This window comes from Scyliorhinus torazame, chromosome 4 (assembly GCF_047496885.1).
Source record: "Scyliorhinus torazame isolate Kashiwa2021f chromosome 4, sScyTor2.1, whole genome shotgun sequence".
NCBI lineage: Eukaryota > Metazoa > Chordata > Chondrichthyes > Carcharhiniformes > Scyliorhinidae > Scyliorhinus > Scyliorhinus torazame.
In genome coordinates, this window is record NC_092710.1 from 285,537,443 (window position 1) to 285,609,531 (window position 72,089).

Consider the following 72,089-nt stretch of genomic DNA (forward strand, 5'->3'; position numbering starts at 1 on the left):
ATGTGTCACTATCAGCACCTTCTTTTTAAAAAATCTTTTTATTGGCACTTGTCATACTTAACCCCCCCACCCCTCCCGCCACCTGTATAAATCTGACTCTATTTCCACTTCGCGCTAGCTTTAGCAAAGAGTAATCCAGACTGGAAACATTAGCTCCCTTCTCTCTCCACAGGGACTGACAGACCTGCCGAGGTTGTCCAGTACTTTCTGTTTTTGTTTCAGATTCCAGCATTCGCAGTAATTGTTTTTATTTACAAGTACATCAGCTCTTTTCAAATTATTCACTGCTGAATTTTATGTATCGGTAATATTACTTCGATCAGTTCTTTGCTCAACTATATCAGTACTCCAAAATGGGTTTTTATTCCCAGGGAGAACTTTCACAAATCTCATTGTCCTGATCACAGCAAAGTTCTGCTTGTTAGTTTTGTTTTTTATTTCCTGCATTCAACCAATTATTCTGATTTACCAGAACCTTTTCTTCTTGTTCAAGGCAGTTTCCATGATACTTCATAAATACTTCCGATGCTCGAAGTTTGCCAAATTTTAACTAGAAACAAACTTTGCTTTTCCAAGTTTATCTTTTAAACACTTCAAATCCTCGGTAAAATGATTCACTTTTCCTGACAGATTCTCAATTGTTCTCAGAGTTCTCTTTTACCATTCACACTCCTTTTTCATACATGAAAGTGGACTATCTGTGTTAGTCAGGTTTCCTTTCAACAGCTTGTTATCTGTAATAAGTATCACATAGAATCAAAGGATACCAACAGTGCAAAAAGAGGCCATTCAGCCCATCAAGTCTGCACCGACCCTCTGAAAGAGCACCCTACCCAGGCTCACTCCCCCGCCCCATCCCATAACGTTTGGACACGAAGGGGCAGTTTAGCATGGCTAATCCCCCTAACCTGCACCGGGGGGAATCGACCCGGGGGGGGCCTCCTTTGTGGCCTGGCCCACGATCGGGGCCCATCGATCGGCGGGCCAGCCTCTCGGGCTGGAGGCCTCCTTTCTTCTGCGCCAGCACCTGTAGCCCTACGCCAAGTTGGGTCGGGGCTGGCGCGGAAAAGGGAGTCACTGCGCATGCGTGCGTTGGCGCCGGTTCCATTGCACATGCGCGGACCCCGCGGCGCCCAGTTGGCACCAGGATCAGCAGCTGGAGCGGCGTGGGCCGCTCCAGTGCCGTGCTGGCCCCCTGTAGGGGCCAGAATTGCTGATCCTGAGGCCGTATTGACCCCGTCGAGAAACACGACGGCATTTCCAACGGCGTCAACACTTAGCCTCAGGATCAGAGAATCCCGCCCGTGGTGTTCTCTGGCTGGCACACAGTATCATGTTGCAGGATGCGTGAAGAACTGAGGAATTGAAAACTCAGGTGTTTCCATGGGAAGTTTGGTGGAGGGGATTTAAGGGGGGGGGGGTTGTTCAGCGAAGATATCTCTTAAAACTGAATCGTTAGCATGAGTAGTTTCACATAAGTTGTTTTATTAAGGATTGTGATGAATTATAGGACTGAGTAATCATTATTAGCCATTAAACATGTATTTTTAGGACATAGCAGTAATAAGTACTCAAATGGGATTTAGGATAGCTCACTTGACCAAAAGGACATTACTTCTGACATCTGTTGTTCTGTTTCTCACAAACAGTCAGCAAGCTGCTGGGATTGTACGCAGCTGTCAGGATGATGATCAATCATGCGCTGCTTGCGACTCTATTGGGTGAAGTTTAAACACTGCTGGCAATTCTATTGGATAAGTTTAAAAGTAGCAGCTTTACAGATTGGATCGCATTCAACTAGGGTGGGCTATTGATTTTTGAACATTGTATAATTACTGTGCTGGGCTCTTTGTTCAGTAGAACAGGCCTTGGCTGATATCCAGTCTTTTCTCCGTGTACACGTAACAGGCTTAAATAAATAGCCATCTTGTCCGGGTTGTGGTGTTTTTGTTTCTCTCTGAACTGAGCTGAGCCACAGAGAATAACCCCACGTGGAAGCTGACTCAATACACAGGTCTTGAAACCGCTCCTACAGGGATCCAGAGAAGGAAGGATGTCCTGGCACCTGCAGAGGGGAAGAATATCAGATAATCCTTCTCTCTCTCTTGTCCATGACTGCATCAGCTGATGAGCTCTTCCTTACCGCATATTCTCCTCCCATTTCTCCTGTAGACCAAGGAGGACCTCTCACAAGATGCCCATGACCACATGCTCCCTTTTTCCTGGTGACACCAAGAAGGTGTCCAATAAGATGGAGGAGACCAGCACTTATTGTTTCTAGGTAAAGTTGTCAATTTCCAGAATAGATATTGCTGGTGTATTGGATAAAAGCAAATTACTGCGGATGCTAGAATCTGAAACGAACGAGAAAATGCTGGAAAATCTCAGCAGGTCTGGCAGCATCTGTAGGGAGAGAAAAGAGCTAACGATTCGAGTCCGATGACTCTCGTCAAAGCTAACAGTCAGACAATGTGGGGAATATTTATACTGTGGAGTGAGAATGAAAGATGAGTCATAGCCACAGAAACCCAGGGAAACCAAGGGGAAAGAGTGCTAATGGTAGTCCCCAGAGAGAACAAAAGGTGTGAGAGGTTAAACAGCAGAGAAACTAACATCAGAAGCTAAACTGTGACAGATGGAAATGTGGGGAGAGGGGAAGGGGGAAGCAAAGGGGAGAAGGGGTCAGAAAAGGTGTATAAGATTGGGAGGGGGTTAAATACATATTAAGAAAGACAAGAAAGAAAGAAATGGTAAGAGACAGTTGAAATGAAATGGGATGAAAACAAATGGGTCTAGGTGGGGTAGAGCTAATCATCTGAAGTTGTTGAATTCGATGTTGAGACCGGAAACTGTAGCGTGCCTAACCGGAAGATGAGATGTTGTTCCTCCAGTTTGCGTTGAGCTTTATTGGAACATTGCAGCAGGCCAAGGACAGACATGTGGGCATGGGAGCGGGGTCTTTTGTTAAAATGGCAAGCAACGGGAAGGTCCGGCTCCTGAATGCGCACAGACAGAAGATGCTTAGCAAAGCGATCACCCAGTCTGCGTTTGGTCTCCCCGATATAGAGGAGACCACATTGGGAGCAGCGAATGCAGTAGATCAAATTGGAAGAGATGCAAGTGAAACGCTGCTTAACCTGGAATGAGTGTTTTGGGCCTGGGATGTTAGCATGGAAGAGGTAAAGGGGCAGGTGTTACACCTTCTGCAATTGCATGGGACGATGGGTGATGGGAGAGGTACTGGGTATGGTGGAGAAGTGGACTAGATTGTCTCGGAGGGAACGGTCTCTGTGGAATGCTAACAGAGGGAGTGAAGGGAAGATGTGATTGGTGGTGGCATCACGCTGAAGTTTGCGAAAATGGCGGAGGATTATGCTTTGCATATGGAGGCTGGTGGGATGAAATGTGAGGACGAGTGGGACTCTATCCTTGTTCTGGGAGGGAGGGGAGGGGGAGAGAGTAGTGACGCGGGAGATAGACCGCACACTGTTGAGGGCCCTGTCAACAATTATATTGCTGGTGTATTGTTCAAGTTTTCACCAAGTGTTCCATAAAATCACGTGATGAGTTTCAAAGGACATGTTTGCAGCTTGAGCAACAAGTGAAAATAAAATGGTGAATATAACTTCAAGACATTTTTGAAATGTACATCATCTGTATAACTGTTTACTCCCTAATGGTTGGTCACTATTAGGAGAGTAGGTGAGAAAAATGGTCACCAAAATGCTACTCAGTATCTGTAGTGGGTTAAAGCAGGCAATTCAATAGGCAATCAGCCTCTTAAGGTGCTTTCGGGTGGCCATTCCCTTTGCAGACTTCACGGACAGGTTTCTCCGACCCTCCGCGCTGAAATCACGCTTGGCACTGGACAGAGAATTACCCAAAATAGGCCCCTACGTCGGCACGTGATTTGCGCGCATGCGATTGACGTAGCGCCGGTCGGGGGCCGTTGGAAAAGGCCCCCCCCACCGGCGATTCTCCGCGCTCGACAGGCCGAGTGCTTGCCGAGTCTCGCCGGCATGGTTCTAATGTGGTTCCACCTGGCGGGAAATCGGAGTCGCGGCTGATGTAGGCTTTATGGTGGGGGGTGGGAATCGGACACGGGGGGTGGGGGGGCCTCGACGATGGCAGGCCCGCGATCGGGGGCCACCGATCGGCGGGCCATCGCGATCCGGGAGCGACCTGTCTTCCTCTGTGCGGGCCCGCTGTGTGGCTCCGCCTGTGGTAATATACATCACTGTAAGTACACAAAGGGTTAACGTACATACACTACACCTAGCTCGACACTAGAGGGAACACCAGAGACATGACACACAGGCAGTCACCCAATAGGTCAGTAAGATAGGATACGACCAATGGGCAGTCACAATACACACAGAGGTGACACTGCCACAGGAGGGCATTGCACCAACCCATATAAAAGGACACATCACACATGCTCAGTCTCTTTCCAGTGGAGACTCTCAGTGAGCACAGACACAGGGTTGATTGAGCATCACTCCCACCACGTGGATTGTAGCAGACTAGTTAGTCAGTCTGAGTAGCTACAGCAGGATTAACAGTAGCATTGCATCCAAGTAGGAGAATTGTTAATAGTTCACTAAACGTGTTGAAGCTATCTCCAAGTCTGGACCTTCCTTTGTCAGAGTGCACATCAAGGAAGCAGCTTCTGCTACGTCAAGAGTATAACAAAACATGATTCCAGGAGTGGACTGTTAAATCCATATAGATTTAACTCAGCGAACAGTGACAACCAGCAACAAAAGACAGGCAAGATGATGTTCGGGATTCCAATTTCACAGCAGCTCCAGTACCAAGGCAATCTCAGTGAAAACTGGCATTGGTTCCAGCAGAGATTCGAGACCTACCTGGTAGCGTGCAACCTAGATGGAGTGGCGAATGCTGAAAAGATAAAGTTTCTACTTACCATCGCGGGTCCAGAAGCAGCTGAAATCTCCCACACCTTCAAATACTCAAAGGGTCAAAACAAGAGCGATTTCCAGGCAGTCCTGGACAAATTCCAAGAATTCTGTGAGGAACAGACGAGAAGAAAAGGTAAAAGAGGCGCCAAAACTCACCGCGAGGTAGGCTTGCAGCAACGAACGGCAGTTTTGAATTGCAGCCATCTTGGGAAAGGTGCTGCACATGCGCAGTCGCGCGAAGTGCGCACAGAACGGGAAGGTCCGTTTGCGCATGCGCGAGAAGCCGCGCATGCACAATTGAGAAAAAGGCCCCAAGTGAAGGCACAGCCCTCGGCGCATGCGCAATCGCTTCCTACGCTCTATGTCACAAGCGTCATGACGTCAGAGGTACCGGACCACGCCCACTTAAAGGGGAAATGTCCCAAAACACGAAAAAAACCATTTAAAGCCTCAAAACCAGATTCTTTCACCTGGAACGACAGCACGGTGCCTGAAATTTGACCAGTAGCTGAAAGTAACCTCCACAGAACCCTGCAACAAGCAGTTAGCATCGCCCAAAGAGATGATGCAGTCCTTGAAGACTATGACTCTGACCTTGAATTCTTCTTTGGACATCGCGAGCCCAATGCCAGCTCCGACACAAAACGTGATGATGTGGTCTTGGAAGACAATGACTCAGATGAACCTTTCACCTTGGGAGGCTACCCCAGTACCAAATCCGATCCGCAACTAGACGTGTTGCACATTGACGACCCCGACGACGAGTTCTTCGTATTTGAGGATCTTCAGCCCAGCAGATATGACATCCCGACTCGTGAGTGCAGAATTATGCTGCGGCCTGACACCAAGAGACTGAGAGCGGTACAAGCCCACAGAGAGCGCCTGCTGCCACACAGAAAGTGGTCCACGCACCGCGAAGGGTCCCCGACTCCACACAGAGAGTGGTCCACGCACCACAAAGGGTCCCAGCCTCCACACAGAAAGCGATGAAAGACCAAACAGCGAGCTCGTGGACAGACGCCACGACAGAAGCAACGCAAGACTCCAGAGCGCAGTCCTTGCATGAACAAGAAGTGATGACAGTTTCAACAGAGAGACCAATGCACGATCCCACACAACGAACGCTGCAAGACTCCACAGAGGGAGTGACACAAGCCTCCACAGCGAGCTCGTGGACAGCCTCCATGATAGAAGCAATGCAAGACTCCAAAGCGCAGTCCTTGCATGAACAAGACCATGAGGGTCTAGCAATCTCCTCTGAGCAACCAGCAGCAGACAATGCAAGTCTGCCATGCTCAAGTGTACAGCAAGCAGACTATGACAGTCTACCACACTCCAGTGAACAAGAAGAAGACTCTGACAGTCTACCCAGCTCAAGTGAACGACAAGCAGACACTGAGGCTCTATCCACTGTATGTGAGACAAGTGACGACGGCATCCCACTTCCCATACAAGATGTGCAACTAGACCTCAGCTAGTGTGTACAGAGGCACTCGACAAGCACAGTGAGACTACTGGTGACTCCGGTGACACCACGTTACTTCAAACCTCACTCGCTCAAGCCTCTCCGCAAGCATATGCATTCCTGAATGTTTTGACTCCGGACGGGGAGCATCAAGAAACCTCAGAAGATGCAAGTGAACCTGAAATGACTCCGGACGGGGAGCATCAAGAACTCTCAGCTGACTCAAATGAACCTGCAGTGACTCCGGATGGGTAGCATTAAGAAACCAAAGCTGATTCAGGTGAAAGAGACCAGACTCCAGATGGGGAGCATCGACAAGCCAAAGCTGATTCAAGTAAGCGGAAATGACACCAGATGGGGAGCGCTGCAAACTCAGTGACGGCACGCTCAAGGAGACAGCAGATGCCACAAAGCACGCTAACACGAGTAACTGTGTGAAGGACTCGTATTATCCACAGAGTGTGGTCCTTGAGCGCAGCAAACACGACAACAAAACCAACCAACACAACAACATCAAAGACAATAGCAAAAAGCGTACCAAAGGCAACAGCGTCGACAACAAGCACGACAAAAACAACACCAATGGAACTACGACTGGTACGACATGGTACAACTCTGCAAATGAGGGACACTGTTACTGCTCAGCTCAGTACAATGACATGCCATGGCAGGATGATGCATCTTACCAATTCACGTTTGCTGCACTACCAACAGGCAATCTGGCTTTCAGGACAGATGCCATCAAGTATTACCACCACAAGCATCGAAAAATAAAAAGAGTCCAAATCCGACAACGAAGTGATTTGACCACTTCTTGGTTCCTTCAGCACAGGGACACTGATGGCGTTTACAATGCAATACCACCATCAACATCACCAACCCATCAACCGAACATTAAAGTCACTCGACCGTACTAATTAGTGAAATTTGGACTCATGCATATGATTTGGACTTATTGTTTAATGATCACTGTTATCATAACTTGTACAGAGTATCACTCATCTACCTAGTTTGTTCAATTTTCTTTAACACTGTACAGAAAATATGTAACACGAAAAAAAGGGGGGATGTGGTGATATACATCACTGTAAGTACACAAAGGGTTAATGTACATACACTACACCTAGCTAGACATTAGAGGGAACACCAGAGACATGACACACAGGCAGTCAACCAATAGGTCAGTAAGATAGGACACAACCAATGGGCAGTCACGATACACACAGAGGTGATACTACCCCAAGAGGGCATTACACCAACCCATATAAAAGGACACATCACACATGCTCAGTCTCTTTCCAGTGGAGACTCTCAGTGAGCACAGACACAGTGTTGATTGAAACACATCACTCCCACCACGTGGATTGTAGCAGACTGGTTAGTCAGTCTGAGTAGCTATAGCAGGATTAACAGTAGCATTGAATCCAAGTTGGAGAATTGTTAATAGTTCAATAAACGTGTTGAAGCTATCTTCAAGTCTGAACCCTCCTTTGTCAGAGTGCACAACAAAGAAGCAGCTTATGCTACGTCAAGAGCATAACAAAAGACCGCCATGTCGGCGGTGCCCGCGCCGAGGTGGGCCGCTGTGCGCATGCACGGACCCACTTGCGGCCGCCGTGAGCATACGCCGTCTGTCCAGCAGGGCCTCACCGGCAGCCTGAGTTGCGGGGCACACGGCGGAGGCCTGTTAGCCCCCTGGAGAACAGGGAATCACCCTGGACTTTCAAGGAAAAAGTCCGGAATAATTCTCGGCCGTTTTCCGGCCGGCGTGGGGACTTAGTCCCCCAAAGGGAGAATCCTGCCCCACCTTATTTATCAAGGTGGCATCTTTCCCGAAACACAGGTATAATGTTTCAGTTCAGAACCCCAACTTGGATGCCTCAGAGGATGTTTAGCACCAAGACACATTAGATACATTAACGGCATTCAAAAGGCATCGCGACAAATACATGATAGGATGGGTATAGAGGGCTACGGCACTAAGAAATGCTGAGGGTTTTGGCCAAGGATGTTGTCATGACCGGTACAGGTTGGAGGGCCAAAAGGCCTGTTCCTTTGCTGTATTGTTCTTTGTTCTTAGATGCACTGCCGCAACTAGGCATATTCTTATTTCAAGGTGGATTAAAAAGCAAGGTGCGATTTTTATTATCCAACACTTTTTTAAAGTGTTCGGTCATTTCTGAAGATAAATTTCAATAAATTCTCCATTACTCAGGTTAAATTGATGGGTTTGTTTTTATCTGGTTTTATCCCTCCCTCCTTTTGTATATAATGGAGTGGGAGTTAACAATTTGCTGCTCGAAAATATAGAAAGCTTTGAAATATTAAAACTAATGCAACATCAACTTCTGTACTTATTTTCTATTTTTAACACTCTAGTTGGAAGTCTTCAAGTCCTGGAGATTTGTCCTTGTTGAGCCCCATTATTTTCTACAACAGCAATTTTTTATTCATAATAAATTCAACCTGTTCCTTGCCTTGTCTAATTTTTAGACTCCTTTCTAACACTGAGAGTCTGCCCTCTTCATCCATTATGAAAACACAAACAAAGGTCTGAATTTTAGTTCCTGAGGTGGGTGTTGGGAAATTTTCCAGCTCACCGGGCTACACGGTGACCCCAGCTGGCCCTGGGGACCCTGCCCCCACATTTCTCCCTCTCCTTCCCCTCCGCACACCGGGCCCCATCAGTGCCCGGCACCGTGGGGGCCTCTGGCCCTGGCACCCATCCCAACAGCCAGGGTACTGTCCACCGCCCTTGCCAGTGGTACGATCCGCAGCCCCCGCCCAGCGCCCCCAGAGGGACTACAATGTCCGTTGTCCTTGGGTGGACTGCCTAGTGGGGTGTGTGGTTTGACGGGGTGTGGGGTGTGGTGGTGCGGAGTGGGGCACCCATGCAGCCAGTGTTGCTCTGCAGAACCAAGATCAAGGTGGATCTCAGTGGGGTGTCAAGTTGGTTGCCCTGCAGGCCGTAGCAATGGCGGGCTGCACCTGGACAACACAGTAGTCCCAAGGCGACGGAGAATTGTGATTTGACATGAAACTGGCACGATTTCAGCGTCGGAACCGATTCTCTGCCCAATCGTGTTTCCTTTTTCTGGCGTCGGCCAAAGGAGAGTCCCACCCCCATAAATTTATTAACAATAAAGTATTTTTACTCCTTTGAATTGTCAGCATTTACGGGATTGGGTGTCACTGGCTAGGTCAGCATAGTTTGCCCATCCCTAATAGCCCTTGATAAGGTGGTGAACTGACTTCTTAAACCTCTGCAGTCATTCTGGTGCAGGTACACCCACAGTGCTGTTAGGGAGGGAGTTCCAGGATTTTAACCCAGAATGATGTGGGACTTGGAGGGGAACTTTCAAGTGGTGGTGTTCCCATTTCTACGCTGCCCTTGTCCTTCTAGATGGTAGCAGTCGTGGGTTTGGAAGGTGCTGCCTAAGGAGTCTTGGTGAGTTACTGCAGTGCGTCCTGCACACATGGCTGCCAAGATTCATCAGTGGTGGAGGGTGTGAATGTTTGTGGATGGATGCCAATCAGTGGCTGCATTGTCCTGGATGTATTGAGCTTGATATTGGGGCTGCACTCATCCAGGCAAGTGCAGAGTATTCCATCACATTCCTGACTTGTGCCTTGGAGATGGTGGACAGGCGTTAGGGGTCAGGAGGTGGATTACACACCACAGGATTCATAGCCTCTGTGGCTCTTGTAGCCACAGTATTTATGTGGCTTGTCCAGTTCAGTTTCTGGTCAATGGAAACCCCCAGGATGTTGACAGTGGTGGATTCAGTGATGGTAATGCTATTGAATGGTATTGAATATTGTTGGGATGCTGCTGAATGGAATGAACAAAATTATAAAGGAGCTCAAATAAATTTACTGAGAGTAACTCAGGGATAGTCTTAATGAATTATGTTGATAAAAACCTATTTCAACCAAGGTAAGGCATTGGTTTAGCCGGCTTCCAAATTTATTTCATGATGAGCTATTCTGGCTGAGTGGAATGTTTGAATTATCACAGTGTAGTTCACTGAGATGAGGTAAATGACATACAGCAAATTCTTTACGCTTTGTACTTACTCAATTACACTGGCTCCAGGTCCAGTAATGCCTCAATTTTAAAAATGCTCATCCTAGTTTTCAAATCTCTCTTTTGGGGCTTCACCCCTCCCGACTCCCGTAATCTCTGTCAGCCCCACAACCTTTCCAAATCTGCTTCCTTCTCCAATTCTGGCCTCTTGCACATCTTCGTTTTTCATCAAGACAAAAGCAAAATACTGCAGATGATGGGGACCCGAAATTAAAACAAAAAGTGCTGGTCTTAGGGCACTCCACTTTTCCCTTGAATGGAAACCTGAACAATCTCCGTCTACCACTGCCCTCCTCCGCCTCATTGAACTTGTTCTTTCAGTGAACATTTTCCCCTTTAGGTTGACTCACTCCCCCCAATTAATGGTCTGGCTATGGGTGTCTGCATGGGTGCCAGTTAAGTCTGTCTTTTTCATGGATTGTTTAGAACATTCTGTGTTCTAGTCCTATTTCACCCCTCTCCCACAACAGTTTTTCTCTGACTCTATGGTACGTTGACTGTGTAGCTTCGTGCTCTCATCTGGCACTGGAAAAAATAATCAATTTTGCTTCCAATTTCCACCCCTCTCTCACCTTCATATGGTCCATCTCTGACACTTCACTTAGCTTCCGTGACATCTGATTCCTGTTCATGTCTATTAATATTCAATCCAAGCCCACCGACCCCCACACTGCTTCAACAACACCTCTTCACACACTGCTTCCTGGAAGGGCTCCATCTCATTCGCCCAGTTGCTCTGTTTCTGTCACATCTGTTCTGATGATGCTACTTTCCACAGTAGCACTTCTGGCATGTCTTCCTTTTCCCTGAGCAGAGAATCCCTCCCACTGTGATTGACAGGGCCCTCAACCATGTTTGACCCATTTTCTGCTCATCTGCTCTTGGCACTTACCCTCCCTCCCAGGATCTGATCGAGTTGCCATGTCACCTCACCTTTCATCCCACCAACCCCCATGTTCACAGGATTATCCTCTGCCATTTCCGTCAACTCTAACATGATGCCACCACCAAACACATCTTCCCTTCACCTCCCCTGTCAGCATGCCGCAGGAACCATTCCGTACGTGATTCCCTGGTCCACTCCTCTATCACCCGCTGCACCTCGTGCCCTTCCTACGGCACTTTCAGATATGCAGCCGCAGACATTTTAACACCTACCCGCTTACCTCCTCCCTCCTCACCGTCCAACACTCCTTACAGGTGAAGCAACAATTCATTTTCACTTCTTTGAATTTGGACTGCTGGATTATCTGCTCAAGAGGTGATTTATTTTACATTGAAGAAAACGCAGACTGAGTGATTGCTTCACAAACACCTTTGTTCAGTCCGCAAGCATGATCACTACCTTCTGGTTACTCACCATTTCACTGCACCATCTTGCTTTTATGCTCACATACCTCTCCTCGGTCTGTTACAATGTTAGCGTGGAGCCCAGTGATGTGTTGGGTAGGCTGGGTCGATGTGGACTGCACTTGATGCAGTGTAGCGAGAGACAGACCTCCAACACTTGATAAGATGCAACACGATTTTATTTAACATCTAAACTATTATACATGTTCAACTGTGGGTTGACACTATGCCGTCTTGACTGGAGACCTGATACTAGCCTAACCAGACTTACTAGCTACCACATGGCGTTTGCACTGGCTAGCTCACTAACTCTGACTGTCTCAGAGAGCGGGCAAACTGGTGCCCTCTGGCTTTATAGTGGTCATGTCCTGTCTGGTGATTGGCTGCTCTGTTCTGTGTGCTTTCTGGTCATCCTGTGTGTCAATCACTGCCTGTCTGCACTCCATTGTATACATTGATGTATATTATGACACCCAGTGCAAGCTAAAGGAACAGCACCTCATCTTCTGATGAGGCACTTTACAACCCTCTGGACTCAACATTGATTTAAACAACTTCAGACCACGAACTCTGCCCTCCATTTTGAATTGCTTTCCCCCAAATGACAGTGTGTATTGTTCTCATGGCCAGGATTCTCCAATCCGGTGGCCACCGTAACAGCCTCCCCGAACAGGCGCCGGATTGTGGCGACTAGGGGCTTTTCACAGTAACTTAATTGAAGCCTACTTATGACAATAAGCGATTATTATTATCAAGTTATGACGCTAGCGTGAAAAGCGGCGTGAACCACTCCGGCGTCAACGGTCCGCAGGTATCAGGTATTGCACCCCTTCCTTGGGGGCTAGGTCGGCGCCGGAGTGGTCTCCACTGCTCCAGCCAGCCCGACACGGCAGGCGCGATTTCGCGCATGCGCGCTATGGCCGGTGCAAGTTCGCGCATGCGCGGTGCGAGTTCGACCATGCGCATGGGTTCCCATCCCCGCGCCGGGCGCCGGGCAATATGGCTGAGCCCTACAGGGGCCCGGCATGGAGGAACATTGGCCCCCATGGAACCAGCCCGCCCGCCGATTGTGGCCACCGTGGAGGCCCCCCCCCCGGGGTCGGATCCACCCACCCCCCACAAGGACAGCCCCCACAGACACAACTTCCAGGTCGTGCTGTGTGGGACCATACGTGACCCACGTCGGCGGGACTCGGCCAAACTCAGCGGTCACGTGTCCCGTCGAGGCCCGGAGAATCGCCGAGGGGGCCACTTTCAACGGTCCCCGACCGGCGCGGAGGCGATCCTGCGGGCGCCCGAGAATCGCCGCCGGAGAATCGGCGAGCCGGCGTTGGGGCAGTGTGGCACGATTCTCGTGCACCCCGAGGGATTCTCCGACCCGGCGCAGGGTGGGCGAATCCCGGCCCATGTGTTTGCTTTCAGACAGTGCCAACCTACATTCTGCTGTTAACACATTCTGTGGTCTTTCTTTCGGACAGCGTTGACCTTTATTCTGCCATTAAGACTGTGATGATTATGGTGTTTGTCCCTTGAAGTGCAGCACAGCAGAAGAGGGTCATCTGGTTTAAGGGACCAATTGAGAGTTAGAGTGGGTAATTACCCCATGGTGGTCGGGGGGGGCGGGGGGGGGGGGGGGAGGGTGGAATCACACTCTTGGGCAGAAGACAGCCAGAAGACATATAAGGATTTGCACAGCCAGTCGGCCGTTCCAGGGCAGCCGGGGCCTGCCAGCCTTTGTACAGATTTTCCTCATGAAGGAATAATCTTTGTGTTCTTGACGAAGCAATGTTAGTGTGCAATTATTACATTGGTGATGAGGATAAAATGGATTATGACGACACTGCCTGTGGCACCAGACGTGTGAGTAGTGAGATGTTGAGATATTGTCAGACCCTGAGGAACAGACTGAAGAGCAAACCTGAATTGGCCGGTACAGTCCGATGTTTAGAAATATATAGAAAAAAAATGCAAGGGAAAATAATCTTCAAAAGCAAGAGGCGGCACAGTGGCTATTACTGCTGTCTCATAGTGCCAGGGACCCAAGTTCAATTCCGGCCTTGGATCACTGTCTGTGTGGAGTTTGCACTTTCTCCTCACGCCTGTGTGCATTTCTCCGGGTACTCCAGTTTCCCCCCCACAGTCCAAAGATGTACGGGTGAGGTGGATTGGCAACGCTAAATCGCCCCTTAGTGTCCAGGGATGTGCAGGTTAGGTTATGGGCTAGGGCAGTGTGGATGGGTGAGTGGACATGGGTAAAGGTTTCTTTCGAAGGGTCGGTGCAGACTCAATGGGCCGAATGGCCTCCTTCTTCACTGTAGGAATTCTATGATCAAGAGCTGTGATTTTGTCTTTCGGGAAAATTGGAACTAAGATTATTCAAGAAAAAGGTCAAAGAGTAGCTGCAACTTTTATTTTAACAAGAAAGCAAAGAAAACACAGAACAGTGTTTTGGGCGAAAAATAATGAAATACCCGAAGCAGTTGTAACTTGGTCTCCAGAACACGGAAAAGTGAAGAGACTGAGATTGCCAGGCTCCCGGTCCAAGCAGAGTGGCTGGAGGCAGCGAGGTTTTGGGGAGAGGTCCCGAAACTGTTAAAAAAAAGTCGCAAAGTCTTTTTAAAAACGGGCCTGAATGAAACATGCTGGATATCCCATTGAATTAACAAGGGACATTGGGAGCAGGAGGGGGACATGCACGCTCCATATAGCTAAAGGAAATAAAAAAACTGCAAAGATCACTGGAAGGGATTTCCAGCAGTAAAAAGAACTTTTGGGAAGCTTAGAAGAGAAGAGCAGCAGGTTCCCGCCAATATTTCAAAAGTGCAGGGGAAAAGCTGCTGACAGTTTTTTTAAAAATTGATAGTCTTAAAGCAGTAATGCATTTGAAGAGGTAATGATTTAATGTGGCAATGTATTTAAAGCAGCAACCACAAGAAGAAACAGAGGGAAATGGACAGGAAAATTGGAGAAGACCCCAAAATGAGGGCAACTCTGAAAATAAACATCCATTACCAAGGCAAGACCTTAGAGGAGGCAACAAGGCCTCAGGGAACAGGCAACACCAGATCTCAGAGAAGGAAATGAGGACCTCATGGAAGAAGCAAAAGAGGACCAGAGGAGAGGCAATGCCAGACCTCAGAGGAGGCAATGGAAGGCCTCAAGGAAGAGGCAACAGAATGCCAGAGATTTTACATAGATTTACATAGAATTTACAGTTCAGAAGGAGGCCATTCGGCCCATCGAGTCTGCACCGGCTGTTGGAAAGAGCACCCTACCCAAGGTCCACACGTCCACCCTATCTCCATAACCCAGTAACCCCTCCCAACACTAAGGACAATTTTGGACACTCAGGGCAATTTAGCATGGCCAATCCACCTAACCTGCACATCTTTGGACTGTGGGAGGAAACCGGAGCACCCGGGGAGAACACACGGGGAGAATGTGCAGACTCCGCACAGACAGTGACCCAAGCCGGAATCGAACCTGGGACCCTGGAGCTGTGAAGCAGTTGTGCTTTCCACACAATGCTGCCATGCTGCCGTGATGTCAATGAAGACCTCAGAGGAGGTAATGAAAGATCCAAGAAGGAGGGCACTATAAGAACCCAGGAGGGCATGGAAAAAAATCACGTAAGGAGGGCATTGAAAGACCCCAGAAAAAGGACACAGAAAGACACAAAGTATACAAATGAAGAGAATTGCAGAATGGAAACAAGTCAAGACTTTGTCAAAGACCGACCTGACCAACAGTGAAGCAAAAGGGTTTGACTGAAGTAATGACAAGTAGAAATGAAGATTCCATTTGTGAAATGTATATATCCAGAAAGAACATGATGGATTCACCTCAGAAGAAATGCAGAAATTAAATACTTCAAAAGAGACTAGGAACTATTGAAGAGAAAGAATTCAAACTCTAGAAAAGGCATTCAAATAACAAGATGAAATGACTGACAGCAAACTAAAAAATGAGTTGCAAAACAATTTACAAAATGGAGTCAAGAATAAGACGAACTTAATGAGACAGTAGAGAATAAGCTGAACTTCATGAAATAACAACTATGCAATAAGAACAAGTGCAGTGAAGAATAACAGATTGAAGAAGGGAAGCTTGACAATAAGAATTTAACTGAAGAGATAAAACCATTGCAATTGACAGCAGAACCAGCAATCCAGACAGAGAAAGAAACTGAGAATACTTGCCAGAAATAATTTGCTGAAATGGTCATGCGAATGGAAAAGCACAAGAGACAAGATGATAAAATGATTGATGAAAAAAATGCTGAATTGAAATGTTTGAACCTACATATCAGTAACAGAATTCCTTCACACGTGACAGACCGAGATTGTGAAAGAACTGTCAAGACTGTATTGTATTGCGATGATGGCCAGAATTCTCCGGCCGTTTGGATTCTCTGTCCCCGTCAGCAGGGCACCCCGTCCGCGGGTTTCCTGGCGGCATGGGATGGCATCAATGGGAAATCACATTATCAAATGGCAGTAGTAGAGAATTCCACTGCTTGTGAAAGGCATGCCGCCCATAAACATGCTGCTGGGGGACCGGAGAATCCAACCCGATATGTGCCTGCATGCGTTATAATGTAAGGTGCTCGACAGAGCAAGGCTCGATGTGGGACTGGAGAGTGGCACCACCCAAAGTGTGAAGTATGCAGTCATGTAGTCAGAGAACAAACTGGGACGGATCTCGGTCAGCAACAAATCTGCATGGAAGAGTTCCATTTGGAACTGTTCATAGTTAAAGACTACCAGTAAAGTATGCAAGCCTGAAGATCTCATCAATGAGCCATCACCATTCTACAAGAAACAGTAAAACCCCTCAAAGTCTCGATTTATAGTTGCCCAACTTGTGTATAATGTTGAGTTGGTATTTGGCCTTGAGTAACTTAGTTCTTGGAGGTTGTATAAGAGTTACAGAGGGAGGAATGTGATGATTGTGGTGTTTGCCCCTTGAAAGGCAGTGCAGCAGAAGAAGGTCACCTGGCTTAGGGAACCAATTGGGACTCAGAGTGGATAATCACTCTGGGGAGGGGAGGCGGGGGGCATGGGGGGGGGGGGGGGGGGTGCAGTGGGGGAGTCATCTCTTGGGCAGAAGACATAATGGGATTAGTGCAGCCGGCAGGTTGCTCCTGGGAAGCCGGGGTCTGTCATAGAATTTACAGTGCAGAATGAGGCTATTTGGCCCATCAAGTCTGCACCGGCTCTTTGAAAGAGCACCCTACCCAAGCCCACACCTCCACCCTATCCCCATAACCCAGTAACCCCACCCAACACTAAGGGCAATTTTGGACACTAAGGCCAATTTAGCATGGCAAATCCACCTAACCTGCACATCTTTGGACTGTGGGAGGAAACCAGAGCACCCGGAGGAAACCCACGCACACACGGGGAGAACGTGCAGACTCCGCACAGATAGTGACCCAAGCCGGGAATCGAACCTGGGACCCTGGAGCTGTGAAGCAATTGTGCTAACCACCATGCTACCGTGCTGCCCACGTACATCTGTACAGTGTTTTGTTCATAATAAATAACCTGTGTTCCTTACACAGCAGGTTATCATGCAATTATTACAAAGATCAACTCTGGAATACTGCTTTGTGTCATAAATACTATAACTATTCTCTTTGCCTTGTGTTTCATTACATCTTTGTCATTTAATCTCCCCTGCTTCTGGCCTATCACTTACCTTCAATTTTGGTCCACTCCCCTTCCCTTTTTCAAATCCATCACATTCCTACCTCAGTTCGAAGAAGAGTCATATTGGTGTTAAAAAGTTAACCGTGTTTCTCTCTCCACAAATGCTGACAGATCTGCTGAGCTTTTTCAGCACTCTGACTTTCCACACTTCACCGTTGGTGGCCGTACTTTCCGCTGCATCAGTACTATCTTCTGGAATTCCTTAACTGAATTACTCTGCTGAACTAACTCTTTGTCCTCCCTTAAAACCTACCCCTTTGAACAAGTCAGCCTCATGTCATCTATCGTCGCATATAGCTTGGTGTCAAATATAATGTTGTAACATTCTTCTGAAGCAATGTGGGAGATTGAAACATAGAAAAGGTATGGTGCAGAAAGAGGCCATTCAGTCCTTCGTGTCGGCGGCGACCAGAAGAGGGGAAAAAAGAAAGCAGCCGGCCATTTTAATCCCACTTTCTGGTACCTGATCCATAGTCTTGCAGATTCTAGCACTTCAGGTGCAGATCCATGTACCTCATAAATAAGTTGAGATATTCAGCCTCAACCACCATTTCAGGCATTGAATTCCAGGCACCCAACATCCTTTGGGCGAAAAGGTTTTTTCCTTACGTCCTCCTCTAATCCTTCTACTAACCAACTCCAATCATATTTTTATTTTTTAACGGAGCTATATAAATGCAAGGTATCCTTGTTCTTATTATTGGCTCGGTGAGTGCCATTTGACACTAATAGCAATTTGTCTCTGCCATATTCAAGAGCTGATAAGCTTCAGGTTGGACGGATGCTATTGAATATTAGTGTGAAGTCTCATTTTGAAGGCAATTTCATGATGTGCTTATACCGCCCATCATATTATTGTCACTGCCTGTGATAAGTCTATTTGCAAAGGTGAGTGTTTTACCCTCAGAATGAACGTCCCTATTAAATAATTCCAGCAGCAAGCTTTCTTGAGTTCAAAAATCAAGAATATTATTTATCATTCAACTCTTACCGTCAATTTTTATTTTTTTAAAATAAATTCAGAGTACCCAATTATTTCTTTTCCAATTAAGGGGCAATTTAGCATGGGCAATCCACCTAACCTGCATATCTTTGGGCTGTGGGGGTGAAACCCACACTGACACGGGGAGAATGTGCAAACTCCACATGGACAGTGATCCCGGGCCGGGATTCGAATATGGATCCTCAGCACCGTAGGCAGCAATGCTAACCACTGTGCCACATGACGCCATCTCTTACCCCAAATTTAACATGAAATTTCACCCCCTTATCCCACACACATAAAGATTAGATTCAGATGGAAGTAATATTCTTTGCAGCTTATAATTATCTCAGTCTCTTTCATGGCAGGCCTGTAGTTTCTTAGATGAAGTTGATGTTTTACTGTTGAAGTGAAGGTGAATTGAGGGATTCTGAGCAGGCTGTGAGGTTTAGCTGATTGAGTTTGGTGTCAAAGCTCTGGGAAGTTAGTTTTTAGGTGAACATTTACAACAACAGGTTGGAAAATCCTTCTCTGATAAGATTTCCCACATTCAAAGTATTGCTGTTTATTACTCTTGCATCTTGGTTGACATGCAGCTAGTTCAATGGATTTCATTGGTACTCTGTCTGGAAGCAGCTTATAGCTGATTGATAAAGTGACAGCAAACATGAAAAAGTGACAACAAACATGGCTGTCTCATCATATGACCTTTTACAAGTAAGGTGAGCAGCTCGATTATGTTGCAGATTTCTTAACTTGAGAGTTTGAGATAGCCAGTATCTTTGTTTGAAGGGCCCATTCAAATTGTGTAATGTCTTTTTGGACCAGCTTCAGAAAAGAGCATTGATGTAACATTCATCTGGAATGTTCTTTTTGTGACCCCTTGAGACAAGGGAGAGATTTGAATCTGCAGAAGAAGTCAGATGATCCTTGGACAGCCATTTTGTGCAGTCATTTTGTTCAGTTTAAAAATATAAAAATTAATTTGAAGTTCAGAATATGCCGAAGTATGACCTAATGAAAAAGTCATGCAACTGTAAGACAAGATAGTGAAGGCCCAACTAAATTGATATCAAACTCCTGTGTTTCATCATAGAAATTACAGTGCAGAAAGAGGCCATTTGGCCCATCGAGTCTGCACTGGCCCCTGGAAAGAGCACCCCACTTAAGCTCACACTCCCGCCCCATCCTTTTAACCCCACCTAATCTTTTTGGGCACTAAGGGGCAATTTAGCATGGCCAATTAACCTGACCTGCACATCTGTGGACTGTGGGAGGAAACCAGAACACCCGGAGGAAACCCACGCAGACACAGGGAGAACAGGCAGACTCCACACAGACAGTGACCCAAGCCAGGAATCGAACCTGAGACCTGGAGCTGTGAAGCCACGTTGCTAACCACTGTGCTACCATGCCACCCTTGAGGAGAGACTTGCAAAACTGGGGTGCTTACACAGGCCAGAGGGGGTGCTAGGATGAGGCTTCGGTGGCGTGTTTTATAAAACTAAAAACTCTACATCTTGATTGAAGAATTCAAAATACTGAGGGGAACTGATAGAGTAGATAGAGAAAAACTATTTCAGGTGGTTGCAAAACCTCGGATCAGGGAGTATAGTCCAAAAATTAGAGACATGCCTTTCAGTAGTGAAGTTACAAGACACTTCAATGCCAGATTAATTGCTGAAAAAAGAGACATGCCCAATGACAGTGGGACATGCACCCTGCCCGAGCAACATAAAATCTGGTCATGGAGTTTTAGCTGTGATTTCAGTCAATGGCAAAACAGGCCTGAGGGATTAAATGGCTAATCCTTGGTTGCTACATAAAACTTTGAACATATAGTGCAGAAGGAGGCCATTCGGCCCATCGAGTCTGCACCAACCCACTTAAGCCCTCATTTCCACCGTATCCCCTTAACCCAATAACCCCTCCTAACCTTTTTCGTCACTAAGGGCAATTTAGCATGGCCAATCCACCTAACCTGCACGTCTTTGGACTGTGGGAGGAAACCAGAGCACCCGAAGGAAACCCACGCAAGCACAGGGAGAACGTGCAGACTCCGTACAGACAGTGACCCAGCAGGGAATTGAACCTGGGACCCTGGCGCTGTGAAGCCACGGTGCTATCCACTTGTGCTACCATGCTGCCTGCGTGCAACCTGAACGTACAACCTGCTGACTCCGAAGCAAGAGTTGAGCAACAGCTGAGAGATCAAAGTATTCGAAATCCTAACTCATCCCTGTAAATGTCAGCGTGATTAACAGTTCTCCTGGTAGAGTTGAACAAGAGAAATCCTCTTTCTTTCCCCCGCTTTTTGAAGGAGCAGCCCTACGGCTGAAACTATTTTGATGTTTAGCTCACTGGGCTAAATCGCTGGCTTTTAAAGCAGACCAAGGCTGGCCAGCAGCACGGTTCAATTCCCGTACCAGCCTCCCCGAACAGGCATCGGAATGTGGCGACTAGGGGCTTTTCACAGTAACTTCATCGAAGCCTACTCGTGACAAGAAGCGATTTTCATTTTTTTCATTTTTCATGTTTGAAATCCGAAAATTTAAGTCAGAGAAAATTGAGGCACAATCCAATTCTTTTCACACAAAAACATGGTTCCCTTGAAATTGCCGCTTCAATGGCAACAGCAAGAGTGTTACACAATCTCCCCACAATCTTCGTCACTTGGCAAGCTCCCTGCAGGAATCATTTGGAGCGCAAGGAACTTGCATGGAATATGCTCGTGATCCAGAGTTCCAAGGGGGACAGCCAGCCATGCTGTGGGCAATAAGGTGCATAATTCTGCTGCACAGTATTCCTGCAGCTGGAGTCTACACACGCGGAAATCTAGAGGGCAGACACAATTAAGTTAGAAGCACTCAGAATCCTCCGTCAGTTCTGAAGTGGGGCTGACACTTTTGTGTCCTTTCTCTTGCGTTGTTAGAGCCAATTAAGACCTCTTTGCTGCACAATCATTTCTATCAGCTCTGACTCCTGCTGACCTTTATGAAAGCACTTCAGTTGTTGTCAATGTTCGCTTTGAAGTGGAATTAGAAGAGTGGCTGCAGAGCAAATGTTATATTGGGAATGTTTAGCTGTGTCTCGTTGCAGAAAGCCGAGGGCAGAAAGGGGGCACGGAAATCTTGACAACCCTTGGCATCAGATGCCCATGCGAATGCATCAATTCAGGACCTGGTCAGAAACATAAGCTCTTTGGCTCAGTCTATTGAAGCTAATAACATAGTTTAGACATTCGATAGTGACTATGCACGAAGGGAGGCGAGTGTGACACAGACACATGACAGTCAATCAATTGGAAATTAAAGCAAATAAAACTCAGGTTAATATCCTAATTTCTTGGCTCAGGCAAGGATTCTCTCCCACCGCTAAAGTATATTAGAAATGTAGATGTATGCTGAGTGTGTTTTTCCAGGCATTTAAATGAAGGGCAGAGAATCACGTGCAGAAGCATGCTAATTATCCAAAAGCAGAAAATGCTGGAAATATCCTTCAGGTCAAGCACCGACCATGGAGAGAGAGAGGAGAGAGAGTTCATGGCTGGGATTTTCCAAACCCCGCCCCCCACGGTGTGTTTTTCACTGGTGGAAGGGCCCACCATAGGCTGACGACGAGATTTTCTGGTCCCGCCTCTGACAATGGGTTTTCCCGTTGATCGTACCCACTGCCACCAGGGAATTTATGGCAGTAGCCCACCATCGATGGGACCGGAAGATCTGTGCAGAGTCTGCACGTTCTCCCCGTGTCTGCGTGGGTTTCCTCCGGGTGCTCCGGTTTCCTCCTGCAGTCCAAAGATGTGCAGGTGAGGTGGATTGGCCATGATAAATTGCCCTTCGTGTTCAAAAAGGTTAGGTGGGGTTACTGGGTTACAGGGATAGGGTGGAGGCGTAGACTTAAGTGGGGTGCTCTTTCCATGGGCCGGTGCAGACTCGATAGGCCAAATGGTCTTGTTCTGCACTGTAAATTCTATGATTCTACGTTCCCACTGGCAGAGAAGGTGGTGGTGTAGTGGCATTGTCACTGGACTGGTAAACCAGAGACCCAGCATAATGCTCTGGGGACCCAGGTTCAAATCCCGCCACTGCAAGTGGTGAAATTTGAATTCAATAAAAATCAGGCATTTTATAAAAGTCTAAAGTCTAATGATGACCATGAAACCATAGTCGATTGTCGGAAAGACCCATCTTGTTCACGAGTGTGCTTCAGGGAAGGAAATCTGCCCTCTTTACCTGGTCAGGCCTACATGTGACTCCAGACCTACAGCAATGTGATTGACTCTTAACTGTCCCCTCAAGGGCAATTAGGCATGGGCAATAAATGCTGGCACAGCCTGTGACAACCACATCCCATGAATGAATAAAAACTAAATTTCAGCCAATGTTTCAGGTTGATTACTTTTCTAGTATTTTCACTGACTATTGAATGGGAGTGCAGAGTCGGAAAATTACCTCTGATATGCAAATACAGGAGAACACGGTAGCATTGTGGATAGCACAATTGCTTCACAGCTCCAGGGTCCCAGGTTCGATACCGGCTTGGGTCACTGTCTGTGCGGAGTCTGCACATACTCCCCGTATGTGCGTGGGTTTCCTCCCGGTGCTCTGGTTTCCTCCCACAGTCCAAAGATGTGCAGGTTAGGTGGATTGGCCATGATAAATTGCCCTTAGTGTCCAAAATTGCCCTTAGTGTTAGGTAGAGTTACTGGGTTATGGGGGTGGAGGTGTTGACCTTGGGTAGGGTGCTCTTTCCAAGAGCCGGTGCAGACTCGATGGGCTGAATGGCCTCCTTCTGCACTATAAATTATATGAAAATTCTATGAAACACTTGAATTTATGTGTTTAAATGAAATTGTTCTGTATCTGCTGGCAATGAGCAGTCTTCCCTATCATCATTGTGTAATCGGTAAATGTGTTGATACCTCTTTAAGTAGTCGGGTAGTCTTGGGTGTTGATGTTTTATTAGCCTGTCTATGAGAACAAGAAAACATTCAGTTTCCTGGAGCTACAAGTTTTTGCTACTTATTAAATCACATCAGCGAGAAGAGGAGAAGACAAAGGAATCATCTAATCATCCCCTGATGACTCACATGGTGAATCCATGACTCAGAAGTGTCATGGAGAGTACCTTTAAGAAATGTGTGTTTATAAATGGGTGTGTATATAAATATCTGTAGTGAGAGTACCTTTATGAAATGGGTGTTTATTACTGCAGTGATGTCAGAGAGTGGTTGGAGCTGGGCTTTCTGTCAGCTTTTTACTTTTCTTTTAAGCTGTTTGCTGCAGGGTGTGTTTTTAGTTTAGTTTTCAGATCTGGATATCTGCAGTCACAGCCAGAAGGTGTATGAGTCTCTCTTTCTGTAATCTAAAGATTGTAAATCGATCCTTTGATGATTTAAAATTAATAACTGCTCTCAATAGTGACTTCAACCTGATGTGTTTCTGTTTTTACGGTTTTTCAAGTCTTATGGATGTTAAAAGGAAAGCTTAAGCATTACTTAGTATTGTATTCTTTGGGGGTTGTATTTGAATTGATGGTTGCTAAGATGTTCACTGTATGTTTTAAAAAGGTTAACTTGAGTTCATAGAATAAACATTGTTTTGCTTTTAAAAAATACATTTCCATTTCTGCTGTACCACACATGTAGAGTGGGTCATGTGCTCCCCATACTACAATCTATTAAAAGTTGTGGGTCAGGTGAACTCCATGATACGCTTTGGGGTTCTCTAAACGCTGGCCCATAACAGAAGCCACACACATAAAATAAATGTTCATCTTGCATTTCAACTCAAAGAAAAAGGAACATATTTACCATTTCAAAATTCAAAATAACTACACATTTATTTCAAATCTGAAATTTAATCCAGCACAATATCATCACAAACAGACATTGTTCTAATGGCATGGTGGCACAGTGGTTAGCACAGCTGCCTCACAGCCCCAGGGATCTGGGTTCGGCTCCGACTTTCTGTGTGGAGTTTGCACGTTCTCCCCGTGTCTGTGTGGGTTTCCTCTGCTTTCCTACCACAGTGCAAAGATGTGTAGGTTATGTGCCATATACACAAGTGAATATAAAAATAGAAGGGCAGACCAGATGAACGTGTGGCTGGGGATATAGTGTAGGAGAGAGGGCTATGGATTCATGGAATATTGGGATTAGTTCTGGGCAACTTGGCACCAATACAGGCAGGACATGTTGCACCTAAGCAGAGCTGAGACAAGTTAACTTTAGGGGTAATTTACTAGTGCTTTTGCAAACAGCTAAGGGGACTTGCTGTTCGACATGGACCAGAATTCTCTGGCCATTATGATTCTCTGTTCCTACTGGCAGCACATCCCGCCCATAGGCTCCCCGGCAGCGTGTGATGGCTTCAATGGGAAATCAATTGACAAGCGACGGGAAGTGAGAATCCCGCCATTAGTGAACGGCACACCATTGAGAAACACATGGCTGGGTAACCAGAGAAACCAGCCCATGATCTATTTGTCGTGGGGACATATGTTCTCCTAACTGGCATTGCACTACACTGAAATTCATATTCCACATTACAACACATCCCTTCAGCAGTTTGCAATTGGTGGAATACTGACTATGCTCCTCCACTCCATGTATCTAAAACTCAGAACGTAATGTCTAATGTTAGAAATGATTTCCCATTTGGGCCTAATTTCTTAGAGAATCCTGTGTATGCTGGCAATTACACTAACAACAATCGGATTATTAGTTGGGCTCATAATGTTGCTCACTTCCACTTGCTAGAAGCTACACATATTTACATCCAGGGACTTGTTCTCTGCAGACAAAAGGAACGGCCTTTGAATTTCGGCGGGAGCGGTGCGCAGGGGCCTTCTGGGAGGTAAGTTTTTGCTTTAAAAACCCTTACCTTTGCAGGAGCAGCCCTTTGAATTTCGGCGGGAGCGGTGCACAGGGGCCTTCTGGGAGGTAGGTGTTTGCTGTAAAAACACTTACCTGGTCCCGTTTCTGTTCTTCTTTTCTGTTTTATTTTTTATTTTATTTTTAATATAAGGCGGGAACCGGGAGTTCAACCCGTGGACTTCTAGGAAGGGTCCCCCCCACCCCCCCCCCACCCCCCCAAACAATAAATTCTGGTGGAGAGGAAACCCGAGACACTACACATGTAGTGTCTCCCACCTGCCCTCCTCCTCTAACCTAATAATAAGACCCATTGGTGTGAGGTAAGTGCCATATTATATTATTATTATATATTTATTTACTTATTTATTTATTAACCAGATCTTGGTTGGAGGTTAGAGGGATGGCAGGGAAGGGAGTGCAATGTTCCTCCTGCAGGATGTTTGAGGTGAGGGATGCCGTTAGTGTCCCTGCCGATTTTACCTGCAGGAAGTGCAGCCATCTCCAGCTCCTCCAAGACCGAGTTAGGGAACTGGAGCTGGAGTTGGATGAACTTCGGATCATTCGGGAGGCAGAGGGGGTCATAGATAGCAGCTTCAGGGAATTAGTTACACCAAAGATTGGAATTAGTTACACCAAAGATTGTCAGGAATAAGCGAATGACTAGGGTAAGAGTAGGACCAGTCAAGTACAGGGATGGGAAGTTGTGTGTGGAGTCTGAAGAGATAGGCGAGATACTAAATGAATATTTTTCGTCAGTATTCACTCAGGAAAAAGATAATGTTGTGGAGGAGAATGCTGAGACCCAGGCTATTAGAATAGATGGCATTGAGGTACGTAGGTAAGAGGTGTTGGCAATTCTGGACAGGCTGAAAATAGATAAGTCCCCGGGGCCTGATGGGATTTATCCTAGGATTCTCTGGGAGGCCAGGGAAGAGATTGCTGGACCTTTGGCTTTGACTTTTATGTCATCATTGGCTACAGGAATAGTGCCAGAGGACTGGAGGATAGCAAATGTGGTCCCGTTGTTCAAAAAGGGGAGTAGAGACAACCCCGGCAACTATAGACCGGTGAGCCTCACGTCTGGAGTGGGTAAAGTCTTGGAGGGGATTATAAGAGACAAGATTTATAATCCTCTAGATAGGAATAATATGATCAGGGATAGTCAGCATGGCTTTGTAAAGGGCAGGTCATGCCGCACAAACCTTATCGAGTTCTTTGAGAAGGTGACTGAACAGGTAGACGAGAGTAGAGCAGTTGATGTGGTGTATACGGATTTCAGTAAAGCGTTTGATAAGGTTCCCCATGGTAGGCTATTGCAGAAAATACGGAGGCTGGGGATTGAGGGTGATTTAGAGATATGGATCAGAAATTGGCTAGCTGAAAGAAGACAGAGGGTGGTGGTTGATGGGAAATGTTCAGAATGGAGTTCAGTTACAAGTGGCGTACAGCAAGGATCTGTTCTGGGGCCGTTGCTGTTTGTCATTTTTATCAATGACCTAGAGGAAGGCGCAGAAGGGTGGGTGAGTAAATTTGCAGACGACACTAAAGTCGGTGGTGTTGTCGACAGTGCGGAAGGATGTTGCAGGTTACAGAGGGACATAGATAAGCTGCAGAGCTGGGCTGAGAGGTGGCAAATGTAGTTTAATGTAGAGAAGTGATTCACTTTGGAAGGAATAACAGGAATGCGGAATATTTGGCTAATGGTAAAGTTCTTGGAAGTGTGGATGAGCAGAGGGATCTCGGTGTCCATGTACATAGATCCCTGAAAGTTGCCACCCAGGTTGATAGGGTTGTGAAGAAGGCCTATGGAGTGTTGGCCTTTATTGGTAGAGGGATTGAGTTCCGGAGTCATGAGGTCATGTTGCAGCTGTACAAAACTCTGGTTGTCTTTTCCCGTGGATGGAAATGGCTAGCACGAGGGGACATAGCCTTAAACTGAGGGGTAATAGATATAGGACAGAGGTCAGAGGTAGGTTCTTTACGCAAAGAGTGGTGAGGCCGTGGAATGCCCTACCTGCAACAGTAGTGAACTCGCCAACATTGAGGGCATTTAAAAGTTTATTGGATAAGCATATGGATGATAATGGCATCGTGTAGGTTAGATGGCTTTTGTTTTTTGACTTCCCATGTCGGTGCAACATCGTGGGCCGAAGGGCCTGTACTGCGCTGTATCGTTCTATGTTCTAACATGTCCAGACATTGCAACATTTTTTGAATAAACAGAAGATGACGGACAATTGCTCCCTGTTGCCTTCTCCATGGCAATGTCTCAATCAATCAAAGCCAAGTTGCAAAACATTCAGCACTCCTTTTCCCATGCAGTATAAATTGTTGTTTCCTTTCAAACTTGGCATTCTTGCATATGTCCTGATCAGTGCAAGTCAAAAAGCTTCAACAACATGTCTCTTTTTTCACCAATACTCAAGTTCTATACTACCAAGTTACTAATTATAGAATAATTATAATGGGGGTTTAAATTATTCAATTATAGACTGAGGTAGAAGTAATGTAAAGGCCAGAGGAGTGCAGGAGCTCCAAGAATGTGATCAGGATAATTTTCTACAGCAGTATGTTTCCAGTCTAACAAGAAAGGAGGCACTGCTGGGCCTGGCTTTTGAAAATGAGATGGACCAAGTGGTTCAAGTATCAGTGGAGAACATTTGGAGGACAGTCACCATTGTATCATAAGATTTAGGTTGGCTGTTGAAAAGGACAAGAAACAATCCAGTAAGAATAATTAACTTGGGGAAAGCCAATTTCAACAGGTACAAATTTATCTGGTCCAGATAAATTGGAATCAAAGATTAGTCGGCAAAACTGTAAGTAAACAATGGGCTGCCTTTAAAGAATAAATAGTTCATGTACAGTCTGGGTATATTCCCATGAAGGGAATAGTAGGGGAAACTAATCTAGAGCTCCATAAATGATGAAAGGTATCAGGTGGTTATTACAATTGAGAACCAGGTTAAAAATAGAAGGTTCAATGGGGAATTGAAAAAGCAAAATGGAAAGCAAAGGTAGAGTGTGAGAAGATACCGGCAGCTAACACTAAAGGAAGGTTGGGTGGATTGGCCATGCTAAACTTCCATTAGTGTCCAAAAAGGATGGTGAAGTTAGTGGGTTACGGGGATAGGGTGGAGGTGTAGGCTTAGATAGGGTGCTCTTTCCCGGGTAGCACGGTGAGCACAAGTGGGTAGTACTGTGTCTTCACAACGCCAGGGTCCCAGCTTCGATTCCCCACTGGGTCACTGTCTGTGCAGAGTCTGCATGTTCTCCCCGTGTCTGCGTGGGTTTCCTTCGGATGCTCTGGTTTCCTCCCACAGTCCAAAGACGTGCAGGTTAGGTGGATTGGCCATGATAAATTGCCCTTCGTGTCCAAAAAGGTTAGGAGGGGTTATTGGGTTATGGGGATAGGGTGGAAGTGAGGGCTTAAGTGGGTCAGTACAGGCACGAAGGGCCGAATGGCCTCCTTCTGCCCTGTAAATTCTATGAAATCTATGAAAGTGAAAAACCTTCCACAGTAAATAGTAAAATGGTGGTAAGAGGAGTCGTGGAGCTGATTATGGACCAAAAATAGAATTTTTGCATTAGGTAGGGAGTATGACTGAAGTAATAAATTAATACTTTTTACCTGTCTTTCCGCAGGCAGATGATGCTGCCCAGGTCATGGTGATAGAAGAGGATGTTCAGAAGCTTGAAAGTGTTTACAATTGATGAACGAGAGGTATCATACAGGCTTCCATTACTTCACATTGATATGGCACCAGGTCCAGATGCAATGCGTCCAAGGATATTGAGGAAATGAGTGGAAATTGGCTCTGGCCAAAACTTTCCAATCCTCATTAGGCTCAGGAATTGTTCCGGAGGACTGGAGAATTGTAAATGTTGCACCTTTATTCAAAAAAGGTGCTAGCGGAAGAAATTGCTATACGTGTCAGGATTGGTATAATAAAGATGTCTCAAAGTATTGAATAGCACAGGTCAACCTGCAAGCAAGTTGTTAAAGTCACCCACATTGGAAATGATTTAATCATTTCTATTTAGCATGGCCAATCCACCTAACCCTGGGCGCCCTGGCTAAGATATTTGCATCATCGTTAGCTATGGGTGAGATACCAGAAGACTGGAGGGTAGCAAATGTTGTGCCCTTATTTAAGGAGAGCTGCAAAGAAAAACCTGGGAGTTATAGACCGGGAAGCCTAACATCTGTGGTGGGTAGGTTACTAGAGAGGATTCTAAAGGATAAAATATGCAGGCATTTGGAAAGACAGGCTTTGATTCGGAGTAGTCAGCACGTCTTTGTTCATGGGAGATCCTGCCTTACAAATTTGTTAGAGCTCTTTGATAAAGTGACTAGGAAGGTTGAATGAAAAAAAATGAATGAAAATCGCTTATTGTCACAAGTAGGCTTCAAATGAAGTTTCTGTGAAAAGCCCCTAGTTGCCACATTCCGGCGCCTGTTCGGGGAGGGTGTTACGGGAACTGAACCGTGCTGCTGGCCTGTCTTGGTCTACTTTCAAAGCCAGCGATTTAGCCCTGTGCTAAACAGCCCCTTGATGCGGGCAAGGCGGTAGATGTAGTTTTTCTAGACTTCAGTAAGGCCTTTCATAAAGTTCTACATGACAGGCTGCTCTGGAAGGTTACATCACATGGAATCCAGGGAGAGCTGGCAAATTGGATATACAATTGGATCGGTGGTAGGAAGCAGAGGGTAATGGAGGAAGGATGCTTGTCGGACTGGAAGCCTCTGACGAGTGGTGTGGCTCAGGGGTCAGTGCTGGGCCCATTGCTGTTTGTTATCTATATCAACGATTTGGATGAAAATGTATAAGGCATGATCGGTAAGTTTGCAACTGACACTAAAATAGGTGGTAGTGAGGAAGGTTATCAAAGATTGCAGCAGGACCTTGATCAGCTGGGGAAGTGAGCTGAGAAATGGCAAATGGAGTTCAATAAGTGTGAGATGTTGCATTTTGGAAAGTCAAATCAAGGTGGAACGTCATGGTGAATGGTAGGACCTGAGGGAGTATCGTTGGACACAGGGACCTTGGAGTTCAGGTGCACGATTCTCTAAAGGTGGAGTCACAGGTAGATAGGGCAGTGAAGAGGTCTTGTGATGTGCTGGACTTCATCAGTCAGGTCATTGAGTATGGTAGTTGGGAAGTTATTTTGCAGTTGTACAGGATGTTGGTGAGGCCACACCTGGAGTATTGCGTTCAGTTTTTGTCGCCTTGCTATAGGAAAGTTGTTACTAAACTAGAGAGCGTGCAGAAGAAATTTACAAAGATGTTGCCAGGACTCAAGGGACTGAGTTATCGGAAGAGATTGGACAGGTGAGGACCTTTTTTCTTTGGAGCATAGGAGACTGAGGGGTGACCAGAGGTGTATAAGATCATGAGAGGCATGGATCGGGTGAATGCACACAGTATTTTTCCCAGGGTTGGGGAATCGAGAACTGGAGGGTATACGGGCAGCACGGTAGCATTGTGGATAGCACAATTGCTTCACAGCTCTCGGGTCCCAGGTTCGATTCCGGCTTGGGTCACTGTCTGTGCGGAGTCTGCACATCCTCCCCGTGTGTGCGTGGGTTTCCTCCGGGTGCTCCGGTTTCCTCCCACAGTCCAAAGAAGTGCAGGTTAGGTGGATTGGCCATGATAAATTGCCCATAGTGTCCAAAATTGCCCTTAGTGTTGGGTGGGGTTACTGGGTTATGGAGATAGGGTGGAGGTGTTGACCTTGGGTAGGGTGCTCTTTCCAAGATCCGGTGCAGACCCGATGGGCCGAATGGCCTCCTTCTGCACTGCAAATTCTATGATAATCTATGATATGTTGAAGTTAAGAGAAGAAAGAATTAATGAGAACCTGAGCAGCAACATTTTTACATAGAGTGTCGTACGCATGTGGAATGAGCTGCCAGAGGAAGTGGTTGAGCCAGGGATATTGACAACATTTAAAAGGCATTTGGACAGATACATGGATAGGAAAGGTTTCGAGGGATGTGGGCCAAACGTAGGCAAATCGGGTTAGCTTAGATGGACTTTTTGGTTGGCATGGACCAATTTGGGCCTGTCTCTGTGCCGTAGATTCTATGATTCTATGAACCTGCAAATCTTTGAAATGTGGGAGGAAACCGGAGCACCTAGAGGAAACCCACGCAGACACGGGGAGAACATGGAAACTCCTCACAGACAGTCACCTGAGACAGGAATTGAACCCGGGTCCCTGGCACAGTGAGACGGCAGTGCTAACCAGTGCGAAGGAGCAGCTTCTTCACTTCTGGCTGTGGACTGGCTTTGGGCTGCAGAAAGGCTGTTGATCCTTCTTCTTCTCAAAATCAAAACGACAAACAACTTTTATAAACAGTCTTCCATGCATGATTTCTTTTTCAGAGCCGTAAACAAACCATGTGTGCCCCTTGGTACTCAGTCCACCAGGGTCAAGATGTTTCTAGCTTCTTTATAACTGCTTAATTACCTCTTCTTGTGAAAGGATGTTTTCGTTTCCAGGAATAACAATCACAAACCCCAACACTGCAAATTCATTGGATGCAAATTGTCTATTATCACCTGTTACTGGGATGTTGGGTACCCCTACTCTTATATCGTATGATTAAGCTGACTACTACTGTTAAATTACTGTAAGTGAGACACAGAAAAAACAGGGTAGCGTTGTGTAACTCACTTAGCCCCAAACTTTGACGAAAGCCGAGCTTCAATCGCGTGACGTAATAGTACTCTCTCATTTAGAGAACTGCTGAGGGTAAAACAAATATCTCCCTTTGTTGTGTCTTTGATCTTTGTTTAAAGCCAAGCTGGACCAGTAGTGCCTGCCACTGCAACTGTGCATCAACATCCAGATGTGTGTTGGTTGAACGACTGGCATTAATTCCCTATGCAGTGCAGTCAAAGAGTTGCTATCTATCTTTTGAATATCAAATTGCCTTGGACAGTTAGCTCACCTTGAAAGTCAATGTAAGGATGGAAACATTCAGGTTGCTCTGACTTGAATCTAGGCCAGCCTTACCTGACAATAATTCGTAGTCGTTTCCGAACCAGGTTATTCCCTGCGGCATAAATCAGTTGTTGCCAGCGTAAATCTCCAACAAAAAGTAATTTGTGATGGTCAATTTCTTGCAGTTCAAGTGTAAAATCACACGAGTTGACATCCGACAGGCATGCCCTGCAAAATTTATCTGCCAGGATCATCTTTTCCTCTTGGAGAGAGAGAAAAAAAACACTTTTGGAATCTTAACGGCATTCTTTCAAGCCTCTCAGGCACATTGTTTAATAACTAGAGAACTGTTGATTCCAGTGGACTGTGATCCATTTCAATATTCAGTCCTTTCCACCACAGATGTAATCTTCAAATTTCTCACAGGCAAGCATGATCACTATAAGCTCTTTCTCAATCTCTGTGTATCTTGACTCTGCTGCTGTTAATGCTTTTTGATGCATGCGTCACTGGTTGTTGGTTCTGCATCAGTGTTTCTCCAAGTCCAAAATGAATTGCATTGCCTTTAGAGAGTAGCTTCTTCCTTGAGACTTTGATACCTAAGTACCGGTGCAGTGTCCACCGGTACTTTAAGTCACTGCAATGCCAACTTTTACAACACTCCCCAAACCATTTTGTGTTCTTCTGCTTTATTATATCGAACAGATGTGGGATAAACTTACACAGATATTGGGAAAATCCAAGCAGTTTCTGGAGTCTTGATGGATCAATATTTGGGGGCACTTCCAACGCGGCTTTAAAACTGGTTGGATTCATGAGGGCCCTCTTCCTGTAGCAACATGTCCTATTAAAAACTATTTCTTCTCCACAAGGTTTAATTTGGTCACTGTTTCATACCATACCACAATAATTGTATTGATGCAGGAAAGCTTCTCAATTCTTTAAAATCATTGTCTAGATTCAATACTTTAAGTATTTCTCCTAAATCAGCTCTCCTTGGATCATCTGAAATGAATCTATTTCTGGCAATCCTTCCATCAGCTCAAGCATCTTTTATTGGAAAACCTCAAAGCCACTGACCTGATCCCAAATGGTATATGCCTCCAGCAACATGATCTGAAAGGCATGTGGAATGTCGTAGGATATACCGGTTGTCCATCAAAACACAAGCACCACAATCCATTTGGGATGTTAAGAACCTAAAGAGTCTACAGCAGTATGTAGGCAAGAGACCAAACCTTCAATTATTGGTAGAGGATAATGTTCTTATTTGACAGTGTTTTGTAAGTTTTAAGTATTCAAGTAGATGCCTACTGTGACTACCCTTGAACTGATTCACAAAGTCACATTGATCTGATAAGATCTATCCAGGGCTTCCTTCAGCTTCTCTTGAAAATCCACTGGTACATTATGCGGAATAAATTGAATAAAAATCGGGAATAAAAATCTGTCAAATGTTCTTTACGGGGAATGTGAGCATTGTAGCAAGGCCAGTTTATGTTACTCATTCCTAATTGCCCTTGAACTGAGTGGCTTGCTAGAGTGCAGTTAAGAGTCAACCGCATTGCTGTGGGTCTAGAGTCACATGTCGGCCAGACAACGATGGCAGATTTCCTTCCCTAGTTACATGGTTACCATTACTGAGACTAGCTTTTAATCCCAGGTTTATTGAGGGAATTTAAATTTCACCAGCTGCTTTGGTGGAATTTGAATCCATGTCCACAGAGCATTAGACGGGGTGCCTATATTCCTCGTCTAATGACAATCCGACTATTCCACAGTCCCCCTTTGTCAATTCCAATTCCATTCTCTTTCCATTCCCAGTGGTGCACTAAGGCAGACTTTTGTCTGTTTCCATAGTAATTCCCGGGACAAGTCGCTAGTCTGTCGCCCGAGGTTTATAGATTGAGGGGCCCGACTCCACAGCAAGTATGACTGACCTGGGGCGGGATTCTTCGACCCCCCGCCGGGCCGGAGAATCGGCGGGGGGGGCGGCGTGAATCCTGCCCCCACCGGCCGCCGAATTCTCCGGCACGGAAAATTCGGTGGGGGCGGAAATCACGCCGTGCCGGTCGGCGGTCCCCCCCCCCCCCCCCCCCCCCCCACCCCCAGCGATTCTACGGCCCGCGATGGGCCGAAGTCCCGCTGCTGTCATGCCAGTCCCGCCGGCGCAAATCAAACCACCTATGTTACCGGCGGGACTGGCGGCGGGGGCGGGCTCCAGGGTCCTGGGGGGGGCGCAGGGCGATCTGGCCCCGGGGGGGGTGCCCCCACGGTGGCCTGGCCGGCGATCGGGGTCCACTGATCCGCTGGCGGGCTTGTGCCGTGAGGGCACACTTTTCCTTCCACCTCGGCCATAGCCTCTGCGATGGCCGATGCGGAAGTGACCCCCCCCCCCCTGCGCATGCACGAGGATGACATCAGCAGCCGCTGATGCTCCCGCGCATGCGTGGACGTCTGCCAACTGGCGGAGTCCCTTCTTCCCCGGCTGGCGTGGCACCAAAGGTCTTTCCCGCCGGCCGGTGGCGCGCCAACCACTCCGGTGGGGGCCTTGCCCCTCAAGGTGAGGGCTTGGCCCCTAAAGGTGTGGAGAAATCCACACCTTTGGGGCGGCCCGACGCTGGAGTGGTTCACGCCGGGACCCCCCGCCCTGCCGGGTAGGGGAGAATCCCGGCCCAGGAGTTTCTCCCACTCTTCACCGGCAGCCATCGGCATGTTGGAAGGATTTGCAGGTTGACACATTCAACCTGTTTGACCATGTTATGAACACAGCTTTTTTGGCCATCAAGTCTGGGATCGGACACGATGTCAGAGCTTCTAGCTCAGAGGTAGATATGTTACCCGCTGCAACACCAACCTCTCGTCTTCACCTGTGGTGACCATTATACAACTAGGAATGACATTAAAAAGGCCACCCGGCCCTTTAGGGACCTTTATGGAAGGAAATCTGCTGTTGTTACTGTGTTTGCCCTATGTGTGATAGGCCCACAGCAATGTGCTTGTCTCTTCAATGCCATGTGAAATGGTCTCACGAGTCATTTAGTTTTGGAAAAATGCTGCAGAAAAGATGAATAAGAATGAAACGGGATGGATTACCTGACATAAAGTACTCCTTAGTAATATTTGTGTCTTGTGGAAAAGTTCCGAGAGCTGGAACAGATCAATCAAGAAAGATCTTGACATCATCATACTCATCAAATCATACCTTATAGCCAAAGTCTCAACTACCTCTATTGGAATCTAGAGGTGGCAGAACAGTGGCATACTAAAAGGAATGACTCTGGAAGTCCTTGGTTTTGATTTCAGACTCCATGGAGTTTCAAAGCATCAGATCAAACATTGACAAGGAAACCTCCTGATTGCCAGCTACAGCTCTCACTGTACCGTAGTAAAACAGTCATTTCCTCCAGACACATCTTCTCCGACCCCCCGCCGGGTCGGAGAAAGGCCGTTGGCCGCCGTGAATCCCGCCCCCGCCGGTTGCCGAAGTCTCCGGTACCGGAGATTGGGCGGGGGCGGGAATCGGGCCGCGCCTGTTGGCGGGCCCCCCCTCTCAATTCTCCGGCCCGGATGGGCCGAAGTCCCGCCAAGAAATTGCCTGTCCCGCCGGCGTAAATTAAAGTAGGCATTTACCGCGGGACAAGGCGGCGTGGGCGGGCTCCCGGGTCCTGGGGGGGGCGCCGGGCGATCTGACCCCGGGGGGTGCCCCCATGGTGGCCTGGCCCGCAATCGGGGCCCACCGATCCGCGGGCGGGCCTGTGCCGTGGGGGCACTCTTTCCCTTCCGCCTCCGCCACGGCCTCCACCATTGCGGAGGCGGAAGTGACTCTCCCCACTGCGCATGCGCGGGAAACTGTCAGCGGCCGCTGACGCTCCCGCGCATGCGCCGCCCCGAATGTCATTTCCGCGCCAGCTGGCAGGGCAAGAAACACCATTTCCGCCAGCTGGCGGGGCGGAAGTCCCTCCGGCGTCGGCCTAGCCCCTCAATGTCGGGGCTCGGCCGCCAAAGATGCGGAGCATTCCGCACCTTTGGGGCGGTGCGATGCCCATCTGATTGGCGCCGTTTTGGGCGCCAGTAGGCGGACATCGCGCCGTTGGGGGAGAATTTCGCCCCTTTTGTTTCTTTACTTGCCTCTTCCCCACTTCCTTTAGCCATGCATCATGGAAACTTTTGTTGTTTAATTTCTTCTGTCCTTCGCTCTTACCATTTATTTTGCTCTTCATCCCATCCTTATCGATTTCACTTGCTGAAAGCCTATTCTATTTCAAACATTTCTCTGTTCTGCTGATGGGCTGAAGTCAACTTTGGGCTGAAGTCCTTTATGAGTGGAAGGTGGGAGGGCTGGAAAGGAGGAGAAGAAAGCATCAGGAAGGATGCCTTATATCTTCCTGCCACTACTGCATATAGACAGCAGCAGGCACTTCCTCAGCCTTCTGTCAGTCAACCAATTAGGCTTTTGGTTGAGAGTTACTTTCTACCTCTAGGGGCATCTTTCCTATGGGGGAGAGCTCACCAACATATGCAGAAATCCTGGTGGCCAACTAGCACATTCCTGGCAAGGGTATGGTCCTTGATGGGATCTCTATGGATTGGCCCACATAGAGCCACTCTGGCAGCAATGGCAACCTCCCCTCCACTCCTCTCCCCCTCCGCCCTTTCGCCCACAGCCCCCAGCTTCCCCCTTCCTGCATTGAACTTGCCTTCAGAGCAATATCACCTCACTGGGGATTGCCTGGTTGGCCCTGCTTCCTCAAATAATTCATCACCATTCAAAGGAAGTTCAGCATTAGAGGCCCTCATCTTCCTGCTGCAGCTTCAGAAGTGGCCAAGGCTCGTATAAATGCTGTCAGTGCTGCTGAGCTGCAGGCCCTCTAACTTGGTTTACCGAATACCAAGGAAGATAATTATAGTTGTATGAAGTAATCATTTCAGCCCCTAACAACACTGTAGGAGTTCCTCAGGGCAGTGTCTTAGGTCCAACTACCTTCAGTGGTTGCCTTATCAATAACCTTCACTCCATCATTAAGTCACAAATGGGGATGTAGGATGCTGTCCAGTTCCAATGGCAACTCCTCAGATAATGACGCAGACCTGCCCATATGCAGGGAAACCTGGACAACATTCAGGCATGAGCTTATAAGTGGCATGTTACATTTGCACCATATAAGACCCAGGTAATGACCATCTTCAAGAAGCGGAAATGTCTGTTCTAGTGGAATTGCCATGGCTAAATATCCCATTAATAGCACCCACATCACCATCACCACTGACCAGATACTCAACAGGACCAGCCATATAAATACAAGGGCAGATCGACAAGTATTTTCTGCTTACTGAGTCAAACCACAAGAGAGAAAGAGAACAAAAATGAAACACCTGACTCATCAACTGATGAGTCAAAAGACGAATTGCATGATTAAGACATCATGTATGTACAACCAACTGAATCTTGCATTAGAGTGAAGTACACCATCCATCCCCATCTACATGATTCTGTTGATACTCAACTCATAATGTAATACCGCTGTTTAAGAAGAGAGGGAGGCAGAAGACCGGAAATTATAGGCCGGTTAGCCTGACTTCCATCATTGGTAAGATTGAGACAATAGGTCTGTGGTCAGTGACAGGAAAGGATAATTTTGTCTGACCATGGACAACTTCGTTGTCAGTGATTGCTCTCTCCCCGGTCGACACTGTGATTTTCAGGGCCCGTTCCTCATTGAGGGAGAGGACTCGAATCTCTGGTACTCTGCCCTCCATCCTGGCTCTTTTCCGCTTATTATGGGCTATCTTCTCCTGCGGGGACAAAGAGAAGACATTGTGTGCCACATGTTTGAATGGGTCAGGACGTCTACAGCAGCTGGTATGCGTGGGGGCCGCACCTGGTCATGAAGGGATTGTGCTGGTGGATGCCAGCGGGTTCTGAGGAGCAAGCGCGAAGATCATGTGGGAGGGTGCGAGGTGTCAGCCAATGATTTGAGGGGACGGGGTTGCTGTTAAATGCTGTTAAATCAGGCCGTGATCTCACGAATGCAGACGTTGAGAAATCCGCCAAATGCGCACAAAATCACACTGAGAAATGTTTCCGTTAAAGAACGCCCTCTATGTTTCAAACTGGATCAAAGAATCAGAGTCGTGAGTTGTTCCCCAACTTTTCTTTCCCACAGTAAGACTGTCTGGCATGCTATCAATTGGTTAGATGTTTGTAATCAAATTGGTATCCTTCAAATCAAAATTAGGTTGAGATTTAGCAGAAGAGCCATGGGATGGGACTATATGTTGGTCGCTCTACATTTAGCAGTTTCAGAAATTGTAAACTCTCCCTACTCTCTCTGCGGAGTCTGAACGTGTAGAAAACTAATTTCCCGGTTTATGAGAATAGTATTGAACATATATCTCAATAAAATAAGACAGAAATGTTCAGATGGCTCTAACACATAGTTATAAAACACCCACTGACTAACCAGTGGTGTGTAAAAAACAATTCAGGTTCCTTCTTTAAAGGCTTGTAAGGTATTACATGCAGAATTGTTGGTCTTCAGCTGAAATTGTTGTACACTTAGTGTTTTCGCCTGGTGGGAATACTGAGCAGCTCCTGGCATCTTATACTTAGGAAAACTAGCAACTATGAATGCAAAGTTCCACCAGGGGGAATTTGGGAATGAGATCTTAAGAGATGTAATATTTTCTACGATATAAAGTGGATGAATAATTTAACACATGACATGTGCTAAATGTATTCATTTACAGGATTCCTCCAAGATGGCACCAGAATGTTGTGACTCTCAGCGAGCTCGCTCACACAGATCCTCTGCTTACATCTCCTACCACCGTACTCATCACTTAAAACTTAATTATAACACTGACACTATCACTAACCTTTCTTTTTTATCTTCTCTTGCAGGTTTGAAGATCCTCCGAGGCCCATGGAGTGGACCTGATGACCCGACTCGACCGGACCCGGCAGAACCTCTGATTTCCCGGCCCGACCTGGAATCTGAAGTGGCCCAAACTGGAAATGCGGCCCCAACCTCAGTTTCGACCCAACCTGGACCTCGGAGCATTCGACCCGGCCGAGAAACTGACGCCAGCCCCCGATCCAGCCGCCGGAGCACTCAACCTCGCCCCCGACCACGAGAACCGGCCTGACCCGACCCAGAGAGGCCCGCCCAGCGACACGTTCCGGAGAGGTCCACCCAGTGACCCTACGTGGAGACCTGACCAGAGCACCAAAGAAGGAGCAGAACATGGGGCCTGGCTCAACAGGGCTCAGGAAGCTGCTGCCTGTGACCCAAGACCCCCAAAATGGCAGAGACCCCGCGCGAGGACCCAAACGCGTCGCAAGGTATTACCGTTCTTGCAGAATGTCCGGGTCCGACTGGTTGCAAACATGCCCCTCCGGCAACCCCCAAACCACAACCAGCGTCCAGGACTCTGCCAGACGCGACCTCAAAAATGAAACCAGCGCCCCAGAACCCACCAGAAGCAACCACCTACCTTCAGACAAGGTCAGACATCTCCCATCAGAGATTCGGGAGAATCCAGTTCAGAAGGTCGTGCTGTGTTGGTCCAAGGAAACAGAAGAGCTTGGACTGCTTGGAGTCAGTGGACTGGTTCATAATTAAGGCCTCAGTGAACAATCAACACGAGTGTGCCCCCACCGTCACAGACCTTATCATCAAATGTGTGGACGACTGTGGTGCCAAAGAAAGTAGTACGTACATTCGCCAACTGGAAACCATGGTTTAATCGGGAGATTGGCTCCCTACTGAAGGCCAGGTCGGAGGCGTTAAAGTCCTATACAAGAAATCCAGTTACAACCTCCACAAGAGACAATATCAGACCAAGCTAGAGTCACAGACAAGCGTTACAGACCTTCGGCGGTTGTGGCAAGCCCTAAGCAGCATAATGGGCTACAAAGCGAAGCCAAACAGAATCTCCAGCAGCAACGCACCCCTCCCCGATGAACCTAACGCATTCTATTCTCAGTTTGAGCAGGAAACAATCAAGCCCCTGTCAACTGCCTCAGCAGCCCCAGATAAACCCATACCCACGGCCACAGCTTCCAAAGTCAGATCGGCCTTCCTGAAAGTGAACCCTCGGAAGGCGATGGGTCAGGCCCGGGACCCTGCTCGTGCACTCAGATCCTGCGTGGGCCAGCTGACAGATGTGTTCGTGGATATCTTTAACCTGTCACTACTCCGCTCCGAGGTCCCCACCATCGTGATCTGGCTGCATCACAGCCTGGTATGGTAACTGCTCGACCCAAGACTGCAAGAAACGTCAGAGAGTCCATCACACAAACCCGCCTCCCATCCATTGACTCTATCTACACCCCCCGCTGCCCAGGGAAAGCGGACAGCATAATCAAAGACCCCTCCCACCCGGCGTACTCGCTTTTCCAACTTCTTCCATCGAGCCGGAGATACAAAAATCTGAGAACACGCACGAACAGACTCAAAAACAGCTTCTTCCCCACTGTCACCAGACTCCTAAACCAGGCATTTTCAAAGTGGGGGTCGCGGCCCACGGCTGGGTCGTGGGTGGGTGCCGGGAAGGTTGCAGAGCCATCCATTGCGGCATTCCTGATTGCGGGAATCCAGGCACAACGGCCGCAGCAGCTGGCTTTTCAAATTATTTTTTATTATTCAATTCAGTCTTCCTGCATCTGTCTTGAATATGCTCAATGGCTGAGCCTGCAGAACTCTCTTTGATAGTGAATTTTAGAGATTAAATTGATTCACAATACTTTGAGTTAAGTAATTCCTCCTCATCTATGTCTAAAATCGTCACATTGTAATTTGCAGACTATATCCCCAGGCCGTAAACCACCCATCTGAGGAAAACGTACATTCTGCATCTGCACTGTCGATTCCTGAGTGAAAAATGTCTGTTTCAATAAGTTCATTTTTCATTCTTCGCTACTCTAGAATGTGGAATGTAAGCCCAGACTCAGCTCTCGCACTAAAGGTAAGAGAAAATGGTGGGTCACAAATATTGGCCGTCTTGGGTCGCGAAGGATGGCCGGTTGGCAAAAATGTGTCCCTGGCAACAAATTTTGAAAAACACTGTCCTAAATGACCCTCTTATGGACTGATATAATTAATACTACACTCCTGTATGCTTCACCCGAAGCCGGTGTCTATATATTTACATTGTGTACCTTGTGTTGCTCCGTTATGTATTTTCTTTTCATGTACTAAATTATCTGTTTGAGCTGCACGCAGAAAAATACTTTTCACTGTACCTCGTACACGGGACAATAAACAAATCCTAATCCAAATGTGGGCGTCGCCGGCTAGGTCAGCATTTACTGCCCATTCCTAGTTGCCCTTGAGAAGGTGGTGGCGAGCCGTCTTAGTGAACCCCTGCAGTCCCTGAGGTGTAGGTACACCCACACCTGTTAGAGAGGAAATTCCAGGATTTTGATCCAGCAATGGCGAAGGAATGGCGATATATTTCCAAGTCAGGATGGTGAGTGACTTGCAGGGGAACCTCCACGTGATGATGTTCCCAAGTATTTGCTACCCCTTGTCCTTCTAGATGGTAGTGGTCCTAGGTTTGGAAGATTCTGCCTAAGGAATCTTGGTGAGTTACTGCAGTGCATCTTGTAGATGGTACACACGGCTGGCACTGTTCGTCGGTGGGGGAGGGAGTGAATGTTTGTGGAAGGGGGAGCAATCAAGCTGACTGCTTTGCCCTGGATGGTGTTGAGCTTCTTGAGTGTTGTTGGAGCTGCACTTATCCAGGTAACTGAAGGGTATTCCATCTCACTCCTGCTGTACTACCTGTTTAAGGCACTCATCAGAACCAGTGGTGAAGAAATGAAGGCCTGTGATGACTTTAACAGGGACTGACAAAGCTGCTGGTCCATCAAGCAGCAAGCACTGTTCTAGGTAAATGTTGAGGTCTACAGCAGGCTGCCTGGTCACGTTCAGCCTCATGCCACTCTCTTCAAATGAGTCCAAGAAAGTGACTCATTACCTGTATGCCTGATTTGTGCTCAGCACCTTTCACACACTGTCCTTCCAGAAGTACAGCTGGTTTCTGAGCCTATTGCTGTTGCTGCTCTCTCTCCTACAGTCCCTCCACTCTGTCCTCCAATGAATTGCAAGGGACTCATAGATTTCTTTATCAGCTAATCAGCTGCCCCTGCCACATCCATGTCTTCCACCAACCATAAATTTACACCTTTCTCTAGTTTCTCTCTTACATCCCTCATGTCCGCTCCCAGTTCAGCTTGTCTATGAGACCCACCTCCAACTTATATCAACCAATTCCATTAAAATACCAGTTGCCTAGTATCTCCTCCTAGTCCTCATGTTAGTCGATCTTGTTAACCGTTGGGCAGAAGGTGACCAATGGTTACTATATTATGTATATTATTGTAAATGGTTGCCCTTTTTTGGATATGTCGTTTTCTCCTTTATCACACCTCTCCTCAAAAAACAACGCCTGACCTCACCATGTCATTACCCCATCTCCAGCCTCCCTCCCCAAAATCCTTGAACTGTCATCTCACAAATATCTGCCTATCACCCCCAGAACTCCATGTTTGAATCCCTCCAGTTAGGTACCATTTGCACTACACAAGTGCTGGACAATGGCCATCTCTAACAAGAGAAATTCTAGCCACCTCTCACTGGTGTTCAACAGCATTGTCATCATTGATTACCCAATCATCAATATTCTGGGGGTTATCACTGACCAGAAACTGAACTGAGACAGCCATATAAACACTGAAGCTACACGAGGACGTCAAAAGTTTGGAATTCTGCAGCTAGCCTCCTGACTCCCTAAAGCCTATCCATCATTTACATGATACAAGTCAGGAGGGTGATGAAAACGCTATACTTCCCCAGATGAGTGCATTTCAACAACACTCACAACGCGCAAAACCATCCAGGACTTGATTAGCAGCCTACCCACAAATTTAAACATTCACTCCCTACAGCACCAGTGCACATTGTGGGGTAGCATGGTGGCGCAGTGGTTAGCACTGTTGCCTACAGTGCTGAGGACCCGGATTCAATACAGGCCCTGGGTCTCTGTCTGTGTGGAGTTTGCACATTCTCCCCGTGTCTGCGTGGGTTTCACCTCCACAACCCAAAGACGTGCAGGGTAGGTGGATTGACCACGCTAAATTGCCCTTTAATTGAAAATAAAAGAATTGGTACTCTAAATTTATTAAGAAAAAACAGTACACATTGTTTGCAGTGTGTACCATCTGCAAGATGCAGAATAGCAACTCACCAAGGCTCCTTCGGCAGTAGCTTCCAAACTTATGACTTGTATCACCGTGATGGATGAGGGCAGCTCTTTGATGGCAACACCATCTTCCATGAGTTCCCCTCCAAGTTACACATCACACTGCCTTTTGGAATTATATCGTTCCTTCATTGGTCCTGGTTCAAAATCCCAACTTCCCAACAATGCTATGGACTACACCAACACCATATGGACTGAGGTATTTCAAGAATGCAGCTTACCACCACCATCCCAAGGACAATTAGTGAAGGACAATAAATGCTAACAATCACATATATATAAAAAAATGTATTAAAAAAATGATGCCCACTCCTGCCCGAGTGACAAAATAGCTCTCATCAAAGTCACAAATGACTGGCGCTGTGGCTGTGACAAAGGTAAACGAACCCTCCTTGTCCTTCTTGACTTGTTTTCAGCCTTTGAAATGATTATTCACCCAAGGCCAGAATTGCGATCCACCTGCTGGAGGGTCCCTGGAGCTGTGAGGCAGAAGTGCTAACCACTGTGCCACAGTGCCGACCAATCGGAGTTCATAGCATGCACTCTGGACAGTCTCTTAGAGCAGCAATTTCTAGTATCAACCCAAGCTATACTGGATTTCAAAATGAACAGTAAGACAGGATTAATGAGGATTAATGAATGACCGTATAGTGCAGGCACCCTACTCGGTATCAGTTATCATAATATGATTGAATTTCAGTTTGAGGGAAAGAGGTGTGGATCTAGGACTATTGTTTTAAACTTAATAAGGTTTGTTACGAGGGAATGAAAAGAGCGCTGGCTGGAGTCAATGAGGAAATAAGGTTAAGGGATGGGTCAGTGGAGATTCAAAGGAAGATATTTAAGGAGATAATTCAGGATACTCAGAAAAGATGCATTTCAGTGAGAAAGAAAGTCTCAAAGGGAAGCACCATTCGCGGTTAACCAAGGAAGTTAAAGATGTCATCAAATTGAAAGGATAAATCATATAATTCTGAAAGATGAAATGAAAATCGCTTATTGTCACAAGTAGGCTTCAAATGAAGTTACTGTGAAAAGCCCCTAGTCGCCACATTCCGCCGCCTGTTCGGGGAAGCTATTACGGGAATTGAACCGTGCTGCTGGCCTGCCTTGGTCTGCTTTCAAAGCCAGCAATTTAGCCCTGTGCTAAACAGCTCCTGGTAGGTCAGAAAATTGGTCAGAATATGATGAACAGCAAAGAGTGGCTGAAAGATTAATTAAAAAATTGAGAAATTGAAGTACGAGAGCATGTTAGGTAGAAATATAAAGAACGATAGTAAGAGTTTCTGTGGGTATTAAAAAGGCCAAGAGGAGGAAAAGTGAGTATTGGTTCTCTCCAGAGTGAGAATGGGGAATTAATAATGGAAAGTAAGGAGATGGCTGATGAATTGAACACATATTTTGTGTTTCTCTTCACTGTAGAGGATAAAAATAACACATTAACTGAATTGTTACAGTGTAGAAGGAGGCCATTTGGCCCATAGTGTCTCTCTAATCGAGCATTGTGACTTATTGCCATTCCCCTGCCTTTTCCCAATACCCCTGCACATTGTTTCTATTCAAACAATCATCTAAAGCCCTCTTGAATGCCTCAATTGAACCTGCCTCCACCATATTTCAGGCAGTGCATTCCAGACCAAAACTACTCTGGCCGGGATTCTCCCCTACCTGGCGGGACGGAGGGTCCCGGCGGGATGGAGTGGCGTGAATCACTCCGGCATCGGGCCGCCCCAAAGGTGCGGAGAATCCGCACCTTTACGGGCCAAGCCCTCACCTTGAGAGGCGAGGCCCGCGCCGGAATGGTTTGCGCGCCGGCGGGAAAGGCCTTTGGCGCCACGCCGCCGGTCGGCGGAAGTCCGCGCATGCGGGGGAGCATCAGTGGCTGCTGACGTTAACCCCGTGCATGCGCAGGGCGGGGTCACGTCCGCATCGGCCATCGCGGAGGCTATGGCCGAGGCGGAAGGAAAAGAGTGCCCCCACGGCACAGGCCCGCCCGCGGATCGGTGGGCCCCGATCGCGGGCCAGGTCACCATGGGGCACCCTCCGGGGCCAGATCGCCCCGCGCCCACCCCCCTCCCCCCCAGGACACCGGAGCCCACCCGTGCCGCCAGTCCCGCCAGGAAGGTAGGTGGTTTGATTCACGCTGCGGGACTGGCATGACAGCAGTGGGACTTCGGCCCATCGCGGGCCGGAGAATCGCCGGGAGGGGGGGGGGGAGAGGGGGGGGGGAGGGGGGGGGCACGCCAACCGGCGCGGCGCGATTCCCGCCCCTGCCGAATCTTCGGTGCCGGAGAATTCGGCGGCCGGCGGGGGTGGGATCCACGCTACCCCTTGCAATTCTCCGACCCGCCGGGGGGTCGGAGAATCCCGTCCATTGTGTGAAAATGTTTTTTCAACCAGAGAACTGGTGGTAACAAGGTTATTGGGACTAAAACTTGGTAGCATCTCAGATCCTGATGAACTTCATCCTAGAGACCTAAAAGAAGTGATTTATGAGAAAATAGATGAAGTGCTTGTAGTTTTCCAAAATGTCCTAGATTTTGGAAAGGTTGCATCAGATTGGTAAGCAGCGGATGTGACTCTCTATTCAAGAACAGAGGGAGACAAAAAGCAGGAACGACAGGCCTGTTAGCTTAACATCTGTTGTAGAGAATTTGCTGGAATCTATTATTAAGGAGGTTATAGCAGGGGACTCCGAGAATCTCAATGCAATCAGACAAAGTCAATAAGGTTTTGTGAAAGGGAAATCATGTTTGATTAATTTATTGGAGTTCCTTGAGGAAGTAATAATCAACATGGATAAATGGGATAAAAACAGAAAATGCTGGATAAACTCAATGGGACCACGCCACATTTCTGCCCCGACCGGCCGGCGGGATTATTCGTTACGTCAGCCAGTCAATGGGGCTTCCCATTGTGAGACAGCCCCACGCCATACGGAAACCCCCAGGCGCCGGCATAACGGTGAATTACGCCGGCGGAGAATCCTGGCCAATAGGTCTGGCAGCATCTGTGGAGAAAAACAGAGTTAATGGGCAGGATTCCTCATTTGGGAGATGTGTTGGCGCTGGGACTGAATTGCATACGGTTTGCAATCCCGTTGGGGATGCTATTTGGTCAGGCAGTCAGCACATGCAAATGGGCCAGCATTTTGCTGGCAGAGAAATTTCCGGCCCAGCGGGCATTCTAACCACTGCGGCTGGAGTTAGTGCTAAAGAGCCTTTACAGCTGGAGCTGTTTCGAAGCGCTCCACTTACGACACATTCACTGCAGCCACGAAGATGGCTCACAGAAGACGTGCCCCTGAGGTCGGGAGTCCAAACTGGACCCACAGCTTCATGCCAGTGAGGTGCGGAGGGATACCCTTTTCCACAGAGTGGGTCACAGACTCAAGCCTGCCCGCCTGAATCGCACCTGGGAGATGATGGCAGAGGCAGTCAGCACTGTCAGCCTCACTGGGAAGAAATAACTGCTGATCCAGAAGGGTGGGGGTCACTGGTGAGACCTCTGCCCTGAGAGGTGCAGAGAATCGGGACAGCTCCAAAGACCACGGTGCAGGTGTCCTCTGATTGGGGTGAGCTCAGCTGATACCCCGCTTACTCTGCAATGAGGCAGCGCTTCTGAGGAGTACCAACACCTGGTGGGCCCCTGATTGAGCTTGGCCACGCCCATTCCCTTTGATGAAACAGCTGGGGTATGAAGGGTCCCCAGGCATGGCCTGGGTGGGCTTGTAGCCACCTGGGTTGGCCACTTCCCGACTTAAAATGGAGATCCGCAAAGAATGCAGGGAAATTCAGTCAAGCCAGGAAAGACTAGCAGGTGCAAAGTTTCCTGTGTATTAGAACTTGCAGAAACCGACAGCACTGAAACTAGCAGCCATCTGCATATTAATGAGCGATCCCTGGGAACAATTGAAACATTTAAGATAAATAAGGCCAAGCCAGACCCCTCGGCGCCAGCAGGAGCCAAGACAAAGGAAGGCCAACGGACACTCAGGGACCGGCCAGCGATCAGGGAACGGCTCCAGTATTGGAGAAATCGATCCAAGTGATCGGAACGTAGTCCAATCATTTGGAACCAGATACAGGGTCCGCCCCGAATGGCGTGAACCCCCTGGGGACTATAAAGTAAGTCCCCAAGTTCAATTCGTCCTTCTTGGCGGGGTCACTCAGCAGCTCGAAACAACCCTTGACAGTGACCTGCCCAAGCTGCCGCATCAACCAAGTAAGTCTCCAGTCAATGCACGCTGCAAGGTAGGCGCTCCTAGCCACCAGTCCATACCAGCTTTGAATCCTGCAGACTCAGAATCGAACAAAAGGCCATTTGTTCCCCTGACCTGGTGGGCCAGTTCCGAAGCTAAGTATAGGTCTTTTAGTGTTAGAGATAGTCTAGTAAGTAGAGTTTTATGCATGAGTAGTAATTGACTGCATAATAAATGTGTTTTGATTTGAAACTTACTAACTGGTGTATTGAGTTATTGATCAGCACTTGAACTTGAACCTCGTGGCGGTATCATAAAGCTACCTGGCGACTCTAGAGCAAAGGTTATAGAAACAGAGCAAATTAAGTAAAGACACAACGAGCAACATTTAAGAGCCAACCAAAGGTTAGCAACAGGCTCCCAGGTGACTAGAGACATTCTGAGTATTCAACGGGCACAGGCAGCACACAGCAGTGCGAGCAGCCAGCAGCCTGTAAGTAGCACCAAAAGGGTGCTTTTAAAAGACAGACTGCAGCAACTGAGCTAGGCCACCCTGATCCCAAGGGGGACACTGAGTCCACGGACTCGATACCAAGTCATTTTGCGCTATTACCCCCAGCCAGGGCAGCCACCTCCCTGTCATGTTGAGTGCTCTGCTACACAGACAGTTTTATTACTAACAATATTTACAATGGTAAACTGGTTACTGTGGTTTGTTCATTACCCTTGAATCTGTGGACCTATCCCTAATACTATCTTGGAGTGGCACTCAGCACATGGTGGATGTCTGAGTGGCTTGCTGTGAGCTCTGTGCCCTGAGCTGTCTCCTGCTGGAATGAGCGGGAAGTGTCGTGTTCCCCGTTTTATAGTGTGTATGCTCTTGGCTGTGGTGTTGTGTGTGTATTGATTGGTCCGTTGATCTGTCCATCAGTATGTATGTATGTTTGCACCATGATGTTTACCTGAATATCATGACATTCCCCCCTTTTTTACAAGAACATGTGCCTATGTGGTTATAAATAGAGATGTGTACTGAGTGCAGCTGAATGTGTGTGTGTGCAATATCTACAGCATGTACATGGGGCTAAACTATATACAAGGGGCGATGTCGGGTGCGACATAACAATGAGGTTGTACCATAAACAAAACACGTGGAAATGCTAAACGTCAAAACGAACTCCTGTAACGACAAGGAAAAAGAGAAACATATTAACACAGTGGTATGATACATCAATGAGTTCAATGTTCAAACAGGCTCATAAGTCCAGCCTAGTAGGTGGGCGACGAATTCGGGTTGACCGCCTCAAGGGTGGGTCAGGATTCACTGGCTGAGGAATGGGCCTGGCCAGGGGCGACGACGGAATGGGCATGGTGGCAGGCAGTCCAGCTCCACGAAGTCGACATCAGGAACAACAGGAGGGCGCGGTGTCAGTGTAAGTTCCCGTAGCGAGCGTGGAAGCAGACGAAGAGTCCGGCGATTGCACCTGCGAATGGAGCCATCAGGCATGCAAACCAGGAACGAGCGGGGAGCCACGCGTCGGAGAACTTCGGCAGGTGCTGACCAGCCACCTTCTGGTAGGCGGATGCGGACGTCGTCCCCAGGTGCCAGGGCGGGAAGGTCAGTTGCCCGTGTGTCATGTGCCACCTTCTGGCGAACGCACTGTTGTCGAAACCTGTGCAGTACTGGAGCATGGTTGGTTGTGGGGACCAGAATGGACGGCACAGTGGTCCTGAGGGCGTGACCCATCAACAGCTGGGCTGATGAGTGGCCAGTGACTAGTGGGGCCGAGCGATAGGCTAGCAGGGCTAAGCAGAAGTCCGACCCGGCAGCAGCAGCCTTGCAGAGGAGCCGCTTGACGATGTGAACGCCCTTCTCCGCCTTTCCATTGGACTGGGGATGCAGAGGGCTGGACGTCACGTGTGTGAAGCCAGAGGAAACAGTAAAGGAAGACCATTCCTGGCTGGCAAAACAGGGCCCATTGTCCGACATGACAGTAATCGGAATGCTGTCCTTATGACAGCGGACAATGTCAAATCGTGCAGGCGTATGGCCTCTGGATAGTTTGAAAAGTAATCTATGATGAGAACATAGTCCCTGCCGAGCGCATGAAAAAGGTCCACATCCACCTTCGCCCAGGGGGATGTCACCAGCTCATGGGGCTGAAGCGTCTCAGGAGGTTGCGCCGGCTGAAACCTTTGGCAGGTGGGGCAGTTGAGCACCATATTGGCAATGTCATCACTGATGCCCAGCAAGTATACCACCTCTCGGGCCCTCCATCTGCACTTCTCGACCCCCAGATGGCCTTTGTGTAGTTGGTCGAAGACCAGCTTGTGCATGCTGTGCGGAATCACACTCCGGTCCAGCTTTAGAAGGACACCATCAATGACGTCTAAGTCGTCCCGGACATTGTAGAACTGCGGGCACTGTCCTTTGAGCCACCCTCCCGTCATGTGGCGCATCACACGTTGTAGAAGGGGGTCAGCCGCAGTCTCCCGGCGAATACGGGCCAGACTGGAGTCATCGGCTGGCAGATTTGCCGATGTGAAGGCCACCTGCGCTTTGACCTGATATACAAACCCCTCCGAATCGGGCGGTGTGCTCACTGCTCTAGATAGGGCATCCGCAATGATAAGATTCTTTTCCGGGGTGTAGACCAGTTGGAAGTCGTACCTCCTGAGTTTGAGTAGGATGCACTGGAGGCGAGGGGTCATCTCGTTCAGGTCCTTGATGCTGACTCGGGGGCGATGGTCAGTCTCAACGGTAAACTGGGGGAGACCATACACGTAGTCATGGAACTTGTCTATTCCGGTGAGCAAACCCAGGCACTCCTTTTTGATCTGCGCGTAGTGCTGTACTGTGGGGGTCATGGCCCGCGAGGCATAGGCGACCGGGGCCCATGACGCAGTGTCATCCCGCTGTAGGAGTACCGCCCCAATGCCGGACTGGCTGGCATCAGTCAAAATTTTAGTGTCACGAGATGTGTCGAAAAACGCCAATACCGGGGCTGTGGTGAGCTTAATTTTGAGCTCCTGCCATTCCTTCTGGTGTGCGGGCAGCCACTGGAACTCCGTGCAATTCTTGACTAGATGGCGAAGAGCCGTCATGTGGGAGGCAAGGTTGGGAATGAACTTTCCCAGGAAGTTGACCATGCCTAGGAATACTGCTTTCTTGTCTGCCGGCTGCGGCATGGCTGTAATGGCGCTCACCTTGTCTGCATCCGGACGGACCCCTGTGGTCCCCCAGAAACTTCAGCTCGGTTTGGCCAAAAGAACACCTGGCTCGGTTGAGGCGCAGGCCGTTTTCCCGTATCCGCATAAAGACGCACTGGAGACGATTGATGTGCTCCTGTGGTGTGGTGGACCAGATGATGATGTCGTCAACGTAGACGCGCACCCCTTCGATGCCCTCCATCATCTGTTCCATGATCCTGTGAAAGACCTCGGATGCCGAGATGATGCCAAACGGCATTCTGTTATAACAGAACCTGCCGAAAGGAGTGTTGAAGGTGCACAGCTTCCTGCTGGACTGATCCAGTTGGATCTGCCAAAAACCCTTCGAGGCATCCAGCTTTGTCAAGATTTTAGTCCGGGCCATTTCGCTCGTGACCTCTTCCCGTTTGGGTATGGGGTAGTGTTCCCTCATTATGTTGTTGTTCAGGTCTTTCGGGTCAATGCAGGTCCAGAGTTCGCCAGAGGGCTTCTTAACACACACCATGGAGCTGACCCATGGCGTGGGCTCCGTGACCCGGGATAGCACCCCTTGGTCCTGGAGATCCTGCAGCTGCTGCTTGAGGCGGTCTTTGAGTGGCGCTGGGACCCTGCGAGGTGCGTGAATGACCGGGGTGGCGTCCGGTTTGAGTCGTATTCTGTAGGTATAGGGCAGTGTGCCCATGCCCTCGAATGCTTCCTGGTTGTGGGCGAGGAGCGATTGAAGCTGTGCCATAAATTCTGCAACCGGGAAGTCTGATGTGCCTTCTGGAGACAGAGCGTGGACCCGCTGCACAAGATGGAGAACCTTGCATGCCTGTGCGCCTAGCAGGGAGTCCTTTGATGATCCGACTATTTCGAAGGACAGTGTGGCCGTGTATGTGTTGTGTGTCACCTGGAGCTGGCAGGATCCCATGGCCGGGATAGCGTTTCCATTGTTGCCGACCACCTTGTAATGGGATGGCCGAATTGGTGGTCTGACCTTCAAGGCGTAGAAGGCTGACCATGCTATTGGGTTGGCGGAGGCGCAAGTGTCCTGACGGAATGTTATCGGTGATCGGTTGACCGTTAGGGTGGCACACCATTCATCACCCGGAATGACGCTGTTCACTGGCATCGGCTGGTGGGTCCTGCCTGGAGACATCCGGTTCATATCAATGACCACAACACGGAAGGCATCCCGGTCGTCTGTGTCACTGATTTGGATGTCGTCTGGGTATGACTCGTAGTACGGAGGCTGAATGGTCCGCACGTCCCTGAGAGGTTGTCGGAATTGGGGAGCATTGGCAGATGGAGCTGCTCGACAGCAGGCAGGGTAGTGGCCCATCTTGCCACAGCGGAGGCATTGTCGGTATTTTGCTCGACATTGCCGCTTTAAATGTGCGGCTCCGCAGTTGCCGCACGTCGTGACATCATGCCGTTCGTTGCGACACCGCGCATGCGCAGTTCAGTCTTGCGTCGAGTGCGCCTGCGCATCACGTCCCTCTGTGTCGACGTCTTTTTTGGGGCACACAAACGCGGGAGGCCGCGAAAAGCGCGCAAAATGGCCGCCCTCATCCGGGCTGCGGGCCGGGAGAAACTCAACCGCCTGGACCCATTCGGCCTCGTAGGACGCCTGCCCTACCGATTCGGATGCTTGAATTTGGGAGTAGCGGCTGGTCGCGTTTTCATGAAGGACACAGGCTTCGATTGCGGAGGCTAGGGTGAGGCCTTTAATTTTAGGGCGCCCGAGGTGACCCCTTAAACAATCTGGTCCCGAATCATTGTATCGGAGGTGGTGTCGTAACCGCAGGACTGCGCGAGGATACGGAGGTGTGTAAGGAAAGATTGAAAGGGCTCATCCTTACCCTGCAGGCGCTGCTGGAAGAGATACCTCTCGTAACTCTCATTTACCTCGACGCTGAAGTGTTGCTCAGGTTTGAGAAGGACCGTCTTGTCCTCACCTTCCGTGAACACCAGGGGGTTGTAGACATGGATGGCTTGTTGCCCTGCCGTGGAGAGTAGGTGGCCGATTTTTCTGTTGTCCGAAGCGCTCTACCTTTCGGTGGCTTCCAGGAAGAACTGGAAGTGCTGTTTGAGCAGCTTCCAATTGACGCCGAGGTTTCCAGCGATTTGTAATGGCTGTGGCGTGCAGGATGGCGGATTCCTGAGGATTCGTAGGTAGGTCTCACAGTTACCGGTTCCAATCCTGGTACTATGTCGTGTTGCGGATGGTACAACTCAGTTTTATTACTAACAATATTTACAATGGTAAACTGATTACTGTGGTTCGTTCATTACCCTTGAATCTGTGGACCTATCCCTAACACTATCTTGGAATGGCACTCAGCACATGGAGCTCCGTGCCCTGAGCTGCCTCCTGCTGGAATGAGTGGGAAGTGTCGTGTTCCCCGTTTTATAGTGTGTATGCTCTTGCCTGTGATTGGCTGTGGTGTTGTGTGTGTATTGATTGGTCTGTTGATTTGTCCATCAGTATGTATGTATGTTTGCACCATGATGTTTACCTGAATATCATGACACCCCAAAAAGCCTGACAGTTTTCAATGCTTTTTCTTTGTTTTCATTAAGCCTCCGAATCGCCCTCCTCAGCAATGGTGCCCTGCCCTCGTTTGTTAATATTTGTTGTAATTCTCACCCGCAAACCTGTGCCTGAGAGGGGCAAAGCATCATAGAATTTACAGTGCAGAAGGAGGCCATTCGGCCCATCGAGTCTGCACCAGCTCTTGGAAAGAGCACCCGACCCAAGGTCCACACCTCCACCCTATCCCCATAACCCAGTAACCCTACCCAACACTAAGGGCAATTTTGGACACCAAGGGCAATTTATCATGGCCTAACCTGCACATCTTTGGACTGTGGAAGGAAACCGGAGGTGGAAGGGCGGAGCATGGTGTGTCCAAGCCGCTAATCACATTTAAATGCATACGAATGCCGGTTTTGCATATCCCTGCTGGTGTGGGGTGCAAGCCAAGTTTTCACCATTGGGCAGGGACTGGAGCAGGGCGCCTGAATCAGCTTCGGGCACGAACGTTGATTTTTGTCAATCACCTGATTCTCCGCCTGATTGTGATCCGTGTTTTCGGCATAGCGAGGCAGGCAATGCACTGCAATGTTTCGGGTCCTACTGACCCTTCTACAGAACTGGATAATTGGGATCCTGTGGATGATCTGTGCTCATATTTGAAAAGCTGCCACAGCAAAGGTGACGACACAAAGTTCAAGCTTATGGTGTAGGGTGCTAACATATAAACATGGATAGTGGATTGGTTAGCAAACAGGAACGAGAGAGTCGGAATACATGGGTTATTTTCAGGTTGGCAAGATATAACTAATGGGGTGTTATCAGGATCAGTGTTGGGACCTCAACTATTTACAATTTATACCAATGATTTGGATGAAGGGACTAAATTTTCTGATTGCGGAAAGATAGGTAGAAAAATGAACTTTGACGAGAACATAACGGACAGGATTCTCCATCCCGCCGCACCCGAAAAGGCACTCCGGAGCGGGATACCTCCGTCCTGCCAGCCGGCCAATGGGGTTTTCCATTGTAGGCACTCCCACTCCGTCGGGAAATCCATGGACGTTAGTGCGCTGCTGGCAAAGCGGAAGATCCAGCCGACGGATAATCCAGCCCAAGGAGCCTGCAGAGTGGCATAGACAGGCCAAATTTTGGCAGCTGGATAATAATGTGGGAAAATATGAGATCTGTCCACTTTGGCAGGAAGAATAGAAAGGTAATATATTAGATAAATGGAAAGAGATTGCAGAACTCTGAAGTACAGAAGGGTCTGGGTGTCCTGGTACATGCGGCACAAAATGTTAGTGCTCAGGTACAGCAAGTGATTAGGAGGGTTAATGGAATAGAATATAAAATTAGGTATATTCTGCAAAAGTTTTCGAAGATGTTGTACCCTCAATAACGATGCTCGAGAGTAAAACGGTAAAGAAGGCTTTAATAAGCTGAGAACTAGCCTGATGTCGAGACGGGTGCTTACTGGGCGCCGCCTACAGAGCGGCCCCTTATATACGGCTCCTAGGTGGGCGGAACTGGAGTCCCCCAGGGTTCCAAGCCTGGTCTTAAAGGGGACATTACCTTACATGATGATAAGGGTACAGTAATACAATAACCGTTCATCACATTCACCCCCTGTTTAAACAAAATGAAGTCCAGCGGGGGTGAAGTGGAATCACAAATCCATTCGTTTCGGCGGGCTGATCGTCCTCATCCACCTGATTGTCTTCATCGACATCCTCAGCTCGGGCGGTGGTGCGGCGGACACGGACGTCTTAGTTGAGGGTATGTCCGGGAGCACGGTGGTCAGAGTCTTGGTCCGGGTCGGGGTAGGGGATGGGTACGCAGGGAAAATAGCTGGGGCTGGGGGTAGCGGTGCTGGCGCCGGCGGGGGATGTAAAGGGAGGGGCGCTAGGGGGCGCAAGTGGTCAGTGTCCACCGACGGGGAGTGGGACCGGGGAGGGGGTGGGGGGGGTGGGGGGGGGGTGAATAGTGGGTGCCGGATCCCGCAGGGGAGCCGTGAGGGAGGGGGCATCTGTAGTGGGGGAACCAGCGGGGGCCAGATCCCGCAGGGAAACCGTATCTTGCCTGCCGTCGGGGTGCTCGACGTAGATGTATCAGGGGTTCGCATGTAGGAATCGGACCCTCTCGACCAGGGGGTCTGTTTTATGGCTCCTCGCGTGCCTCCGGAGAAGAACAGGTCCCGGAGCCGTCAGCCAAGGTGGAAGCGAGACCCCGGAGGTGGACTTCCTGGGGAAGACAAACAAGCAGTTGTGAAGGGTCTCATTCGTGGCCGTGCAGAGGAGCGACCTAATGGAGTATAGGGCATCGGGTAGGACCTCCTGCCAGCGGGTAGTTGGGAAACATCTTGACCGTACGGCCAGAAGGACAGCCTTCCAAACTGTTGCGTTCTCCCTCTCCACCTGCCCGTTTCCCCGCGGGTTATAACTGGTCGTTCTGCTCGAGGCGATGCCTTTGCTGAGCAGATACTGACGCAGTTCATCGCTCATGAACAATGTACCCCGGTCGCTGTGGATATAAGCGGGGAAACCAAACAGGGTGAAGATGCTGTGCAGTGCCTTTATCACGGTGGCCGAGGTCATGTCGAGACAGGGGACGGCGAATGGTAAGCGGGAGAACTCGTCGATGATGGTGAGGAAGTAGGCATTGCGGTTGGTGGACGGGCGGGGCCCTTGAAATCTACACTTAGTCGCTCAAAGGGCCCCGAGGCCTTCACAAGACGTGCCTTGACTGGCCGGTAGAAGTGCGGTTTGCATTGCGCGCAGATCTGGCAAGCCCTGGTCATGTCCTTGACCTCCTCGGTTGAGTAAGGTAGGTTGCGGGACTTGATAAAGTGGACGAGCCGGGTAACCCCCGGGAGGCAGAGGTCATTGTGGATGGCTTCCAGGCAGTCCTCCTGCGCGTTGGTGCACGTGCCGCGGGACAGGGCATCTGGGGGCTCGTTGAGCTCCCCTGGACGATACTTGATATCGTACGTGTAGGTGGAGAGTTCGATCCTCCACCTCAAAATTTTATCATTTTTTATTTTGCCCCGTTGTGCGTTATCAAACATGAAGGCTACAGACCGTTTGTCGGTGACGAGGGTGTACCTCCTACCGGCTAGGTAGTGCTCCACAATGGCTCCACAATGGCTTGTGCCTCCTTCTCAACTTCAGAGTGCCGAATCTCGGAGGCGGTGAGGGTCCGGGAGAAGAACGCTACTGGTCTGCCTGCCTGGTTGAGGGTAGCAGCCAGGGCGATGTCTGATGCATCGCTCTCTATCTGGAAAGGGATGGTTTCGTCCACCATAGCGGCCTTGATGATGTCGGCCTTGATGCGGCTGAAGGCCGATCGGGCCTCAGCCGACAGGGGAGATATCGTGGTCTTTATGAGTGGGCGGGCTTTGTCCGCATAGTTGGTGACTCACTGGGCGTAATAGGAGAAAATCCCCAAGCACCGTTTGAGGGCCTTGAGGCTGCGGGGGAGGGGAAGGTCCTTTAGGGGGGCGCATGCGGTCGGGGTCAGGACCTAGGATCCCGTTTTCCACAACATTGCCGAGGATGGCGTGACGGGTTGTGTGGAAAACGCATTTTTCCTTGTTTTCGGTTAGGTTGAGGGCTCGGGCGGTCTGGAGGAATCTTTCAAGGTTCGCGTCATGGTCCTGTTAATCATGGCCGCAGATGGTGAATTTATCCAAGTACGGGTATGTAGCCCGCAAGCTGTACTGGTCCACCATTTGGTCCATCGCCCTCTGGAAGACAGCGACCCCATTTGTGACGCCGAAGGGGACCCTGAGGAAGTGGAATAGCCAGCCGGCTGCTTCGAAGGCAGTATAGAGGCGGTCTTTCTTCGGTCAGGTAGGGAGCTGGTGGTAGGCGGATTTGAGATCGACCGTGGAAAATACCCGGTATTGGGCAATCCGATTTACCATTTCCGCGATGCGAGGAAGGGGGTACGTATCAAGCTGCGTGAAGCGGTTTATGGTCTGGCTATAATCCACGACCATCCGTTTCCTTTCCCCGGACCGGACTACCACCACTTGTGCATTCCAGGGGCTGTTGCTAGCCTCGATGACCCCCTCTCCCAGTAAATGCTGGACTTCTGACTTGATAAAAGTCATGTCTTGGGCATTATACCGCCGGCTCCTGGTGGCGACGGGCTTACAGTAGGGAGTGAGGTTCGCGAATAGAGAGCGGGGTGCGTCTTTCAGTGTCGCAAGGCTTCATACCGTGAGGGGGGAGGGCAAGGGTCCGCCGAACTTCAGTGTCAGGCTTCGGTGGCTGCACTGGAAATCCAGTCCGAGCAGCAGGGGGGCGCAGAGGTGAGGGAGGATATGCAGTTTGAAACGGGTGTATTCGGCGCCCTGGATTGAGAGATCCGCAACACAATACCCCTTGATTTGGATCGTGTGGGACCCGGATGCGAGTGCTATGGTTTGGGACACGGGATGGGTGTGCAAGGAGCAAGTTGGAGAGGGTGAAATTCGCCTTGAGAGTGTCGGTACAAGGGTTCTTTAGGTGATGGCAATCGTTCTTAGACTTCCTGGCAGAACGGTAGACATTGGTCAATGGCAGCAGCAACTCGGGGGGGTGGGTTACTTTACTTTATTTCTGTTTCTGATATTTACACCGGAGGGTCCGAGGGGGTGTATATACCTGTTGTTTTAAGTCGGGGTGTTAATGTTAATTTATTATTTATGTACAGGGGGAGGGGGGTATGGAGGGTTGCTTTTCTAGACTGTTTTTTGTACTTAACCCTGTTGGGTTCCTTTTTCATTTTGTTATTGATATTTTATGAAAATCTCAATAAAAATTATTTTTAATAAAGGAGCAGCACCTTACCGTTTCTGGATGAATAAAGCTCTCCTTGCTCCCGGAGTCGAAAAGGCATGGAGTGTCGCGCCCATTGACCTGGACCTGCATCATAGAGTTCTGCAGGTGTTTTGGCCGCGTCTGGTCGAGGGTTATCGCTCCCTGTTGCGGGTAGTCCGAATCCTCAGCCGAGTCGGATTTGTAAAATGGCCGCCGCCGTCGGTCGCATGTGTCGGGTCGAGAAGATGGCCACCGCCAAGGTGGCCACCCCCATGATTTGCACGAGGCAGATGACGTGTCAGAAGGGGGCGTGTCGCGAGGTCTGCGGGCCTGTGAGCCTGATTTTAGGGCATGCTGTTATTTGTGTTTCTGGCCCTTGGGCCTGGCCAGACAGACCCTCGCAAAATGCCCCTTCTTCCCGCAGTCGCTGCAGACGGAGGAGCGGGCTGGGCAGCGTGGGCGTGGGTGCTGGCCCTGCCCACAGAAATAGCACGGTGTGCCCCCGGTCTGGGCGGGTCGCCGCGCGGCACAGGCCCATCACGTGGCCGAGTCTGGGGAAGTCCAAGGGGGGCCCGCAGGGTCTGCGGGGTACGTGCCTAAATTATGTCGGGCCACCTCCAGCAAGATGGCGAGCGTTAACGTGTCCTGGAGGTTTTTTGCCCCATTGCTGCCGGATGTAGGTCGAGCGGATGCCGGACATAAATGCGTCTCTGATGTGCAGGTTCATATGGATTTCCCCCGTCACATCCTGATGGTCACAGTCCCTGGCAAGCGCGGTGAGTTTTTCTTCGAATTTGTATAGCGTTTCCCCCGAGCGCTGCCAGCAGGTAGATAGCAGATGCCGGGCATGTACCTCGTTGATGGGTTTGACAAACCGCTTGCGTAGTATCTCGACCGCCTCTTCATAGATAGTCGCCTTTTCGAGCGTGGCGGAGATTCTGTGACTCACCCGGGCGTGGAGTCTCGGATGGGAGTCTCTGAAGAGTCCAGGTAGGCCTCGAAGCATCGGAGCCAGTATTTTAAAAATTCCTTTGCCTCCGGTGTCCGTGCTTCCAGGTTGAGCTTCTCTGGTTTTAGGCCTGCGTCCATCCTGATGTAGTTTAGTTTATTAAATTGTTGTACCCTCAATAACGACGTGAGAGAGTAAAATGGTAAAGAAGGCTTTAATAAGCTAAGAACTAGCCTGGTGCCGAGACGGGTGCTTACTGGGTGCCACCTGCAAGACGGCCCCTTATATACGGCTCACAGGTGGATGGAGCCGGAGGCGGAGTCCCCCAGGGTTCAAAGCCCGGTCTTAAAGGGGACATCACCTTACATGATGATAAGGGTGCAGTAATACAATAACCGTTCATCACAGAGGATGTTGATGAGAATGGTGTGTACAGTTTTGGTATCCTTAGTTAAGAAAATATATAGATTAATTAGAAGCACTTCAGAGAAGATGAACTCAACTTGGGGTAAGAGAGTTTTCTTTTGCGGAAAGGTTTGGCAGGATGGGCTTGTATCCATCAGAGTTGAAACGGTTGAGAGATAATCCTATAAGATTCAATGGGGACTTGACATGGAAGATGCTAAAAGGAGGTTTCCCCTCATGGGAGAGATCAAAACTTGGGGACACAGTTTAAAAATAAAGGGTTTCACATTTAAGACAGGGTGAGGGGAATATATCTGGAACACTCTTTCCCAGAGACCAGTGGAGGCAGGGTCATTGAATATTTTTAAGGCAGTGAGATCGGGAGATTTTTGACTAACAAGAGAGTCAAAGGTCTTCGGGGGTAGGCAGCATTGAATGGCAGAGCAGGCTCAAATGAGCGAATGATTTTTTCCTGCTCCTTGCTTGTGTAAGTATGGTTGCACATTCATATGGAACTATATTGCTGTTCCTTCACTGCCACTGAATCAAAATTGTGTTACTCCTATCAGCACTCTAGATGTGTCTACACTACATGGGATGCAGCGGTTCCAGAAGAGGCTCATCATCACCTTTGCAAGGGCAATTATGGATGGATAGGAAATAGAACTAAGAACAAAGAAAAGTACAGCACAGGAACAGGCCCTTCAGCCCTCCAAGTCTACGCCGACCATGCTGCCCGTCTAAACTAAAATCGTCTACATTTCCGGGTCCATATCCCCCTATTCCCATGCTATTCATGTATTTGTCAAGATGCCGCTTAAACGTCACTATCGTCCCTGCTTCCACCACCTCCTCTGGCTGCGGGTTCCAGGCACCCACTACCCTCTGTGTAAAAAACTTACCTCGTACTTCTCCTCTAAACCTTCCCCCTCGCACCTTAAACCTATGCCCCCTAGTAATTGACCCCTCTACCCTGGGAAAAAGTCTCTGACTATCCACTCTGTCTATGTCCCTCATAATTTTGTAGACCTCTATCAGGTCGCCCCTCAACTTCCTTCGTTTCAGCGAGAACAAACCAAGTTCATTCAATGTCTCCTCATAGCTAATGCCCTCCATACCAGGCATCATCCTGGTAAATCTCTTCTGCACCCACTCTAAAGCCTCCATGTCCTTCTGGTAGTGTGGCGAACAGAATTGAACACTATACTCCAAGTGTGGCCTAACTAAGGTTCTATACAGCTGCAACATGACTTGCCAATTTTTATACTCAATGCCCCGTCCAATGAAGGCAAGCATGCCGTATGCCTTCTTCACTACCTTCTCCTTTCAGTGATCTGTGGACCTGTACACCAAGACCTCTCTGACTGTCAATACTCTTGAGGGTTCTACCATTCACTGTATATTCCTACCCGTAGTAGACCTTCCAAAATGCATTACCTCACATTTGTCCGGATTAAACTCCATCTGCCATCTCTCCGCCCAAGTCGCCAAACAATCTAAATCCTGCTGTATCCTCTGACAGTTCTCATCGCTATCCGCAATTCCACTAACCTTTGTGTCGTCTGCAAACTTACTAATCAGACCAGTTACATTTTCCTCCAAATCATATATATATACTACGAACAGCAAAGGTCCCAGCACTGATCCCTGCGGAACACCACTAGTCACAGCCCTCCAATCAGAAAAGCACCCTTCCATTGCTACTCTCTGCCTTCTATGACCTAGCCAGTTCTGTATCCACCTTGCCAGCTCACCTCTGATCCCGTGTGACTTTAGCTTTTGTACCAGTCTGCCATGAGGGACCTTGTCAAAGGCCTTACTGAAGTCCATATAGGCAACATCCACACCTGCATCAATCATCTTTGTGACCGCCTCGAAAAACTCTATCACGTTAGTGAGGTACGACGTCCCCTTCACAAAACCATGCTGCCTCTCACTAATACGACCACTTGCTTCCAAATGGGAGGAGATCCTGTCTTGAAGAATTCTCTCCAGTAATTTCCTTACCACTGACGTCAGGCTCACCGGCATGTAGTTACTTGGATTATCCTTGCTACCCTTCTTAAACAAAGGAACAACATTGGCTATTCTCCAGTCCTCCGGGACATCACCTGAAGACAGTGAGGATCCAAAGATTTCTGTCAAGGCTTCAGCAATTTCCTCTCGTGCCCCCTTCAGTATTCTGGGGTAGATCCCATCAGGCCCTGGGGACTTATCCATCTTAATATTTTTCAAGACGTCCAACACCTCATCTATTTGGATCTCATTATGACCCAGGCTATCTACATCCAGGCTTCTCCAGGCTCAACATCCACTAATTCCTTCTCTTTGGTGAATACTGATGCAAAGTATTCATTTAGTACCTCGCCCATTTCCTCTGGCTCCACACATAGATTCCCTCCCCTGACCTTCAATGGGCCAACCCTTTCCCTGGCTACCCTCTTGCTTTTTATGTACGTGTAAAAAGCCTTGGGATTTTCCTTAACCCTACTTGCCAATGACTTTTCGTGATGCCTTTTAGCCCTCCTGACTCCTTGCTTAAGTTCCTTCCTAGTTTCCTTATATTCCACACAGGCTTCGTCTGTTCCCAGCCTTCTAGCCGTGACAAATGCCTCCTTTTTCTTTTTGACGAGGCCTACAATATCTCTCTTTATACACGGTTCCCGAAATTTGCCATATTTATCCTTCTTCCTCACAGGAATATGCCGGTCCTGAATTCCTTTCAACTGACATTTGAAAGCCTCCCACATGTCAGATGTTGATTTACCCTCAAACATCCGCTCCCAATCTATGTTCTTCAGTTCCCGCCTAATATTGTTATAATTAGCCTTCCCCCAATTTAGCACATTCACCCTAATCCTTGTCCACCAGCACTTTAAAACTTACTGAATTGTGGTCACTGTTCCCGAAATGCTCCTCTACTGAAACTTCTACCACCTGGCCGGGCTCATTCCCCAATACCATGTCCAGTACAGCCCCTTCCCTAGTTGGACTATCTACATATTGTTTTAAGAAGCCCTCTTGGATGCTCCTTACAAACTCTGCCCCGTCCAAGCCCCTAGCACTGAGTGAGTCCCAGTCAATATTAGGGAAGTTAAAGCCTCCCACAACAACCCTGTTGCTTTTACTCCTTTCCAAAATCTGTCTACCTATCTGCTCCTCTATCTCCCGCTGGCTGTTGGGAGGCCTGTAGTAAACTCCCAACATTGTGACTGCACCCTTTTTATTCCTGATCTATACCCATATAGCCCCGCTGCCCTCTGAGGTGTTCTCCCGCGGTACAGCTGTGCTATTCTCCCTAACCAATAGAGCAACTTCTCCACTCCTTTCACCTCCCCCTCCATCCCGCCTAAAACATCTAAATCCTGGAATGTTTAGCTGCCAATCCGGTTCTTTCCTCAACCAGGTCTCTGTAATGGCAACAACATCATCGTTCCAAGTACTAATCCAAGCTCTAAGTTCATCTGCCTTACCTGTTGTGCTTCTTGCATTAAAACATATGCACTTCAGGCCACCAGTCCCGCTGTTTTCAGCAACATCTCCCTGTCTGCTCTTCCTCAGAGCCATAGTGGCCCTATTTCCTAGTTCTCCCTCAATTATTTCACCTTCTGACCTATTGCTCCGGTACACATCCCCCTGCCATACTAGTTTAAACCCTCCCATGTGACACTAGTAAACCTCGCTGCCCTTTCCAGCAATGCCCACATCCCTTGAAATAATTTTGAAGAAAAACATGGGCGGGATTCTCCGACCCCCCGCCGGTTGCCGAATTCTCCAGCACCGGATATTCGGCGGGGGTGGGAATCGCGCCGCACCGGTTGGCGGGCCCCCCCCCCAGCGATTCTCCGGCCCATGATGGGTCGAAGTCCCACTGCTGGAATGCCTGTCCCGCCGGTGAGAATCAAACCACCTCTCTTACCGGCAGGACAAGACGGCGCGGGCGGGCTCCGGGGTCCTGGGGGGGGCGCCGGGCGATCTGGCCCCGGGGGGTGCCCCTACGGTGGCCTGGCCCGCGATCGGGACCCACCGATCTGTGGGCGGGCCTGTGCCGTGAAGGCACTCTTTTCCTTCCGCCTTCGCCATGGTCTCCACTAAGAGATGGGGATGCCGTGAGCGGCCGCTGACGCTCCTGCGCATGCGTCGCACGGCAAAGTCAGTTTCGCGCCAGCTGGCGGGGCACCAAAGGCCTTTCCCGCCAGCTGGCGGCGCGGAAATCAGTCCGGCGCGGGCCTAGCCCCTCAAGGTTAAGGCTCAGCCCCTCAAGATGCGGAGAGTTCCGCACCTTTGGGGCGGCGTGATGCCGGACTGATTTGCGCCGTTTTTGGCACCGGTCGGCGGACATCGCGCCGATTGCGAAGAATCCCGCCCATGATGTTGAGCTCGTGAGCAAGGTTAAAATCCATCCTATATACCAAACAGTCATGGCACTTGCATCTGAACCATTGAGTTGTGCATTTTGCAACAACTGGCAGTTAACATTTTATTTAAAATTTAAGAATGAGTTCTGAAGGAAAAAGACTTGTGCAGACGCGATCCATTGAATCTATATCGGAGACTCCAGCTGGTTGGATATCCTGGAGCACTCTATTTCCAATTCACCGTAATCAGTGAGCATCCTCCTTGAGTTAAACAACATGGTAATTATTTTCCTGAAAGCTGGAGACAGGTGGTTATCTGTGGCCAATTAAAAATTGATGCTCTGACCAGACTTTAACAGGGCCAATTATTGTTACGTACATGAAACTGAAGGTGACAATGTTGTCTATTGTATCTAAATTTCCAAGGTCGGAGAGAACCTCAATGTGTCAGTAATATAAAGGCAAGACAACAGTCAAAGTCCTTGAACCCAAGGGACATTGAATTTGATAGATAAATACCTATTATTTACATTATGAATTTTATTTAATGGGATCGATTTGTAAATTCAAAATAATATTATTTTGCTGCAGAATCAGCAACATTTCTAGGCCTCAATGTTTCTACTGTAGAATTTCCGATGTCCGTGTCTGTCAAAAGCTTTGGGTACAATCAAATAATTGGTCTTGTTAAAGTCTGGTTCAGAGTCAATTTATAATTCAACCTTTCAGACTGTCAGGTAACAACTATTTTGTTGTTAACTCAAGTTGGAATCCTAGTGATTCCACTAAGTTTCACGAAGAACACTTCAGGATATCTTGTCAGGTGGCATCTGCTATATAATAGAGTGTATTTTTAGAATTATATTCCATTTAGAATACATTTTAAAATTTTAAATAAAATAGCCAGGAGGGAATTTGCTAAATGCTTGAAGGGAAAATAATTCAGGGCTATGAGGAAGAAGCAGAATCCAGAGCTAATTGGATCTCTTTCACAGAACTAGAAAAGGCATAATGGACAAAATGGCTTACTTCTGTGATGTTTGATTCTCTGGGTCGAATTTACCAGTCTTGCCCATGGCCTTGCATTTTTGGTCCCGGCGAAAGTCAGTGGACGTCTGGCTACCTCTCCAAATTTTCCATTCTTGCTCGTGATAGTTCCAGCTATGGGCGGGACTGGAAGGTGCAAGGCAGCACAGTAGCACAAGTGATTAGCACTGTGGTTTCACAGCGCCAGGGTCACATGTTCAATTCCCTGCTGGGTCACTGTCTGTGCGAAGTCAGCACGTTCTCCCCGTGTCTGCGTGGGCTTCCCCCGGGTGCTCCGGTTTCCTCCCACAGTCCAAAGACGTGCAGGTTAGGTGGCTTGGCCATGATAAATTGTCCTTAGTGACCAAAAAGATTAGGAGGGGTTATTGGGTTACGAGGATAGGGTGGAAGTGAGGGCTTAAGTGGTTCGGTGCAGACTCGATGGGCCGAATGGCCTCCTTCTGCACTGTATGTTCTATGTTCTATGTCCCAGCCGATGATTCTATTCTGGCTCTTCTTCTCATGGTACTACACTTACCCTCGTCATTGTTCCACACAGGCTCTTGCTCCATAGTTGAATGCCTTTATATCTTCAGGGTTACATGTCTCAGATAGTAGAGGGAATTATCTGTTTCATTGTTTGGGATGCCTCTCTACAGTCATAGTAGACAGAATTTATTTGGCTGTATCCCTGTGCCTCTGGTCGTGGCAAACTCCAGTCCTGAGAAGATTAAGTTAAAGTCAAGGAGACCATGGACAGAACCTTATCAAAAAATGGTGAAGTGTCAGTTCTGGTGAGAAAAATGGTGCAAATCTTGAGCCTCTTAAAGAAAAGTTTTTCCCCCAAGCCTCCCGCTGATTCATTCACCCAGGGAAACTTAATTACTGAAATCATCGTGGAGCTTCATTTAAACAAAACGAGAAAATACTGGACAATCTCAGCAGGTCTGACGGCATCTGTAGAGAGAGAAGGGAACTAATGTTTGGAGTCTGGATGACTCTTTGTCAAAGTTGGAGCGGAAATAGAGTCAGATTTATACTGTTGTGGGGGGAGTGGGGGGGGGGGCGGCGAATGGAGCGGTGGGGCTGGATAGAGGGCCAGAAATAGGTGGACATTGACAAAATGTCTTGGAAAAAAAGACAAAGGGAATATAAATAGGGGTGATTAAGGCAAAGAAAGGTGCTGATAGTGGCATATAAAAAGAGTAGAATGAGCTAATGGAAGAACAAAGGTTATCAGTGTGTCAAAGGGCAACTAGGAGCAGGCAACAGATGGAGTGGGGGAAGGGGAGACAATGGTGAGGGAAAAACAGATCGATGGAAGAAATGAAAATAAATCGATAGAAGTAAAAATATAAATGGGCTGAAGGTGGAGGAGAGAGTTCATGTGGTAGTATGCATTAGAGGTCATGTGGGACTGTGAAGCCGTGATGTCATTGGCTGACAGATCCCGGGTCCTGGTTGGCAGTTGACCTCTAGCTCCGCCCTGAAGGCGGAGTATAAGAACCAGGAGTCCTCCCCCGCAGGCAGTCTACTACTGAACTGCGGGGGAACAGTCACGCTTAACAAAGCCTCATCGACTTCACTCTATTCGTCTCTCGGAGTCTTTGTGCGCTACAATTTATTAAGCGTGACTAAAGGACTATGGAGCTCAGGATCATCCCGGAATGCCTGAGGATCAGCCCCCACGCAGTGAACGCAGCAGCAGCTTTCAAGCACTGGCAGACTTGTTTCGAGGCCTACCTCAGAACGGCCCCCGGCTGTGTCACAGAAGACCAAAAACTACAGGTCCTGCACTCGAGGTTAAGCACGGAGATTTTCTCTCTCATCGAAGACGCAGAGGATTTCCAGACGGCGTTCGCAGCACTAAAAGGTCTCTATGTTCGCCCAGTAAACCAGATCTACGCTCGCTATCAACTCGCAACGAGACGGCAAAGTCCCGGAGAATCGATAGATGAATTCTACGGCGCGCTACTAATTTTGGAACGGGCCTGCAGCTGCCCGCCGGTGAACGCAAATGAACACACGGACATGTTAATGCGCGATGCTTTTGTGGCAGGTATGAACTGCTCCCAAATCCGCCAAAGACTTTTAGAAAAAGAGTCGCTATGACTCTCAGAGGCACGGGCCCTAGCAGCCTCCCTAGACGTGGCCGCGTGAAACACCCGCGCCTACGGCCCTGACCGCGCGGCAGCCCATTGGGCTCCGTATGCACCCGTCGCGACAAACCCACCCCCCCCCGGACACCCCACAGGCTTGCGCGGTTCAAACGCCAAGTCGCACCGGGGGAGCCCGCTGCTATTTCTGCGGCCAGGCGAAACACCCCCGGCAGTGCTGCCCGGCCCGCGCAGCGATCTGTAAGAGCTGCGGGACAAAGGGCCATTTCGCGGCTGTATGCCGGTCCCGGGAGGTCGCCGCGGTCCCAGGAGAACAGGGAGCCCTGCACGCCTTTTACGCTCCCCAACCTCCCCCCCCCCCGCGCCCCATGTATGACCCGCCGGCGCTACCACTTTGGGTCCCGGCCACCGCTGTCCCCAGAGAAGAGAAGAGGGAATCCTACGTGTTCCTAACGCTCCCCAACCCCCCCAGCGCCCCATGTGCGACCCGCAGGCGCCGCCATTTTGGGTCCCGTCCACCACGAGGGGAGGAGGGGCGCCGCCATCTTGGACCACCCCAGACCTGTACGACGCATGGGGGCGGCCATTTTGTCCACCCCCGCCGCCATCTTGTGACCCCCAGCCATGTGCGATGCATGGGGGCAGCCATTCTGTTCACCCCCGACGCCATCTTGGACGGCAACAACGGACCCCAGCATCGACGGCTCCACGGGGTTCGAAGAAGACGCTCAACCATTACAACCATGGCTGGCTTCAATGACGCTGGACCAAGCACGGCCCCGGACGCTCCAGACGACGACGACAACGGTGCTGATAAACGGGCACGAGACACCATGCCTGGTCGACTCCGGGAGCACGGAGAGCTTTATCCACCCCGACACGGTAAGACGCTGTTCTTTGACCATCCGTCCCAGCGCACAAAAGATTTCCCTAGCTGCAGGATCCCACTCCGTACAGATCAAAGGCTTCTGCATAGTTACCCTAACGGTGCAGGGGAGGGAGTTCAAAAACTACAGGCTCCACGTCCTTCCCCAACTCTGCGCCCCCACATTACTGGGATTAGACTTCCAGTGCAATCTACAGAGCCTAACCTTCAAATTCGTCGGCCCAATACGCCCACTCACTATCTGCGGCCTCGCAACCCTCAAGGTTCAGCCCCCATCCTTGTTTGCAAACCTCACCCCGGATTGCAAACCCATCGCCACCAGGAGCAGACGGTACAGCGCCCAGGACCGGACCTTCATTCGGTCCGAAGTCCAGCGGCTACTGAAGGAAGGCATAATCCAGGCCAGCAATAGTCCCTGGAGAGCACAGGTGGTAGTAGTAAAGACAGGGGAGAAGCAAAGGATGGTCATAGACTATAGCCAGACCATCAACAGGTACACACAACTAGACGCGTACTCTCTCCCCCACATATCCGACATGGTCAATCGGATTGCCCAATATAAGGTCTTCTCCACCGTGGACCTCAAGTCCGCCTACCATCAGCTCCCCATCCGCCCAAGTGACCGCAAGTACACAGCCTTCGAGGCAGACGGGCGATTATACCATTTCCGAAGGGTCCCATTTGGCGTCACAAACGGGGTCTCGGTCTTCCAACGAGAGATGGACCGAATGGTTGATCAACACGGGTTGCGGGCCACGTTCCCGTATCTCGACAATGTAACCATCTGCGGCCACGATCAGCAGGACCACGACGCGAACCTCCAAAAATTCCTCCAGATCGCTAAAGCCTTGAACCTCACGTACAACGAGGACAAGTGCGTTTTTAGCACCAACCGGCTAGCCATCCTGGGCTACGTAGTGCGCAATGGGATAATAGGCCCCGACCCTGAACGTCTGCGCTCCCTCGTGGAATTTCCTTTTCCCGCACTGCTCAAAAGCCCTAAAACGCTATCTGGGGTTCTTTTCATACTACGCCCAGTGGGTCCCCCAGTATGCAGACAAGGCCCGCCCCCTAATACAGACCACGACCTTCCCTCTGTCGACAGAGGCTTGCCAGGCCTTCAGCCGCATCAAAGCGGATATCGCAAAGGCCACGATGCGCGCCATCGACGAGTCCCTCCCCTTCCAGGTCGAGAGCGACGCCTCCGACGTAGCTCTAGCGGCCACCCTTAACCAAGCGGGCAGACCTGTGGCCTTTTTCTCCCGAACCCTCCACGCTTCAGAAATCCGCCACTCCTCAGTGGAAAAGGAAGCCCAAGCCATAGTGGAAGCGGTGCGACATTGGAGGCATTACCTGGCCGGCAGGAGATTCACTCTCCTCACGGACCAACAGTCGGTCGCCTTCATGTTCGATAATGCACAGCGGGGCAAAATCAAAAACGACAAGATCTTAAGGTGGAGGATCAAGCTCTCCACCTTCAACTACGAGATCTTGTATCGTCCCGGAAAGCTGAACGAGCCGTCCGATGCCCTATCCCGCGTCACATGTGCCAACGCACAAATTAACCGCCTCCAAACCCTCCACGAGGACCTCTGCCACCCGGGGTTCACTCGGTTCTACCACTTTATTAAGTCCCGCAACCTCCCATACTCTTTGGAGGAGGTCCGTACAGTCACAAGGAACTGCCACATCTGCGCAGAGTGCAAACCGCATTTTTTCAGGCCGGATGGTGCGCACCTGATTAAGGCTTCCCGCCCCTTTGAACGCCTTAGTCTGGATTTCAAAGGAACCCTCCCCTCCACCGACCGCAACACATACTTCCTTAATGTGGTGGACGAGTACTCCCGCTTCCCATTCGCCATCCCCTGCCCTGACATGACCGCGGCCACAGTCATTAAAGCCCTGAACACCATATTCACACTGTTCGGTTGCCCCGCATACGTCCACAGCGACAGGGGGTCCTCCTTCATGAGTGACGAGCTGCGCCAGTTCCTGCTCAGCAACGGTATAGCCTCGAGCAGGACGACCAGCTACAACCCCCGAGGGAACGGGCAAGTAGAGAGGGAGAACGGCACGGTCTGGAAGACCGTCCTACTGGCCCTACGGTCCAGGGACCTCCCGGTTTCACGGTGGCAGGAGGTCCTCCCGGACGCCCTCCACTCCATCCGGTCACTACTGTGTACTAGCACTAACCAAACGCCTCATGAGCGCCTCCTTGTCTTCCCCAGGAAGTCCTCCTCTGGAACGTCGCTGCCGACCTGGCTGGCGGCCCCAGGACCCATCTTGTTCCGAAAACATGTGCGGGCGCACAAGTCGGACCCGTTGGTCGAAAGGGTTCACCTCCTTCCCGCGAACCCGCAGTATGCTTACGTGGAGTACCCCGACGGCCGACAGGACATGGTCTCCCTGCGAGATCTGGCGCCCGCCGGCAACACACACACCCCCCCGACACCAATCACCCCCTTCTTGCCACCGCCGCACCCCGCGACCGCCCCCTTCCCAGGAGGATCGGTCCTCCTCCCAGGCCCGACCAGGAGTGAAGCCCAAGCTGAAACCGTAAGGCTCCCGGAGACGACAACACCGGAACAAGCACCACCACCACCATCGGGGCCGAGGCGATCGACACGGACGACCAGACCGCCCGACCGACTCGTGGCGTCGATCTAACACTACAATATGTGGACTTTTAACGAGAACATTTTGTCTTTTTCTCCTGATGATTACTGTAAATAGTTCGAAAAAAAAAAACCTTGTACATACTGTAATAACATGCGAAAGTTTTCCTCCCAGGACCAGCCTTGTAAACCCTTACCACCATGCGAAGCATCACCCCGCCGGGTTCATTTTTAACAAGGGGTGAATGTGGTAGTATGCATTAGGGGTCATGTGGGACTGTAAAGCCGTGATGTCATTGGCTGACAGATCCCGGGTCCTAGTTGGCCGTTGACCTCTAGCTCCGCCCTGAAGGCGGAGTATAAGAACCAGGAGTCCTCCCCCGCAGGCAGTCTACTACTGAACTGCGGGGGAACAGTCACGCTTAATAAAGCCTCATCGACTTCACTCTATTCGTCTCTCGGAGTCTTTGTGCGCTACAGTTCACAGGCTAAATTTGTTGAACTCAATGTTAAGTCCGGAAGGCTGTAATGTGCCTAATCGGAAGATGAGCCGATGTTCCTCCAGTTTGCGCTGGACTTCACTGGAACATTGCAGCAGGCCAAGGACGGACGTGTGGATGTGAGAGCAGGACGGCGAGTTGAAATGGCAAACAACAGGAAAGTCCGGGTCTGCTTGGGGATGGACCGAACGTGTTCTGCAAAGCAGTCGCCCACTCTGTATTTAGTTTCTCCAATGTAGAGCAAACCGCAATGGGAGCAGTAAATGCAACAGACCAAATTGAAGGAGGTGCAGTGAAGCGCTGCGATTCTTGAAAAGAATGTTTAGGCCTTTGGATGGTGAGGGGGTAGGAAATAAAGATTGCATTGGAACTCCATTTAAATGCCTCCCACCGCACTTACTCCAGATCCACTGGAGGGATGAGCACAGTAAGAAGTCTTACAACACCAGTTAAAGTCCAACAGGTTTGTTTCAAATCACTAGCTTTCGTAGCGCTGCTCCTTCCTCAGGTGAATGAAGAGGTAGGTTCCAGAAATATATATATAGACAAGGTCAAAGATGCAAGACGATACTTTGAATGGAATTTAACCTGGTGTTGTAAGATTTCTTACTGTACTCACCCCAGTCCAACACTGGCATCTCCACATCATCACTGGAGGGATGGCAGCCAGGAAGCGTGCATTGACATTCTCAGAGGGATCTCTGACCAGTCTATTGGATGGTGTGCAGTACAGGTGGGATGTCCTGTAGCCACACTCCAGCAAACGGCCCACCAGCAAGATGACCATCCCTGCTTATGAGATTATAGCTGCATTAGTGAGTGCAAGCTCACTCCAGAAGAGGACAGGGCAGCAGAGCAGGGTGAAGATGAATGGCTTTCGCAT